The sequence below is a fragment of the Haemaphysalis longicornis genome, unplaced genomic scaffold (assembly GCF_048455015.1).
Source record: "Haemaphysalis longicornis isolate Haplotype H1 unplaced genomic scaffold, Haemaphysalis longicornis Haplotype H1 scaffold_2, whole genome shotgun sequence".
NCBI classification, from domain to species: Eukaryota; Metazoa; Arthropoda; class Arachnida; order Ixodida; family Ixodidae; genus Haemaphysalis; species Haemaphysalis longicornis.
The window spans coordinates 287,937,200-288,007,878 of record NW_027526295.1 but is presented as its reverse complement, the minus strand read 5'-3'; the positions used below and the strand labels follow the sequence as shown (position 1 = coordinate 288,007,878).

Genomic DNA, 70,679 nt, shown 5'->3' with positions numbered 1-70,679 from the left:
CCCACGTGGAAAAGCGCCCTGATTAAGCTCATTCCCAAACCTGGAAAGGCTCTAAAGTTGGAGAACTTGAGGCCTATTTCACTGACCTCTTGCCTCGGGAAGCTGATGAAGCACGTGGTTTTGACCCGTCTCAACCACCACATGGACACGCATCACCTTTTCCCGCACACCATGGTGGGTTTCCGGTCTTCCCTATCGACCCAAGACGTGATGTTACTTCAACAACAAATAATTCACAACCCGGGTGTGTCCCCACTTGATTCTCGAGTAATAATGGGGCTTGACTTGACTAAAGCCTTTGACTGTGTGGCCCACAGTGCCATCCTTCATAATCTCAGTGACTTAAACGTGGGAAACAAGGCGTACAACTACATAGCCGACTTTCTGACCCAAAGGACCGCCCGAATAACGGTACAGGACCTCAAATCTGACCCTATAAGTCTGGGTAGCCGCGGCACCCCACAGGAGTCGGTCTTATCATTATTTCTACTTAATGTGGCCATGATTAAGTTACCTCCCCTACTACAGCGAATTCCTGACGTGCATCACAGCCTCTACGCTGATGATATAACAATCTGGACCGCAGGAGGCAGGGACGAAGACATTCAAGAAAGACTACAAGACGCTGCCACGATTGTTGAAAACTACGTCTCCTCACGCGGACTCGCGTGTTCGCCTCAGAAGTCGGAGATCCTCTTCTTCAGACCCACCGCAGCCGGTCGAAGGCCGAGAAATGATCCGGATATACAGGTTCAGTTACAGGGAAGATGCATTCCTCGAACAGAGTGTATGCGTATTCTCGGTCTCCGCATACAGGAAACGGGAACCAATACGGTCACAATACGGGCCCTGCAAAACACGGCTACTCAAATTAGTAGGCTAATTGCAAGAATAGCCAACAGACACCATGGGCTCAAAGAGAGAAACCTCCTACGCCTCGTGCATGCTTTCATTATAAGCAGAATTACCTACGTCACCCCGTACCTCAAGCTCACTCGAACAGAGAAAGAAAAAGTTGAGCGTATTATACGCAAAGCCATCAAGTTAGCAGTGGGCATCCCAATCTCAGCCTCTAACGAACGACTGATGGAGATGGGCATACACAACACCCTAGACGAACTCGTCGAAGCCCAGCGCACAGCACAGTACAACAGACTAGCCGCAAGCGCCACCGGAAGAGCCATCTTAGATCTTCTCCGCATCTCCTATGCAGACCAACACGGAACAAAAATTTTGCTTGGGGACGAGTTACGCGCGCACTTCAGTGTGGCCCCTTTACCTAAAAATATGCATCCGGAGCATCATCAAGAGAGACGGCTGGCCCGAGCCACGGCACTTCACAAGCAGTACCACTCCAACTCAGAAGTCTGCTACGTTGACGCGGCGGACTACCCCAGACGAAGAGCGGCAGTGGCTGTTGTAGTAAACCAGCAGGGAAATACAGTCGCATCATGCTCCGTCACAGAGGCTAATCCCGAAATTGGGGAAGAAGTAGCCATCGCTCTGGCCGTTGCGGGCACGTCGGCCACGACCATTATCTCTGACTCCAAGACCGCACTGCGAAATTATTTACGAGGGAGAATATCCAAAGCTGCAGCCAAGATAATTCAAAGCAAACCAATCCTGCCCTCACGACATATCCGTTTGATATGGACACCAGCACACTCGTCTCTCCCGGGAAACGAGATGGCACACGAAGCGGCCCGAGGATTCAGCTACCAGGCCGACTTCGAAGATAACGTGCCGTCATCGATGGGGGGGAGGGACAGGCTGGCTACATATCAAGAAATTACTCAGCATTATAGATTAGGCCGACGTACACTTCCAGCCGCTCATCGTACACTTAGCAGAAGGCAATCGGTTGCATGGCGCAGGGTACAATCGAACACCTTCCCACACCCCGCCCTGTGCCACCGCAACTTTCCAGAAATATACACAGATAAGTGCAAGTGGTGCGGCGCCGCAGCCGCCACGCTCACACACATGGTTTGGGCGTGTCCCAGTAAACCGGAGACACCACGTGTACGCATTACGAGGCACGAGCAATGGGAGGCCGCGCTGCTTAGCTCCCAACCCGACGTCCAAACAGCAGTCGTCCAGCTGGCGGTAGACGCCGCCAGGGCCCATGGGTTCCTGACCGCCGTCTGAAGGGACGAGGACACTGCCACTCCGAAGCAGTGACTCCGTCTTAACAGAGACGACTATAATAAAGTTTTTTCATCATCATCCTCGGTCTCTTCCACCTCCTCCTCCGAGAATTGATCTCTGGTAAGAAAGGGTGGCGTGTTCAGCTGAACCTTGATGTCATCTAGTAGGTCCTGGATTTTGAAGCCCATGTCAGCCATTACGACGTCACCCTTCTCAAAAGAACGCTTCAAAAAACCACTTTGACGCACGCATTCCTTGTCGGAGATGAAGCCTGGAAAAAGGTTTGACACAAAAGTCACGGTGCCATCGGGTGAAATGCCGACCAAACCCTTAAATGTATTCGCAGACTTGTAGTGCGAATATGTTGCCGACTGAAGCGCGAGTGAGCTCGCTGCCTGGCATTTTATCTCAGTTGCATCCAGGATAACGCGTGTTGAGGAGTAGTTGGGCTTGAAAGCTGGAGACATCTCTTCAAGCACTTTTGCTTTAGAAAACCATAAATTCAGATGTGACAACTTGATAAACGCGAAGCTTGTTTAAGTTATGCATATGCTTGAAACGGTGGCAATCGACACGCAAAATCTGTCTGCCAGGTCTTTTTCGAACAGTCCGAGGCGCATCCTCACAAGAAACAAAAAGAATTCACTTTCCACTGTGAGACTCCTTGGTCTGCCTGCTTTTGGTGGGTCTGAACGAGGTGTGGACCAAGTTCTCACATTCTCCCGATGTAAGCCAGGGTTGAAGAACATAACAAGAAACTGGAACACCGTGTATGATGGTAGGCCAGTATAAAACGCATATCTTCATCGCTGTGCTTGAACCGTTCAATGAGAAACTGTGTTCCGGCTTTTTTCCGCAGCTTATCTGCCACCTCCTTCATCAGTTCTAACTCCCTCGTAATTTGCAAAACCTTCAACTTAGCAGCCTTTAGCTCCTCTTCTAGCTCTTCAGCTTTTCGAAGTTCCATTTTAACACGTAACGGTTCATTCTGCGTGGCTTTTAGATCACCCTGGGCTGCTTTCAGCAGCTGCTGATTCTGTGTCGCTGCAGTTTTGGCTTCATTGCAGAATGGGCAGCCTTGGCTGGAAACAGATGACTGTTGCAAGCTGTTTATTTCAGTGTCCTCGTTGCTTGGTTCGTCCGAGGAAGGGAGATCTACATCTTGTGCACACACCCCATCAAAGTTGCCATTCCCAGTAAAAGCTCCTTGACGTTGGGTTGTCAACTGCTGCACATTTGTTGCACAGCGTTGCTTAGGGTGTGGCCTTTGTACTTTAGGACGTTGTGACGGGAAGTTGAACACACTTGGCACAGCATGCTCTTTCAGGCGTCTTCTACCGGATGCGTAGTTTGAGAAGAAGTCACTATCAACAAAGTGCTTTGAGCAGACCTTCGTGTGTTTGGTTATTTGAAATTTCTTGCCTTGATCTCAGCGTATAGCCACAATCCATTTTTTTTTTCAGGCCAGGATCATTTGGGAATCCTAAGAATAAAACCTAAGAAAGGGGTAAAAAATTGCATTAGCCCAGAGAAGCAAAAAAAAAAAAACATCGCGTAGTTGCTTTCTATACTATTCATGTTTTTATCCCCTTAAGGAAAGGAACAATTTAGTACAATGTTTCTAGGTTGGCTGATAACCATAAAAACTAAGAACGGGCGTTGAGTAGTAACCACGTGCGATTTTGGCGAGCTCACTAAAATTGCACCGTGATACATGCGAAGCAGAACTTTGACTGAAAACGTAGAAGTAGCGCGCTCACGAAACTAACTCAAAAGTCATTGAGACCAACAGGAAATATGACGCGAAAGTCATCGGGCGAATTCAACACGCTTAAAACATGAAAATATCTACCTCCAATGACTTTACATCAGCCCACGCTAGAGAAGCTCTCAGGTAATCTTCACAAACTGCTCCTAACCGTAGTATTTAACGATAATAATAAAAAAAACTGAAGCAAGCGCAAGCAGTTCGCGCGAAGTGCCCACGGCGAGCCCGAACACTCAGCGACCGCGACCAGGGAAAGTACGCACTCGTCCAGCAGCGCAGCACGCTTGTTAATGGTTTAAACAGATCACCTCCCCTTCTTTTTCAGTACGCATGGCCAGCATGTTTTCCGTTCATACATCAGATCTGCTACGGCACGTTCTAGCGTCACGTATGTACTGAGTACGTACGTACCTTGTTTCCGAGCGCGTCTTTCGTGGCATGCTGGCTGCACAAAGGCACGCAACAGCATCCTGGCATCGCGGATGTGTTCAGACGATGACGACTAGCGTCTGCAGGGCGCAAGAGGCCGCAAAAATTACAAAAGATAGTAAACTCGAGCCACTGAGCGCTGAGGCCTACCGTGTGTGCATGCAGCGCTGGCAAGTAGATCAAGTAATGGCGGACGAGAGCAGTTGGTGCGTCGTAAGAAAACTTTTATGACAACAATAAAGGTAGTGCGTTGCTCTTTGAGGCGCGGGCTCGCTGCTTGAGAACTAGAACTTACATGAACAAATATTCGTTCCAGGATGAGACATGTGTTGTATGTGGCAGGGATAAAGAAACAATCGACCACATAGTAATAGGATGCCAAAAGATTCAGCCGGATAGAATTGGGGGGAAAGTCCCACTTCCTGAGGCACTGGGCTTCGCAATAGATGGAAGCATTAACTGGTCAGCAGTAGGTACTACTAAGCAGCGGCTAGAGTATTGGTGGAAAAAAAAGCAGGGAAGTCGATAAAATAACATCCCAGCCAGGGGTAGCGGCAGGGCAGAATTAAAAAGAAATCCGAGTTGAGGGACTAAATTTAAATTCAAACTACTAAGATAGGCTAGATGGCGCACGCCGTCACTCCGATTCAAAGGGGAGGCCTTTAATCATCATCATCATCATCATAATCATCATCATCGGTGTATTGGCCGGCTGTTCTCAAGCGCAAATTGTGAGCGCCCGTATTCGTTTGAAAAGGTATCACAGATTTCCACTGATTCGCGTATCAGGATGGCGAAACGGTTCTGATGGCCGAGTTGCGTGTTGTGGAAGCAGTAGCTCATTTTCGAGGCCTTTGCGTATTAAACGTATCAGTATTTGCCATTACTTGTTACGGCGGCGATCTATTGTGATACTCGCTTTCACGCGGACTTGGCGTCACTCATCCTTCTACGGCAGTTGCGATGCGTGCCTTGAGGCGTGTGATTAGCTGCTGTCCGGGTGTTTGAAACATCTGAAAACTTCACCGCTGCTGATTTATAGCAAACTTCTCCAAAATTCTTACGTTTTGTTATGTTGCGTGAATGTTGCATTGACTCATATACGCCGATGTGCCTACCTTTCGCAAGCAAACGAAGTAAGCTCGCCTTAGCATCACCTCACATAGTATTTGCCATGATGACTCGCCGATTGCATCCCTTCCATTAGTTCCCTGTGTCCCTCTGAAGTTTGTGTATCCGTTCGTGCAGATTCACAAGAATCGTACGTTATGCCTGACTCCTCGTTCGGCTAACCTAATCGCGGAGGTCGAATCGTTACTGTTGCGTGCATTTTGTGAAATATATATTTTATGTCTTCAGATCGCCAAAATTAAAATACTCGCTGTTCACGCTGCTCTGTTGTCATCGACCGTCATTTACCATTACGCTTGTGAATTTGCCTGCCCAAGTTTAAATAGGGACCTGGGCTCCCGCATTTCGCTTTTTTCATTCTGTCCGTTCACGGTCGCCAACCAGCTAGTTATGAAGGCGAAATTGCTACTGCTGCTTGATTTTCGTATTTAGCGTTGTGATAAGCCCAAACACTGTAGACCCCGTCATGCTTGCTGCGCTGATTCGCTGAAAAGGGCTTCGCAGTCTAATGTTCCTCATATTTTGTGCCCCGTATGTAGATCGTCGTCCGCGTGCGGATGGCGTGCAGAATAGCGGAGGGGTACTGTGACCCGTGTGTGGTGTGACGAATGGCGTATTCAGTACAGCTGACAGGTCGAACTGAGCCGCGAGAATTCCACGTTTAAATTTCCCGCCAGCACAATGCACATGTCATCGGTAGTGGCACGAAGACTACCTATGCATGCACGCCCCCTATTCTTTTACACCTTTCACACCAATCATTGCACGCATAACTCGGCAATCGGTGATGGCCGCGTGGTTAGGCGTAAAATACACGGGCGAAAATGCGCGCGGAAAGCCTCTAATACTGAAAAATTATCGGCTCACGTTGGCGTTCAAAGCCGGTAAGTTGCTCTGGTAACGCCTGATAAGGGCGCTACCGCCGTTATCAACTGATTGCGAAGCTTGTGAGAAAGAAATCGGTGGTGGCGAGGGGAGTAACAGTTGCGAAACAGGTGTCAGCAGTGGCAAGGACAGGTCTAGTTGGGTTCGTATTTTTGTGGGCTGCGCTTTAGGTTTCATGGTACACAAAATTAGCGAGATCACACGAACCAATGGGACAGCACAAGCGCAGCTATCAACTTATTTACTACCAGTACAATATTTGCATGGACATCACGAGGGACAGCAAGATGCCTCAATAAGAAGCTTCAAGAACACCGTCACACATGCCAGCAAACAGCCCCCTCAGGCAATCTGCCGCTGCACTGGATTATTGTGAGTGCAGCCCAATGTTTGAAAATCCCTGTTTTGAAAAAATAACAGATCAACCACACCCGAAACTTCGGAAGTCTATCACATATGAAGCGAGCAGAGCGCATACATGAATTCACGCTCAGTTATTCTGACCGCACCTGAAATACACCTAATGAAACGCAGCTTACAGAGAGTTGACACATGGAAAGAAAAGGCGCCCCGTACGCGGGATTGGTTTCCGGCACCGACGGCCCCTTTTCTGGTGAAGGCGAAAAGCAAGAACGCCTGTTTTTTTTAGATTAGGCGCACGGTGAAGATCCCCAAGTGGTAAAAAATAATTCGGAGCCCTCCGCTACGGGGCGCCTCATAACCTGCGTAGTTTCGCCGTGTTAAACAATATAATAAATCAAAAGCGTCCTGCAGAGAATACACTGCTACGTAAAAATAAAAACAAAGGAAAAGTGCCTTTTACCAGCTTATGATGCTTTGCCGCCGGTCACCTGTGAGTTATAGTGAAAAGTTTTCCTACACTTGCCCCTCCACCCCTTCTATTCGTATCTTGTAACCCTTCCGACTTGTTTGGTCTCCAAGGAAATAATGTACTTGTAATAAATCAATTTACAGTAGCGCTCACACTGTCCACTTCGTGTGCCTGATTTTTTTTTCCCCTGCAACCTAAAGCGCACTCTACAAAATGGAGGTCAAATTTATTTTTGTGTATTGAGACCGCAGTAATCGGTCTAGCAAACCAGCAGACGCCACTGCCTGGAGTCTGTCGTTAAAGCTGAAAGACTGTCGGCATAGATAAATATTTTTTTAGCTGTTGCGCTTAGCAGCTGCATTGCCCCTTTGGGAGGTTACGCGTCACTCCTTTTTCAGCGTGTGCTTTTAACAGTGTGGCTGTTGTTGCTGGCCGTAGTGTGTGCGGTGTGCGGCGTCATCAAAAAAAACCTCGTCATAGTTACGTTACTCCGGCTGTTTAGCGAGCGCACGAGCAAGCGTCTCACGTGAAGCGCCGGCGTCGTCCTGGCTTGCGCATGGCGCTCGCAAAAAAATACCAAGACAACAGTTCACGTATGTCAGCACCTCAAGGGGGGAGAACAGGGCAGCTCGCGCTTGAACAACGGTATCATGCATGAACAACGGTATAGATGGATATGACAATGACTACTACTACCGCAGTGAAAAGCGACTATGCAACACGTAAATAAACAATTTCAAACCTAATGCAATGCGTCGTGGTGCTTACAGCGAAAGAGAGTGACCACAGAGAAAGAAATGATCCAGCTTCGTTGTGGTGTAAGCCTTGAGCAACTCAGTGCAAACTTCGCCATTTTTTTATGTGAAGCTTTTTATTCCCCGCTGATGGCGTGGGAGCCTGAGTAAAAGCCCTGTAGAAAAGCCAAATTAACACAGTGGGTTTCAGAAAACGATGATGATGTTAAGCGAAGGCACATCAAGCGCCTCAAGAAAAACATTTCCATTGGTGAGGATTGAACCTGGGTTTCCCACGATATGAAGCCGAGGACTATTCAGTTGTGTCATCCTAACACTGTTGAATCAGTTTCTATTTTAAACTGTGCCTTTGACTCAGGTTGCACGGGAGAAAGCTTCGAGCTTTGTTTCTCGCAATACAGGCTTTTTTTTTGTTAGTTGTATCAAGTTGGTAGAAGACACAGGTTGAAGACACAGGTAGAAAACACAGGTTGAGGATACTAATAACAGATTGCGTATGAATAATTTGATTATATATGGACTATCAGATTCTTTTAATGAAAGCTGGGCACAATCAGAGGTTAAAGCACTTTGTTTCTTTGATAAGCAGCTCGGTGAACCTATTGCGCCTGACCGTATCGAACGGGCACATCGTCTTGGAATTTTCCGGGAAAATAAAAATCGACCGATAATCGTAAAATTTAGCAGTTACAAAGATAGAGAGCGTATGCTTTCTCGTGGATACAAACTGAAAAACACGAATTTCGCATTGCGCGAAGACCTTACCCCTGCTGCAAGGTTAGCACAATCCAAGCTTTTACAGTTCGCCCGCAGTTCTGGTTCGTCCTATAAACTAAGACACAATAAGCTTATTGTGAACGAAAAATCCTTCATCTATGATAATAATTTGGATCTCGTGGTTGAACCAAAAAGATAGCAGAAGTGGAAACGGGCGCCTGCTCGGAACGATTCACGCCGCGCACGCTCAGTGTCACAAACGTCCGACCTCGTCATTCTGAACGTAAATTGCCGAAGCATTAAAAATAAAATCGACGAATTTGCAATGCTTGTTGCAACAGCTAGTCCTCACATTATCATTGGCACAGAGTCATGGCTTCATAGTTCCATCCGTGATTCAGAAGTTTTCCCGCCTGGCTTTGAAGTATACCGCAGTGATAGGGACACGAAGGGAGGGGGCGTTTTTGTGCTCGTTGACTCCAGCCTACAATCCAGTCCACTGACAGTATCGTTCACACACGCGGAATCGATATGGTGTAATATTCATCTAAAAAATAATGGTCAGGTAATAACAATTGGTTCCTTTTATCGTCCTCCTACATGCACCAACCCGGATGTTTTTCGGTCCTTATCGGACTTCCTGTCTACTCTAAAAAACGATTACATAGTATACGAGGCGATTTCAATATGCCGCAAGTGCTATGGTTAAATCAGAAATCGGTCTTAACAGATTCGTCTGCACTTTCGTTAGGCTTTCACGAACTGGTTCTGGCCAATGACCTTTTCCAGTTTGTAAACGAACCCACTAGAAAAGGGAAAGAGCAAGCTTCTGTTTTAGATTTCAAACAGACAATCACTTATCAAAGATGTTAATATCATCCCAGGCATCAGCGACCATGACGGCGTTCATGCCTATCTGTCCCCGCTTAACTGCAAAAGAGTGCATACCAATCCGAGAAAGGTATTTTTCTATAACAGAGGTGATTACGCAGCTTTATCGGAAGAACTTCAGTCTTTCCTTCCAGAATTTAATGAAATGAGCAACTCACTTACTTGCAATTCATTATGGGACACACTGAAAATTAAATTGGAACACTTAGTAGAAAAATATGTCCCTAGTAAAGTTATCTCCCGCAAAAAACGGGCTGATAAGCCATGGATTCCTCGAGATACTTTGCTGCTAATAAAGAAAAAACGTCGTCTCCTGAACGCGTACAGGAAAAGTAAAAACCTAAGCATTTTAGATGCCATTAGGAAGCTTGGCAACGATATAAAGAGTCGTAACAAAGACTCCAAGGAGAAGTATTTTTGTTCTCTTGGAACGAAGCTTAAAGAAAACCCCAAGGAAATGTGGAAATTTGTTAAATCCCAGGGCAAGGAACCTACAGGGGTACCCAGCCTCCAAGTTAATGGTGAAATACTTACGGACGACTCTGAAAAAGCTACTTGCCTTAATCATTATTTCAAATCAGTCTTTGCACCCCCCTATTCAGGAAACCTCCCTCCTGTGCCTGAAACGATAGACCAGCCTATGGGCCCCATAACTATCACTTATAATGGTGTCCTCAATCTGCTTAAAAATGTTAAAGTTAGTTCAGCTGGTGGACCGGATGGCATACCGAATTATGTTTTGCATGCTTGTTCTGAAATCATTGCCCACTTTCTGGTTACCTTGCTCACCATAACGCTCGCTACCGGTGAACTGCCTTGTGACTGGAAAACCGCTAATGTGGTCCCCATTCACAAAAGCGGCTCCAAAAGCAACCCCGAAAATTATAGGCCCATTTCTCTTACAAGCGTGTGCGGAAAAATTTTTGAGCACATAATTTATAGTGCAGTAATTAAACATTTAGAAAGCAATAATTATTTTACAAATTATCAACATGGTTTCCGGGCTGGCTTTTCCTGTACGACTCAATTGGTTGAATTTAGTCATAACATTTTCTCCTCATTTGACCAAAACGAACAAATAGATTGTGTATTTTTAGATTTTAAGAAGGCCTTCGATTATGTTCCTCACGCCTTACTTTTACACAAACTATCTTTTCTTGGCTTAGACTGCAATGTAATGCAATGGATAAGGGTTTATTTGGAAAATCGCACGCAGCGCGTTGTTTTGCATGGGTGCCAATCTGATGCAGTGAGTGTCTCTTCCGGTGTTCCGCAGGGGTCTGTCCTGGGGCCTCTGCTTTTTCTTGTTTTTATCAACGACATTGTAGCTGATCTTAACTGCAAAGTGCGTCTGTATGCTGACGACTGTGTTATTTATCACCGTATAACTAGTTTGCATGATACATGCCATCTTCAAAACGATCTACATTCAATTCAGCGCTGGTGTAAAAAATGGAAAATGACGTTGAATGCAATGAAATGTCAGCACATTACTTTTTCGCGCAGTCGTAAACCCATTTTGTCGAAATATGTTCTTGACGATGTGCCCCTTAACACAGTTACAGATTTTAAGTACCTAGGCATTTACGTTTCATCCAACCTCTCCAGGAAAAGACAGGTTGAACATGTTTGTTCTTCTGCCTCCCGAACGCTTAACTTTCTTCGGCGCAATTTCAGGGCTGCCCCTCCTAAACTGAAAGAACTTCTTTATTTCACCCACGTAAGGTCCATCATGGAGTATGCGTGCGCCGCTTGGGACCCGCAACTTGCGTACTTATGCGAAATGTTAGAACGTGTACAGAACCGTGCCGCCCGTTTTGCCACGGGTGATTACAATTTCCGATCCAGTGTTACATTACTTAAAAACCAGCTTAACTGGGAACCCCTAAAAGAACGCAGGCAGCATGTCAAACTTAATTTGCTTTATCGTATCTATTTAAAAAAAAACTGGCATTGATCCTGACATCTTTCTGTTTACCCCACATTTCGTATCTAGACGGCGTGACCATAGTTGGAAAATTCGTGAAATACCTTGCCGTACAAATGTTTTCAAATATTCGTTCTTTCCTCACACCATTAGTTTGTGGAATAAGTTGCCCAGTGCTATAGTTGATTGTACCCCTGACGCGCTTTTTAGTAAGTATCTGTTAGACTTGTAGTTCTGTTTTTATTTTTGTATTTGTGACGATGTTCAGCGATGTGTTGTAGCCTGACTGCCACATGTATTGACCACATGTTCAATTTCCCCCTGCTATAATGCCATCTTGGCGCTGCAGGAAATCAAATAAATAAGTTAATGATTGGTTTGGGCATGCCTCATAGCCAATGTGAAACTTATAACTCTCAAAACACCCAATTTTTTTCTCCCTTTACGTAACATAGTGGTGTTAGTGTCAACAGGGCCTCATTGAAGGTCTCTGCAAAATGGAACGATTCATGTGGTTTACAATAAAGGTGAAGTTTAAACTCCGGTGCTGTAAAAAAACAGTCAGTTGGAATGTGAATTAGCGGGGGTTGTGAATGAGCGTGAGTGTAGGAAGCGAGTGGTGATTGCGAGTGAGTGTGAGTGGCCATTGCAAGTGGTGAGTGCGAGTGCGAGGGAGTGTAAGCGGCGAATGCGAGTGGTGAGCGTGAGCGCAAATGAGTGCGAGCGGTGACGATAAGTGGCGAGCGTGAGCGCGAGTTAGTGTGAGTGGTGGGGATGAGTGGAGAGCGTGAGTGCGAGTTGTGACGACGAGTGATGAGCGTGAGAGCGAGTGAGTGCGAGTGGTGAGGAATTTCGTGGTGATGTGCCCTTCAGTGCTCACGCATAAATAAATCCTGCAGCTTCGCTATGGTTCGAGCCTTGCGCGAGTTAGTGCAAGCTTCGCTAGTTGATCTGGTAGAAGTCTGCAATGCTGAGGATGACTTTGCAGCCAGCACTCGCAGCGAAGAAGACGGCGACCTCTTCGGCGCATATGAAGACGATTGCTAGCACCGCAACTGTGCAAATAAACACTGGCACTGAAACGTGACTAGTCATGGGTCCGGCAATGCTCCCCTGCAGCCACCTCGCCATTGTTGTTGTTGTTCCTTTGTTTGCGGCGCATACCCACTTGGGGGATTGGCCAGGGTCGGGAGCTTTTTGGGGCTAATGCGCCCGTGAGTGCAAGCTTCCCTGGACTTTTTTCTTCCTCATATGTAAAACAGTCCATGCACTCTAATATCATGTGGCCGAGAGTTCACGAGCAAAAAAGTGTCGGTTCCCTTGCTTTTTTTCTTTTTTCAATGCATAAGGGGCTGTCACAATCGCGCCATACATCAAAAAAAAAGAGAAAAATAGGAGTCCTTCATCCAGCATATACGCGCTTAATCGGGCCCGTCACAAGAGTTTCATCCAACGCGGTAACATGTTGAAGGGGTAATTTAGCGCACAGCGGTCTTATCACGCTCGAAATTCGCGTAACAGCGTTCCCAACCGTACATTCATCCGCCCTTGCTCGGTATTGAACGCCACTCGCGAGTACTGCCGCGGCACGGAGCGCGCCCCTTTCGGGAGGCGCAGCTGCAGTATCACCGCTGCGGCTAAAACCCGAAACGAAGCGGCGCAAGCTGCTGACAAACGCGGCGCTCAACACGGGTGCCACGGCGGACTTTGGGGAGCTATCGCATCAAGCGTGCCGCTCAAATTTGCCTCGGTCACTCGCAACGACAGCCGCCGACATCGCTAACGGCGGCGGCGGCGTACTGCGTGGATTTCGCGCGCCGCGCTTCGATTGACGGCGGAGGGAGAGACGGCAGGGTGGGCTTGACGGCACTGCAGCAAGCCGGGGGTTCTCCTGCTGCGGCCAAGATGGCGGAGGGCGACGCGTCGGTCGGAAATGCGGACCTGGGCGAGATCGACCTCACGTGGATGGACAAGCTGCGCAAGATGGTCTCCAGCGACGCCGAGTGGGAGGCCATCATCCTGAAGAAGATGGAAGAGAAGAGGAACAGAGGTGACCACTTTCTCGCCGGGTTCGCGTCTGCTGCGGCGGACGCATATTGCGGCCCGCTGCGGTGCGAGAGCCAGGGCCGCGTTATGCCAGCTGCTTTTCTCGGCCGCTCCTCTCTCGTCGGCCTTGCTGGGTGCAAGCTGCGGCCCGCTGCGGGCTCGGGTCCCTTTGCGCGCGGATCGGTGCAAGAGGAGGGGCCGCGAGGAAAATGCGAGTCACTGCGTTCCTTGCGGCAAATCAGCTGGAATCGTGCATGCGTCCAGAAAAACGACAGAAGGTGATCTCACGTCCGAGCACAACTGTGGAAAGGAGGCGCAAAATTTACAGGCGAGAACGCATATCAGAACCGAAATAGCAGCGCTATGAGTTGGCAATGCGTGCAGAGCGCGCGGTTTATGTACGTCCCTTTGTTTATTGATTTTTTCCCCCGAAGTTTCGAACCTTCCGTTTCGCGGACCATTCGAAGAAGCGCTCATATTTGCATATGTGCAACCCAGCACACAAACGGCGGTGAAATTTCGAGCAAAAGGTAAACGACGTATATTAGCTCATACATGCCACGATGGAAATCCATCGGAAAGCTGACTCGCGAATAGTTGAAACGCTTTCGTTTTCATTCCTTTTCCGACATTGATCAGCTGAACGGGCGCTCATTATCCATCGCGGTTTCTACATTGCGCTCAAGGGCCTATACTTTCGACGACCATGTGGCTGGCGTTCTCAACGGTTTTACATTAATGTGCATCTGGCACAGCGGGAAATGGGTCACGTGAAGCGGTAGACCGACATGGTTATGTTGTCTGTGTGCTCACATAGACAAGCAGACACAGTTACAAATAAAGCCAACAAGACGCCAGGATTCTTGCGCCGTAATTTCAGCAAGGTCCCGTCCTAACTAAAGTTGCTGCTGAATAAGTCACTCGTTCGACCCAAGCTCGAGTGTGCTGCTGTTATTTGGGAACCTTGTTACGCCACTCTGGAACAGAACCTTGAGCTCGTGCAAAATAACGCTACCCGCTTTGTCATTTCCAATTACGATCGTACAGCCAGTGCTACAACGAAGAAATCTTTTTTGTGCCTTACCGGGTTGTCAGTACACGCAGGAAATTATTTCGTTTGTCTTTTTCATAAAGATTATCACCCTTCTTTGAAAGAGCAACTAGTTACAAATTACATCGCCCACTTACAGATATTTACGTCTCGACCATCATAACAAGGTTTGAAATACATTTTGTCGGGCGACTGCGTTTTATCACTCATTCATACCTAACACGTCAGCACCTTCCTCCAGACATTGGATCCATTTCTGATCATTCTTTTCTTCGTCAGACCTTGCCTGCTTTTATGCAATACGATATTCCTGCGTAATTTTGTATGATGAGGTTACCACGATTGTTTACGTCTGTAGTAAGCTGTTTTTTGGTCTCTTAAATACTTATTGTGTGTTTCTACACAGTTTTGTGTATATCTTCGTCGAGTATGTTGTTTAAATTTTGATAATTTGCTTTGTTTTGTATCTCACAGCCAAAAATATTTTACTTTGCCTTGACGCAACCTACATTGCACTGTTTTGCCCACTCTACTGTACAGTGCCTTAAAGTTTGAGAGTTTGCGAAATAAATAAACTTTCGGTTAAACAAAACCAACAATCTTACGCATCATTGATTTCAATGAATATACGTCGAAACGTTGCGCTTTCCGCTATCGCGTGTGCACCAACTGGCAAGATCCTTCGAAGCAGTTTCCGGGCAGGTCGCTTTACTTTCGCGACTAGTTTCCGATAACTTCATTAATGCTCCCCGCATGATTCCAGTTCCGGCGAGCGCTTGCATTGTGCACAATGGAAGCCATGTCACTACTTAAACAGCAGCATGTCATTTATGTCCCATTCCTGTAATGGCACAGCGGGGGTGTCCACCTTTTTTGCAAAACGGCTAGCTTGTAAAATGCGGTACGGGAGACACCGTGAAGCAAGGACAATTTTGTGTTTCTCGAGGCAACGAAGGCAACGAGGCCTGCACTAGTGCCGTGGCTGGCACTAACTGAAGAAAAAATCGCGAAAGGAACTGAGTGCCCCGGCATTTCTTTTGCCTCCTCCAAGCGGAGGAAATTGGAGAAAGACGCGCAATCTCTGTCTGCAGTTACTATCGGGCCATCGCCGTGCATGGTGACAGCCGCGAAGGACGTTCCCTATGTAGGCGTTGCGGCCACCCTAACCACTTTCCGCATAAAGTCGGCCTGCACTGCACGCTTCGATAAACGGCTGGGTATTTTATGACACAGTGCCTGACGCACCGGGGCAACGGTTGCCAAGTCTGCATAAGGCAAACCCAAAGAAAGCTGCATCCTTTCCTTTGTGTTTACTTGCAACCTCATTGACCGGCTACGAAATTCGCCGCTAACGTCTTGTAATCTCGAACGAATAATTGTTATTTCCTGGCACTTGTTGGTCAGGCTGTCAGGCTTGTCCGTATGGGCGCCGGTGGCTTGATGGGTGGCAAAAGTGGCTGTCCGTACCCAAGCAGGGCCAAGTAGGTTGACCTGAGTAGGTTCAATTTGAGAACAGAGGCTGCAGCGACGAGAACTCCTTCTTGCCTACAAGATGTGAAGCCCCACACCACCACGATGTGCAAAACAACGCTGTGCACATGTTTGCCGCCAGAGCAACATCGCCATTTTCTATATCACGGTCGTTCAGGGCTTCATCTATATTGTGAAAGGAGGAATTCATCACCTTTACGCTTTTTGTCTCAGGGTCAGCGCCGTATAGACCTTTGGCACGGCACGATGCACGAGAAATCGCCGGTGATTTATCGATGCCCGTGTGCTGCAGGCAGCCGTGGGGTGCCTATTGGCTTCCATATGAGGCGCAATTCTCAGTTTTGTCCATATCATGACGGTTTGATTCAAAGTTGCCGTTTCGAGCGAGCCCCGATTGACTGAATGCAGGCGGCCAGATGCGACACAGTACAACCATTGGTCAGAGGCCGCGCAAGTGCGTCACGACTAAAACGGAGGCGAAATGGACCTTTTTGAACGTCTACGCGTATACATCTGCCCCGCATATTGCACTTGTTTATGTGTTACCAGCCGTAAATACAGCTTGCGCCAACGTCCATTGCCGGTTCGCGGCGAAGCTAAAGCCTCCCGCAATTGACTCCATCCCCGCCATTTTCGCCACATCGTACTGAGCAGCAAGTGCCCCAACGGAACGTTCCTTTTAAAAAGCGAATTAATTACACTGTCGGAAAAAATGTGAATTTGGAATTATACGCAATAAGGGTCCTTGCAGGAGAATGAAAGCGTCCTGGGCTCAAATGATGTCTATAAGGCTAACGCACGGTCAAGGGACTGTGTTACGGTAGTACAAACAACGCGTTCACTGGTATTGTAACACAAGGACGACTAAATCAATTTGCGCATGTCAATCGGACATAAAAGCTTGGTTCAAGCAACGTCGGGCAACTTGTGTACAACTGGGCGAGTGGAAATGAATTGACCTTCTTCGCTTCTGGAAGATTTCTTAGTAAATTTCCTCACGGCAATAAATCACGATGCGGTGTCGGAGATCTCTTTAAAATTCGCTCATTTAGAAACAAGTGGGACTTGTATTTTAATACGTAATTTAATAAAACCGCTGATCGTTGCGCCACAAGTTTGAAGTGAAAGAGCTAGACAAGTCGATATGCCTCATTCCATTCAACGCCTCCAAGTAACTCATAAAATATGGTCTCGAACATATATAAAAAGTTTGTGTTCCTGAAAGTTCGAATACTAGGCACGGTGCGAAAGAGGAAACATATGCGGAGAACATGAAACTATGACAAGGCGACCGCGCTGTCGGCGACGTCAGTGCTGACCATTTACAGTGCGGCGATTTGGGCGCGGCCTTGTTGGACGACGTGACGTCATTCGCCATGGCTGCCTTTCAGAACGCGCTTCTCGCCGAGGCCTCCATGCTTTCGGTGCCCGTGCGCATCGGCACGCGCCGGCGCGGCTTGATGGGCGAGTTTGACCATTTCTACAGTAAATCCCTCTACATCCAACGGTTTCATCGCCATGGGCAAAAACGCAAAGGCCTAAGGTGCCGAGCGCATGCGCCAGGCTAATCACGCGTACAGCATGGAGCTTTATGGATGATAAGGCGCTTGTGAACAATGGGACCCCCCACCAAGTGTTCCTGGTAAAGATTATGTTTTCGGATTATCTTTAAGGGCTAGGCAGGACTAGCGTCACTAAATAGAGCAGTTCTTGCCCAAGACGCCGAGCGCATGCGCCAGGCTAGGATCCAGCATTTGCTGCCAGAGTAGTGTCAGCAGATAAACTGTAACGGAGCTGCGTATGGCACAACAGCAAACCGTTCGGGATTCACCGACTACAATGCCCAGCTTTCCCACGTCATGTACTCTCACGCGCATGTGAAAAAACTAAGCGTTTCCCGGCCTCGGGCTTGGCCGACGCTCTGGGCCCTGCAGTGAAGCCTGAACGGTTTGCTGTTGCACCATACGCACATAGGCTGTCCCATGGGCTGAAAAACGTCGCGCAGCGCTATGGTGTCGGTGTGGTTTTTTTCTGCACCACAAAAGCTTGCCAAGATGTGAGCTCGAGTGCGCAGCCGCGCAGAGGGCAAACGCACAGAGGGTAGCTGTGGTGTGCTTTCTCCCGTGCAAGACGGGTATAGCTTATCGGCTTCCTCCGTCTGGTGGCAAGAGCTACGTGGGTCACAGTGGTCGATGTGTCACAACTCGCCTAGGTGAGCATAGAAGGTCGCCAAAAGCGACCACCTACTCCCGGCTAGCAGACCGCTGCCTTTGCTAAAAGAAACAACCGTTCTTTCCAGACACGCCAGGCAGACAGGCTGGGAAATTGTTGAAGCCTTTCACATCAGGAAATTGGGAGCTGGTTGTGTAATCCAAACGTCGATAGCGCTGTGTGACTTAGCTAGCACGTGCCGTTAATCTTGATGTTCCGATGTTTTTTATCCCAGTTATCAGCCCGGATGTGGCCCTTTGTTCATTCTTCATGAGTCTCACGTTAAGATTTCGAGTTCTGACTAAGTGGGGGAGGGGTAAGAGGGAGCGTGTTTGATTTGAATGTTTTGTTTCTCTCTCTCTCTCTCTCTCTCTCTCTCTCTCTCTCTCTCTCTCTCTCTCTCTCTCTCTCTCTCTCTCTCTCTCTCTCTCTCTCTCTTCTGTTGTAAACGTTTATTTTCCGCACGCATCCCGAGAATAAACTAGTTGTGAGTCAGCGCCCGTGCTTTCCGTTCCCATCGTGCAATTTTTGTTCGCGCTGTTGCCCAGAATGAAGTCAGCAGATAAAGTACTAGAGTGCTGCCACTGAGGCACGCAAGTCAGCAACGGCGGCCATTTTGTCGTTCACCAGTGTTGTGAGATTGCCGCATCTACGGCCTCGACGTTAACTTAGACCGGGCCGTTGGTTAACAACACTACCGAAGATGCAGCAAAACGGCATCTTTTGATGCTGAAATGCTGTTGCACGCGTTATCTTTGATTCACATTCGGAACGACGTCAGTTGGGCCGGACAAGCTAAGCGTACCATAGTTGACCGACTAAAAAGCATAAACAACAAAATGGCGGCGCCCACGAACCGTCGCAGTAAACAAATGTCACGTAATGGGAACTGACCAATGATCATGGCGGCGGCACGGAACAGTAAGAGAAAAAAGTACCGATACTCTGTACCCTTATCTAGTGGCACTGGCCGAGCGCATGACGGCGAAAAACATTTCATACCCTCCTCCATCACCATTTGTAGTGGTTCACAACAGCTTTGCTGGACATCCAGTATCGCAGGGCGGTATGGCAACCAAATTTTTTAGCCTTGTTAACCTAATTTAGACTTCGTGTCCTGCTAAGTAGTGTGTGCCAACGTACAGAGATTACTTATCATAAATAATCACACGTAAACATTGTTTGAGCGCTGTTTGGATTGGCGCCCTTCGCTTAGTTTATTTCGCCCAACAGCTGTCCGACGGCTTTAGTTTTAGATGCGGAGCATCTCTTGCCAGTGCCGGATTAGGAAACTTTGGGGCCTGGGGCTACTGCGTCCTTGGGGCCCTAATGATGATGATGATAATGATAATGATTCCGCTTTAATAGGCGAAAATTTTCCAAGCCTATGTTATGCTCTCTGATCAGTGATAAATTGTACATAATTTTACGCTTTCCTGAAGCTAATTTCTTGGCTTGATGTCTAGTATTATATAACGGATTTTATCAAGCGTACAAGTTAGTATGGTTTGATCGCCGGTCCATCACAGATTCACAATTAATCGAAGCACCGTGTCGGCCTGCACACGCCATGGTACAGAAGAGTATTTTCTTACAAGAAGCGTATTTTATTAAGCTTGCAAGGTTTTTAGTTTTATTGTAAAGTTCTCCACCTGCATATATTGGAGGGCTCAAAGTCCGCGCAGGCAGCTGTCCCTTACAGACATCTACCAAACAGTTAGCTGTCCCGGCTTACGGGCCAAATTCTTGTAGGTTACCCACGCAGACGAGAAAGCATGCGGCGGTTAGAACACGCGCCGCCTTTGAAGGAAGTTGGAAAGGGGGGGCTCAGACGTGTCGCGCAGCGCATCCTTCATATAGCAGCACGACTGGCACAAAGACGATAAGCAAAGCAGAAAATTGACGCCTTTTGGGCTGGGGAGCGGTACGTTTCGTGCGTGGGTTTGCGCATGGCCGTCGAACTTTCAGCGGCGATGAACTCCTGTTGCGGAGCTGTGATGGTCAGTCGGCAAGCCGTTACACATTAACGGGTCGCCTTTGCGTTGGAGAGCGACATGTGAGCACGAGAGATGGCATCAGACAACAGTTTAATAGGGATCTCTGCTCACCCCCGCGCTGCTGCTCCCGTCGGTTCGGTCGGGTCGTTGTTTGGTCGTAACTGGCAGAGGGAAAACACGCTGAAGCTTCTCGTCTACATTCGGGGACGCTACGAATGGAGTCGCGCGGACATGCAGCTTCCGCAACACTTGTTGCTCAGACAGCCTGCACAGGCTACAGCACAGAGGCACGGGCTGAAGCCGAACGACCACGCTAGTGGCCTGCACAACCTTTGAACATTTAAATAACCATATATACGCTGCCCATTCAGCGAGAAATATGGAGTCGATATCAATCACGCTTATGCGATTCAACTGATCCACTAGCTTTATTGAACAGGTCTGCATCGCAAGGAACTTCCTTGTCAAGCGCTATAGATTGGAATTTGTGGCAGAAACTGTGTATGAGCCCGTAGGGCAGTGCTTAAGTTGTCAATAATTACATAGAACGTCCCTCAGGTTTAAACAATTTACAATGTTCTTCAAACATTATTTCATTATTTGCATGCCTGACCCTTTCTTATACCGAAACGTGCGCGCGCCGAAACGCCCGCGTACTTAGATGTCCGTGTATCGAAAAGACTACCGAAACGACCTGTGTCGAAAAAGACCGAAGCGGAGATCGAGTCCTTTTTTATGTGGCTTCTTATGCCCGGTCAAGCTGTGTACCCACGACTTTGGGTCCAAGACGTCTTCTCATAAACTTCGGTAAAACAAGGAAGAGGAGTAGGAATAACTAAATTAAATTGAAATGGACTCGGAGGTTGTCAACCATAACGCAGAACTGGACGACAGCAACGCGGGGACCGCATTTTCCAGCATTAGAAGAGCGATGGAATATGCTGGAGAGAACGGAAAACACTGGAAAACGCCGAGCTGGACGACAACAACGCGGTGAGGTTGCTGGAAAGCATCGAATAACACGGGGACGTTGCCTCTGGGGACTGGGCTTCAGCCAGGGCGAACGGGATAGCACGAACGGTATGCTAGTACGGCCTCATGGCGCCGCTGCTGGGCTGGACACGGGAAGGCCGCGCGTCGGTTACGTGGTCGACTGGTTGTATTCCAGCGCCGCGATCGACGCATATGCTCCGAAACGTAGTGTTTGCGGCCCGTGCGGTGCCGCAAAATCCCACTTTTATAGCGTGCACTGCACGGAAAGAATGCTGCGTACGAGTGACGATTATCTCGTTTTATTGCATTGCAAGCGTCTGTCGTAATGAAAGTTTCTTGTATTGCTGTTATTAGCATTCCGGTCGCGTTTCAAAAACCTTGGCTACAAATTTGAAATTAAAATCACGGTAATGTTGGAACATCTAAGCGTAGACCGCTAACGAAACAAATGGATAAATGAAGAATTTCTCAAATTCCTGGGGTTGTTTGAGGGAATTGCAGTTGCATATATTGTACCGTGGACAATTTTTGATAAAAGAATCAGGCAGTAAGGGTAGCCCGTCGGCAAAACGGACGCATAAAGGACAAGCAAGATGTGCTTTTTTGAAATCATGGTGTGATCTCTGCAGTTCACATTTTGACATGTATATGTGGGTGTCTTTGAGAGCCCCATTGTATCAATCTGCGTGCCGTTGTTTTATTGTTTTTTTTTTCTATTGCGCAACCCTCTTATTTTAACGCGAACCATGTGTACAATCAAGCTTGATTAGTAAAAAAAAAACTTTGTAAAACCAGCTACTGAGTTGCTGCTACCTGTGTGAAAAGAAAACAAATGGCGCCAGTGAACTCATTGCGTTACCAAGACAGGTTGAATAACGTAGAAAGGAAGAAAACCGGCCGTGGCGGCCGCTTTTCTGATGGAGGCGAAAAGCAAAAACGCCCGTGTGTACGAGATTTCGGTGCACGTTAAAGATCCCCAGGTGGTCAGAATTAATCCCGAGCCCTCCACTACGGCGCTCCTCATCGCCTGCGTTGCGTCGGCGCGTTAAACCTCACAATCAATCAGAAAGGAAGAAAACGCGCGCCTTCGCTCTAGCCCGGCCGTTCCGAAAAAATTCTGGGGATGCGTCGTCCCTACCGAAGGCCTGTCGCGCGACAGCACTCCCGGTATTCTAGTTCACTATACTCCCGGGGCGGGGGAGCCCGCAATACGAAGAAATGAGAAGGGTAGGTAGGGGTCGCGGAGCAGGTTCTCGTTATCGGCCGGGGAACACTTTGTTCCCTCGTGCTGGCTTTCGCTCAAAATTTCGCGGTGGCTACGTGGCTGAGTGGCTCGTCCGCATTTCACATCTGCGCTGTGCCTACTTGAAGTTACGCGTAAGTTTTTTGCAAAAACGTGCATCTTATATCTCCTGGAAGTGCTAGCAGCAACATGTGAAGCTACGGAAGCTGTGGTAGAAGCAAGAACAGTGATCCGCATTCCAAGCGTCTCGAAGTGAGGACTGGCGCTTTGATGCGAGTGAATACGACGAATCTCGCAGGCAGCGTGATTTGGAATACGTGCAATGTGCTTAGACAATCGGCTGAAATGTAGTGACCCCTGCGTGACTTTGGCAGGTACCGTGCGTGCGTACTCTTCGAGATAGTGCTGCACCACAGAGACGTGCGCTTTTCGCCGCAGGATACCTTTTCAGGCCTTGCTTTACGAATGCATTAACAACGGATCAAGGTTCACCAAGGCAAGGAATCCAGCTAAGAAATGACTTTCCATTTTAATTCTCTCATGTTCTCTCACGGTTTGCGTTTTAAATAAAACAGGGTCAAGAAATATTTGTTTACTTGTGTTTTAATGGCCCTAAGGAATACAAGGAACCAATTTTCGAATGGTTATTGTCGATTCTTGTTTAATATTTTTTATGCCTGGGAGAATAAATTTGCTTTCATGAACCGATTGAGCGTTATTGATGGAACGCAATGATCAAACAATGCAGTCAGCGGGGCGAAATCAGCTGAAAAGTTCCCAAATGAGTCTGGCTAAATTTTGTAGCGCTACTTAGGTTTCTGTGAAGGAAGGACTTCTGTATTTCCTGTTAGCAGCTATGCGGGTTTGTAATTACAGGGCTATTAAAGAAAAAGGCCCAGCGCGAGCATCGGCCACGCTATCCTCTGGAGACGGCGTGGTCTCCGGCGTGTTCCAGCGTTACGTTCCAGCGCGCGCCGGATCCACGCGTTTCCGCGTCCGGCGTGTTCCAGCATCCAGGGTCCGGCGCGCTCCAGCGTTTCCACGTCCGGCGTATTTCAGCGTTAGATAGTCCCATAATCAGGTAAACGCTGGAAGCGGAGCACCAGCGCCACTGGGTTTTCCGATAGGAGCCCTGAGAGCAACAAAATTGATTGATCGATTAAAACCGAACCCGCGTCCTCGTGCTCAGCAGCGCAAAGGGCAACAAAATACAAGCCCAAGGGTTGTAACATCGTGTAATGTGACACAATTATGAATGTCGCCCCGAGGATTGTTTGAAAACTTTCCTTTCCAGCCTACACTAAAATGGTTGTCTGCGGACGCACTATATGATGAATATGACGGTCTGCAGAACAAAATAACCCTGCATGGACGTGCAAGCTTCGCTCCATTTTAACATTCAGCCAGATTGTCAATTCTTGTCTAATGATTGGCAATTCGCTGAATTATTTCTCTTCGCCTTCAAAGCCCCCCTCCCTCTCCCACCCGATTTACGGGCCGGCCCTCCGCTGTGTGGGTTTCTGCAACTCGGCCCTCCACCTCAAAACGTTGCCGACCCCTGTTCTAGTCAATTAAGTGCGAACTGGTAATAGATGAGGCGAGAGCGTAATTAAATAAACTGAGAGCAAACAAGGAAACAGAACGGCCGCCTATAGTTCGCCGACCGCTTTGCTCTACGGCCCACAATCGCAATACGTTCGCTGTATTTTGTCACTGAGCCAGGACACAACTAAAAGGCAACCTAGCGCTGCACCGCGTATTTGTAACGGCGGCGCAAACCAGGAGTGTTAATTGAAAGTACACTGCACAGATGCGCGAAAGCGCGGCGCACAGCAGCAGACGAGCGTGCGGGGTCATCTAGGTGGAGTTGGCCAGACCCGCTGACTTTTTACGCACTATCGTCGCCAATTGCGTTACTCCTTTTTGTAGCGTGAGCTACACTGGCCGAGGTTGAGCAGTTCCGCGTGGCTCCTGGAGAGCCGTGCTGCGCATGCGCTAGGAGCAGTGCCGTCACACGGCGCACAGCTGGCGCACCGGATCCGCCACCGCGCGCGCCTCGCCGGCCTGCGCATTCCAGAGGAGTGACGTCATAGCCGCGGCAGACGCACTGGCGCCGGCGCGTGCCCAGCTGTGCGCCTCCGTTGCGCAGTAGCCAAGACTGACGCGGCGTCGGAGCCGCTTGATGGCGCCTCTCATTTTGTGCGCGTGCGCAGAGGTACCATGTGGCGGGGCGTTTGCCAGCTCACTCTACGTTGGCATAGCCGAGCTAAGCCACTCCTAACCATTTTTTATTTCTTTTTGGTTGGCAGTTGTTGAAAAGTCCTTGCCACCAAGTATATCAGTCTAAACAAGAAGCTCTCACTTCAAATTCCACTTAATACGACCACGGTGAACCTGCGAGCGCGGGCGAAAACTGAGCGCATACGTTCTGAGCCTCAGTTGCAAGCGATAAATGCAAACGTTTTTTTTTTTTCCCGACCTTTTCACACTGTTTTGTGACATACCTGTTGTGATTTAAGCGCGACACGCCGGGCGTATAGATAGAACCTAATTCAATAATTGAATCATGCTTGGGGTCGGCACGCCGGGGACTCGTTAACGAGGCATTTCATATCTACAGGGAAGGAGCTAATTGTGTGAGCACCCCTTCAATCGCTCTTACAGATAAGGAGATAGGCTACCTACGAGGGCGCATGTGTGACACATAGGCTGGCGCGTGTGGGGATGTGTAGGGGTAGGTCGTGGTGTTATGTTATCTTTCTTTGTTTTTCGGACGCTAAGTAAAATTTCAGTTGTAGTCTAGCGAGTGTCCTGTGTACTTCTTCTTCGTCCGTGTCTATTTTTCGCTAGTAATATGCAGTCAGATAACCAACTAGCCCAACTTTATGCCTTAACTGTGACATTTATGCAAAGGCGAGTCTAACTGCTCGCTGTAAACGGTCTATAATATCGTTTCCAGCATTCCTCTTTGTTTAGTGTTTCAGCTGCATGCAGCTTTAATCTGGTTTGCTCGTCGTTCCGCGCCAGTTGTTTTAAGTGCAATGCACTTCTTAAGCGACCCTGAACCTGCGTCCACCGGCGATGTCCGCGCACGTGGAGATGGGCGCGCGCAGCCTGGCCGCTGACATGGCACATACCCACGTGGGGGATTGGCCAGGAATCTCCTCGTCTTCCTTGGCAACGGGGGAGATGGGCGCGCGCTGCCTGGCCGCTGACATGGCACATACCCACGCGGGGGATTGGCCAAGAATCGGGCGTGAGAAGGGCTAATGCACCTGCTTAAAAAAGTACTGACACGAAATTTTAAAGCTGAGATCCGCTCTAGCAATCAAGTACAACGACAACACAAATAGGTGTCTGTGAATAAATGCATCTTTCTTTCTTTGTAGTTGTGTGTGTGTGTGTGATCTCTCTTTCGCGAACATTACCGAACCGCGCAAATTCAACTCGTGCATTCGCACTTTCACATTCTTCCCCTCGGGGAAATGCGGGGAATGTTTTCTTCGGTTAAAGGTACTCTGCAGCACTTCCGATAAACGCTTTCCCTTTTTCCTTTGCGTCTGGAAGCACTGCCAGCACATACCGGTGCCGTTATTTGCTCGCCGCACGTCGCGGCAGATTTCCTTCCGTTTCTGCTTTGCTTTTGCGGCTTTCTTTCTAAAGTGGCTATCGAATGTGTCCATTGCTGCAACTGAGGAAAGCCGGGCCAATATCCGCTACATAGCTGTAATGTTGTAATTCGAACGGTCCGAGAACGCCATGGACCCGCCGCGGTGGCTCAATGGCTAAGGCGTTGTGCTGCTGAGCACGAGGTCGCGGGTTCGATTCCCGGCCGCGGCGGCCGCTTTACCGGTGGAGACAAAAAGAAAACGCCCGTGTGTACGAGATTTCGGCGCACGTTAAAGATTCCCAGGTGGTCAAAATTAACCCGGAGCCCTCCACTACGGCGCGTCTCATCGCCTGCGTTGCGTCCGCGCGTTAAACCCTACAATGGCATAGAACGTCATGACCGGGAAAGAGATAAAAATCTTTTGAGCAAGTGTCTTAAGTTATCTGATGGGGACAGCCTTAATTTCAGGCGGAGGTATTCCGCGACGCCCTAGTATAAGTGCTGGGCGTGTTTGCTGAGTACGATATGCAAGCATTTAAGATTTCTATAAAAAAAAAGTAAAGAAAAAGTGTTGCAGCCTGCAGGGAGTCCTTAACTACGTGCATGCGTGAGAGTGAGTGAGTGAGCGAGATAGTGACCGGGGCGCGGTGCAAGGAGTGCACGAAACAAATCCCGTCCGTCTGTAATTTGCCATAAGCATACTTCCCAGTTAATCAGCTGGATAACACTTGAAAGGACCAGAGTTTCATTTGGCGGACGAACATTGGGCTCTTTCCTCCCATGGAAATCTAGCTGACAGGAATTCCACATTTGCACTACGGCCTACTAAAGCATGAAATGTAAGTGAAAGACGGCGGAATTCTAGAGTCGTCTTAGCGGCTACATGTCATATAGTCTTTTTTTTTTCGGATAGTATACATAAAACAAGGGTCGCTGCCGTTTTATGCAGCATGCACACTCCTTCCGTAGATGGCCATGTATTGACAGAACATTACCGGGAATTCTGTACCGTTTACAACTCCACTGTGCACTACCTAATTATGACAAGTAAATGAAACTCGGAGGAATGTTACAGTCGTCTTAGCGGCTAAATGTAATATAGGTAGTTTGTTTTGGCATATTTCGATAAAATAGGTGGCCATGTATTTACACCCGCTGGGACTTGCGTTCCGTTTACGACCTCACTTTGGAGTAACTAATTACGACAAGGAAATGACACTCGGGGTCGTTTTGGATACAGCCATGCTAGCCGCTAATTTCAGCATGATTTTTTTTTTTCAGAATACTTCAGGATACTTCAGGATACTTACATTGAATAATAACTGTTTTGTTGTTTTGGTTCTGACGAAAACTGCGTGCGTCGATGGAAATCGCATCCACAAATTTGACGGTAAAGCCAACTTTTTAGTGATAGCTGCGTAGCTCTCCAAAAAAAAAAAATTCTGGGTGGAATGCGTTGAAGGGACACCTGGGCTATGAGGCGCGCCGTGCTCAGTGGAGGGCTCCGGATTAATTGTGACAACCTGGGGATCTTAAACGTGCGCTGAAATCTCGACACACGGCTGTTTCTGCTTCTTGTCGCCATCTGAAAAGCGGCCGCCGTGTTCTGGGCTCAGCAGCATAACTATGCCTTGGCCACTGACGCGGCCGCCACAGTGTACAACCTTCTTTTTATGTTATTATATTAAATACACCCGATCGAGCAGGTGCAAAGCTAACAAGGTTGTGATGTGCACCCTGTGTGAGCTCGTATGAATTCGCTCGCATTCCCTCCAACACTTAGGCGTGCAGTGCCCAACAGTCGTACCCTATCATGCACCACGTGCCCTATCACGCACCTATCAAGAACGAAGTTGTGCTTGGTTGGATTGAGGCCTATTTTTCCTCCAGGTGCAAAGCGTCGTTATTGATGGCGAGTATTCAAGCCTACGAGTAGTTCGTTCCGGTATACCGCAAGGGTCCATTCTTGGTCCTCTTTTCTTCTTAATTTATGTCAATGATATCTTGAACTGCATACTGGTAAAAATGAAATTGTTTGCCGATGACTGCGTGCTTTATCAGGAAATACAAAATTCTGCTGACCAAGCTCTTCTAAATTCGGCATTAGACAAGCTTCAATCATGGTGCGAAACCTGGCACATGAAGGCTAATGTGAACAAAACAGTATCTATGAGCATAACACGAAAGCGGGAACCAGTAATGTTTTCTTATTGTATCGATGGTCACGCTTTATCATCCGTAAATAACTACAAATACTTAGAAGTAATAATTTCCTCAGATTTATGATGGAACGATCATTTCACGTACATAAAAAACGAAGCCATGCGCACCTTTGGGTATCTCAGAAGGACATTGAAAACGTCTACAAAAGAGATCAAACTACTAGCCCAGGTGAAAATATATTTTTTTCTAGCTGGAATATTGAACCAGAAATTTCCTCTTGCTAAAAATATTCTAGCAAGAAATAGCAGAATTTCTATCTAGAAATTCAGTTTCTAGTTTATTTCTAGCAGGATTGAGATTTGCTTCCAGCTAGCAATTGTCAGTCCAGCTAGACTAAGAATTTGTCTAGTTAGAAGCTGTCGAATTCAGCTAGAATATAAGAATCGAGTTAGAAATGAATCCGGAAATTATTATTTTTTGCTAGAAATGCTTTTTACATTTTCACGGGGGAGCCTACAAAACCTATGTCCGACTAATATTAGAATAGGCCTCAGTGGTCTGGGATCTTCACGCACAGGTCAATATCGCTAAATTAGAAAGCATACAACGAAAAACCATCCAATTTGTCAACAACAGTTATAGTTGGCTCATATCACCGAGTGTGCTTTTAGAAAACGCGCAGATAGATACTTCACAGTCTAGACGGTATTATGACCGGCAATAACTTCTGTACATAATTTTCTATGACAAACAGGCATGAATAAAAATACGTACATGCAGCCAGTGGTTGCTCGCTCTAAACACTCACAGCACACACAAAAAAAAAAAGCCAGAGGACTTTTCTTGTAGAATGAATGCCTTTAAAAATTCTTTTTTTTTTTTCAAGGACAATTTGTGAGTGGAATAGGCTAAGAGCAGACATTGTGGAATGTGCGTTCTTTGAATATTTGCTATCAGCGTTAACAAATAACTCTTGATTTACAACCCCATTGTCCGTCCTTTTCCTGTACTTTGAAATGGTACGCGCATGGACCTTTTCTTTCCTCCATGGGTACGCGCATGGCCGCATGGAGTCGCTACGCCTACTTCTCGCCCTACGCCGGTTGCGAAATTGCTGTTTCAAAAGCGAATAATGTGGCCAGTGCTTCAAAGGTCGGCAGCATTACAGAAATAAATAAGTATGTTCGTGAATAACACTTTGTTTATACGCTTTCGAGGATTTCTGACCATGGGAGTAATGAATGACGTTAAATTCCTGCTGCAAACCTACATAAAAGGAAGGGACTAAGGCTTGTCAGTTTTACATAGTACAAATGACCTGTTTCTTCATAATATTTGTGTGGGTATGCTGTGAACAAACTCCACCAAAGAAACAAAAAGGGAAGATAAAACCGATCACCCAGTTCCGAAAAGACAAAGCGGGGGACCACGAGCTGCCACGAGCAGCTAACAAAGCTGCCCATCTCAGTTACACCGGAAATACCTTGGCATAGGCAATTGCGGAGTGGCTTGTATATTTTCCCATCATACTTTGATAGCGCTTTCGATAATTGTTCTACCACCAGCATTTGGATAGCACTATTGTTACTTTTTCACTCCTACAGGAAACTCGCTACTTGGAACAAGACAACTTTTAACCATTCCGCATGGCACGATTGAGCGGACGTGAGGCTTTGTTGTCGACAGTTCTCCTTTGTTGACAGTTCCCCTAAAGGTACCCTCCTCTCTTCCTGCTGTTTGTCCGCTCGCAGAGATGGGCATCGAGATGCAGGAGGAGCAGCCGTCCGTGCTGGCTTCGGTTGGCGGCCTGTTCAACAAGATGAAGTCATACATCCCGACCCGCAAGGGAGGTGCTGACTTCTCTTCCAGCCAGGGAGCCACAAATGCGGACAACGCGCCCGCCGTTGACGGGAGCAGGGACGTCATGGAGTCCCAGTAGAATACCCGGCTCTCAGACACCGCAGCATTCCACGTGATCGTCTCTGCGGCGCCACTGTATGAGCTGTGGCTAAGAGTCAACAGGCCTGTGATGCCAGCTTGCAATCCCTGCAAGCCCGTACACGTGATTTCCTAGCGCAAAGGATGAATAGGTACGGGAAAAGTGCTAGACTGGAAGCTGTCATTACCATGTAACAAGTGGAAAATTCAGACGGCAGGGCGCTTGTAAGCCAGTAGAATGTTTCTGGGCGTTCAATTTGTGTCTCAATACCAAGCGGGCTTGGTGTTTTGTTTATGTGCTTCACATGCGTAGATAGGAACGTGCGTTTAATTTCTGCAAGCATATGTTGCTCATCAGTTTTCTTCTTCTTTGGTTGACCGATGGTATACGTGCAGAAATATTAGAGGCGAGTGTAGGAGTCTTGAGTGTCTTTTCTGGCAGGCCTTGGCGAAATACTTTCCCACTCTCAGTATTCCGTTACCTTTGTGTACTAGTCAACTAGGTCCTACCAATCAGTCGTGTTGTAGCACCTAAGATGCAAGACAACTGTGCATGTATTTTCTGTCTAAACACCCCTTAAATGCAAAAGCTTTTGTTTCAAACTCCCCGTCAACCAAGCATGTTGAAGTGTGCGGCTACAGCCCCATGCATGAGTGGCACAGAGGCACGGGCACTACCGTGGATGCCCTTTGTTTCATACGGATGCAAAGCCAGAACAGCTGCCAGTTGTGGTCGGGGTGCAAAGCAGAAACGACAATCCGCTGGCGCTGACTGTTTGCCTGTGGTGTCAGCGTGCATGTGTAAGAAGCACTGTGATCCCCAGGCCAGATGGCAGCCTTGTGTGCACTCCACCAGTGCTGACACTAAACAGGAGAGCTGCCAGAAGCACATGTTTGGCTTGTGCTCGTAGCAACTAGACCGCGTCTTGTGGGATGCTTTACCTAAACTGCTATGATGCGCTTAGAGTACTGCAAAATGTGTTACCTGTAAAAAGACCTGCGGAAATAATTTTCAATTGACTAAGACTGTCAAGTAAGTGAAGTGCAGAACCCATTGCACATTAACTTCAGGGTTATCAGGCCCGCAGTGGCGTATCATCCTTGCTTTGCCGAGAGTATTTTTTAAGCACTATGTGTCAAGACTACGGTTGTGAAGTTACTTGGAAACATGCTGTGATGCTTTGGGTCGTTAGTTTCTCTTCTGCCAATTAGTATATGATTTTTAGTGGATGATACGGGCAGTAGCGTAGGCACTGTACAGTAAGGTAGATAATATTCATGCGCACACCACTTTAACTACGGCCATAAATAGACTTTCACAGACAACAAACTTGCACGCTGATGTACTTAATAATTATGACATAGCAGTATGCTGGACAGCATGTAGACATGAAAAGTGCCTAGAAGCCCGTGGACTTAAGCCACACACAACATTTGATTGCCGACTGTGTGCTCTCCTTTGTTCAACAAGTAGGGGAAATAATTCCACCCAAGCAAAACCACCGATGGTGCTCCGCAGTATTGTCTGCACGAGGCTGAGAGATTAAAAAATGATTCAGGCTAATAATAAAACACTGCCTGTACATTACATCGTCTGTGCAATGAACAAGTTATGCGATGATAACTGCTGACACAACCTAGTCATACACTTCGCATATCAGCACTACGACAACGTAGAGTGAATTTTGTGCTTTGTTGTGGTTAGGCTGTATGTGTACAAATGTTCGTTGAATGAAGCAGTCAGGTTGCCCACATGCTTTGGAGCCTGGGATCCCACATTTGTTATGCAAATACCCTGATGCAAGATGTGGCCAGTGCAGGCTGTCCCCAACAGGTCACAACAGGGCACGAAACCTTCTGGCTGTGATGCAGTATCGGACACAGTTGCCGTTACTGGTAAACACCGAGTCTGTGTGTCCTGTAACATATATATACACACATACACGCATGTATACCAGCTACACTTCTACTTCTTCACCTAGTACCTGTCCTTGGTAGCAATTGTATGTACTCTTGGCAGCAACACAAGCCTGTGCTAGCAAATCTCCAATGAAAAGCCTTTCTGGTCACTCCTCAGTAGGGAGTGTTGACACTGCAACCATAGCATTGTCTGTCCATATTCTCAACGAAGACTTCTTGTGTGCGTGTGTGTATGTAGTCACAAGTATTAAATGCAGCACAGCGAATAGTCAAGGTCTCAGACTAGGAACCGGGGATGAAATGGTGGTGCTGGCATCTTTACATATACTTACTGACATCCCAACGAAGTGCTTCACAATGCTCCAACTGCAGGCTATTTTCAATAGGTCTCTCAGATGGCTAGTCATTTCCTTGCCTTAATTGTTGACATCTATCAGCCTAGGTAACAGCACGCTTTGCAATTGCAACAAGGGACGCTCCTTGCAAAATAGCATCTTGTTCTTTTGCCTGTATACTGTATTGTACTGGGGGCTGTACTTGGTACTCTTGTTTCATTTCAATAAACAAAACTATGTGCCGTTACCAACAGGGACTCCCATAAATTTGTTGTAGCTTCGAGTGATAAGCACACGGACCTACACCTTTTGTTCTTTGGTGATGTTGTTGCAACAAAATCTGCACCAAAACTGAGTTGCGACAGCTATCCCACTGAAAAAGTGCGAAAATTAGAAAATAAGCCCACTTGAGCTGGAACCTGAAAAATCAAGCCAGGGCTTGTTGACAGCTTCAGGCTAACTCTACAGGCGCGGTGCAACAGCGGTGCACTTATGACAATGAAACTGAATACGCCTAGTCTGGAAGAAAGCAGTCCAAAGCTCAGACTGCCTGCGCTACAATCCAGGAACCCACTCACCCTCCGCATTGAAGGTAATAGCCGCATACCACAGTTATACATTTTCAGCCTTCCTTTAAATACAACTGTGGCTGAACCTGAATACAAAGTGGGCACTGGCATTTATGTGCTGTAGGTACCCACGAGGTGAAGCAGTGTTTTTGCACGTTACCAGCGCTTGAGTGTTACAGTGCTAGCATTACTGACCCCACCTTGCAGCACTTGATTGTGATGGTGGTAGTGGTAACCAGTGAGGGGGGTAATGCCGTACTATAAAGTGCGGCGATTCTTGCAGGCATGCATACGGAGAGTTTGCCCACTGTATACGCCATTTAGCAGCGTGCTTCCCGCATGCTCCAGCGAGGAGGAGGCTGTGAGGCATGCCCGCTAAACATTGTGCTTGCTCGCCTTTTGCTCACTCGCATCTCGGGGCTTTGCAACAACTTCCTTGGGACTTGCAGTGCTCAACGAGGCCTCAAAATAATTCATTGCAAGGAAAGCAAATGGTCTCTCGAAGAGACTTCCGATGCAAGGTGGAACACTTTGAGCAACTCACAGGCCCCGTGGGTCGATGCAATGGTTGCCCCCAGGGTATCGACAAGGTTCCAACAAGTCGCTGCCAAAGGTGGCGCTACAGTTGTCGTCGTGTATCAATTACTGCCACAGGCTGGTGAAGTTCATTGCAGCGTTTTTCTGTTTGTGTAGTCAGCTCATCAAAGAATCAGTATTAACAATCACCAGTAACTTTCCCCTGCTTCAGGCAACCTTTTTCAAGCTCAAGTAAAGAGGCAGCGTGAACTGTAGCAAGTTGAAATGTGGCGAAACAGTAAAAAGGAGAGCCAACTAGGTTGATCCTGATGTGTTGCTAGCATCACATCAGCTTTGAGAGGCAATCGCCAACTTCACAATATTCACAAACCTAGGAATTCAAAACGTAAAAGTTGTAGAATACTATGTTCTGCGTGACACCGAAACGTGATGACACGCGAGTAAAACAGGTGCACATCAAACACGCAGAACCCTAATCCTATGGAAGCAGTGGCATGTGCCAGTCTGCTTGCTAATGCCATCCTCTCTGTAAGACGACGAAACAAACGTGAAGAAAGAGATGCAAATATAATGTAGCAGTAAAGAGGACACTGAAGGCAACCAGCAAGTTTGGTTCAGACGAAAGTTCAGGTGCCCCGTAGTCCTCTCAGCATTAATTCAGCGGCAAAAGATGCCTTAATTGCAGAGAAATTACTGATTAAAAAATGCGCTGCTTCCTTTGCACCATTTCATGACATTTCGCATGACGCAAACGCGACCAGAAGCGAGTGAGACAGGGCTTTGGTCTAGTAGAAAAACTGAAACCTGTTCAGCGAACCATCACAGCTGCAGGAGCAACTGGTCACGATCTCAGCGCATACGACAAAACAACTTGCACGCCCTCCGCGTCCGCCGTAGCTGCAACCCCGTGTGCTCCAATCTTGGTGCCGCACGACATGCGCGATGGTGGTTAAAGGGACAAAGAACCGATGTTTGTCGAGCATGTTTTCTTTATCCCAAATAAAGGGCATCACTTAAAACACCTTAATCCGAAACAGTGCCCTACAACTTTCGAAATCAGAATTTTTAGGCATACGTGTCTCACCAAAAGGAATGCTTGGCCACCATGACAGTGAGCGGTGCGGCAGCGTAGTTTTAACTGCACGCAAGGTTAAGAGGGATTAAAGAACTTTCACCGGCAAAAACAACAATAATGTGCAACCTTTCATATTCCTTCATGTGTTTTCTGGATCACATCGACATTGTTTGGACACGTAACGTAGTGTCACCTTTACACACCATACGGCGCCACCTCCAAGGCTTCAGAAATTTTAGTACAAAATTAACATTACTTCCGCCTGTTTATTTAAAAATTCCTTGCGGTTACCCCAGTATATAAAACGCTGGCCTTCGTATGAGATAGACGACATGCACTCCACAAAAAAATTGGTTGTCTGTCCCTTTTAAAATTATCCACGCTAAGAGTACGGACAATTTGAAAATTATTCACGCTACGAGTGCGGATAAAGACAGCCCACCAAAACAACAAGGTAGCGCTGCCTTAAAATTTTCAAAAGGAAGTTAATACATATAAATTTTAAACTTAAACAAATACTTGTGTTAAAAGGTTTTCAATAAGTGAATAAACATTTCAGCAGTTTCAGTAGCTGCAAGGATTGCAAATCACGCAACCAGGACACGTAATGTAGTGTCACGTTTCCACGCTCTGAACCGCCACCTTTCAGATTTCAGAAAGTTTATTGCCAAATTAAAATTATTTCTGCCAGTTTGTTTATAAATTGCTTGTGGTTACCCCACTATACAAAATGCTGGCTTTCATATGAGCTAGAGAACATATACTCGACAAAAATCAGTCTAGAAAAAAAACACACACACACGCACACGCACAAAAAAAAAAAAAAAAAAACAGTCACCTGTTCCTTTAAACAATGTGAATGTGCCACGCGTGCTTTTACTTTATTTACAAAACATCTAGCGGGCAGCAGTTGGGCCTTTGCACCGAGGGTCGGCCTGCTGTCTATGCACTCAGCTTGACCACAGTGCACCATCTGTCAGTTCGACCCGTAGCAGCGCCCAATGCCTAGTGCAAAAACGGTGCCTACTAAATTACACCGTGTACACGGACTCCCTTAGCGTTGTATGTGTGCTTGCATCTGGAAAGCATCCTGAAAACTTTGTCATCAATCTTGTTTTTAAGGCTATTATGTCTGCATATGCATCAAACCCGGAAATAATTTTCTCCTGGATTCCAGGCCACTCTGGGATTGCCAGAAATGAGACTGCTGATCAGATGGCCGCTGCTGCGACACTCCTGACTACAATACACTTAACAACAGTACCCTACACTAACCTCAGTGGAAAAATCATGACACGAGGCACTAATTGTTCCCGTACACACCCAGAGCGAGAGTGACAAGCATGTTTCACTTTCCAAAGAAGGGGTGGCCGGCAGAAAGCAAACTCACATCTTAAATAAACGCTTGTGCATTTATTATCGGCAGACGTAGCTATGCACGAGTTCCTTTTTCTTTTTACTGTAGTTGCGAGCATGCTGCGGAACAACAGCGCCGTGTGTCGTGATTTTGCCACTTTGGTTACGAGTCCCTCGTGGCAATCCTTTTCCGTTACGCCTGTACCGAATGCATAACCAAACACCACCCAAGATGTAGCGGTTTTGAAATACTGAGCCCCACATGAGCACCTTTGGTGAGTCAACACAGAGCAAAAAGATACAACCAAAACCACAAAAGCAGGAATGTCCTCCAAAGTGGGGGAAAACCAGACGTGCAGTAAGCACACTTAAACGCAGGCACATCCAACAATCGGGTTGTATTTCGCCGGAACGTACAGTGGCGGTGCGAAGCCCTACTCATGGTCCCCACCCTCGTCATTTGCGTCTCCCATCGGGTCATCCTCCAGCTGCAGGTCATCCAGCATCTCCTGCAGCGTGATGCGGGGCGCCTCGCCATCCTCGTCGTCTGTGTCCACGGCGATCTTGTCGCGGTCCACGTAAATGTTGACATTCTGGCGGTAGGCGGCGTCTTCCTCCAAATCCTCGAGGAAGTCGGTGTAGTCTCTAGCCACACTGCTAGTCTCCGTCTCCATGTCCAGCTGGAGGCGACGCAGCTTCCAGCGGCGCCGTTGGCAACGAGACATGCGGTCACCGTACACCTTCTTCACCAGGACAACCTCCGGAACTTTGTCAGACTTCAGCTTCTCGAAGTGGGCGTCGTTGACGTTGGCGTTGGCAAGGTCGAAGCCCAAAGCAGAGTCCCCCGGCTTGAGCAGGTGTCCCAGGTGAGTGCGCGTGTGGATGTAGTTTTCGTGGGTTCCGAGCTCGCTCGCGCGAATCACCCAGGCATCAGCCAAGACATGTCTGAAGGAGAGTTTCCCTTGGCCGGCAAAGACTGTCCTTTCGACGTCTTTCACGAAGTTTATGTCCATGATAACATATTCCGTCAACTGCTTCGGCGAGCACAGAGCGCTGAACGGTTGACGCCAGAACTGCTGCGATGACAGCTCCGAGACCTGCAGCGTCGTCGGGTCCAGCAGGTGTATGGCGCTGGTCACCCTGAGGCATATGCAAATCTGATTCATGCTCCCCAAGGACCTCGCAACGGAAGGAGGAAGGCAAACAACATCGTCCTTGCATACCGGCGCGATCTCCACGGAGAAAGTATGCTTGTAGTTGAAGACGTTGCTGTGGATGTCGTGGGAGATGAGCTGCTGCGACATGACGTACCTGCAGGGCACCATGATGTGCAGGAAGTCGACCAGTTTGCGAGCTTCGTCCTTTTTGGAGAAGTAGAAGTCGATGCCATCGTGGCACGCCTTGATGTTGAGGCAGTCCTTGTGGGCCTGGTGCTTCAGTATCAGCTGCTCAAGGTAGAAAAAGGTCTTCTTGTGCTGCACCTTCTGCCTCACCTGTACCAGAGCCCTCCAGAAATCCTTCGCCTCCCGGCGGTGGCACTTGTCGCACATCTGGTGGTTGACCATGAACTCCACGACAAAGACCTGCTGCAGCACGGTGCCACCTAGAACCTCCTTCTGAACGGTGAGCTTGACTTTGATACGGCGTGAATGCGGCTCCGTCCACACGAAGTTTGCGTCGACCAGCCTCACACTGTTCAGGCCCCTGATTTTTTTCAGGCACAGGCCAAGAAGCTCTCGGGACTCCAGCGTAGCGTAAACCCAGTGAGCAGGAGGCTGCAAGTAGCGCTCACAGCCCCTACAGAAGTATATGGTGCCTTGCTTCGGGATTCCTTCAGTGATGTCAACGATGGTGCGGAGGCAACCAACACACATGTTTGACGGATTAGGCTCAATGGGCACACCACATTGGCAGCACAGGATTTTGCACTCCCCTGTGGAGCCGGCTGCCTCCGTTACGTACTCCATAATCAGTAGCTGCGGTCAGCAGCGGCAGCGTTTACCCGACACACGTGCAACTACTCACCACGCAGCACGACGGCCATTACAGGAGCTACAGGAAAACGTCCGGATGCCACCTGACGCCACCTTTCCTCTCCCCGCGTATTTCTTCCGTAGAGTTAATATCCTGACCAACGCCTCCTGACTCATTCACTATGTTGAAAGTGTGGAAGAAACGCTGATCGGGCACTTCAGTGAGCGTATCCTTACACAAATTTTTAAAAGATTCAAGTCGCGATAGAAACGTAGCTTTCTAATAGCTTACATTGCAGCCATTTCAAGACTAGCACGCTAACAAGCCAAAAATAAAATCGGTAAAATGTGGTCTGCTCGCAATCGCTCTTGAGGCCGCTTTAATAATCGCATTTGCGGCTAGCCTTATGTATTATTGCTGTCAACGACGTGCAAAGTGTTTTATAATCCCTGCATCTTCCGCTTGCGTACCTTCAGGTAGTAAATTTGAGCTCAGCTTATCTGCCTGATTGAATTGTACCTGAATGTGGGCATCCGCAGTGCCGTTTACTTCTGGTGGCATTGCCTCTGCCCTCGCAATTTTTCAGACAGTACTTGTACCGGTGGGTGATGCCTCAGACGCCCAGCAAGAACGCAGTTCTTAGTTTGTACCGAAGCTTGGTACGTTACGGGTATGGCTTAGAGCTGTCTGATAAGAAGTACTTCTTCAAGAGACTTCGGGAGGAATTCGAAACGCGGAAATCACTAACGGATCCAAAAGAGCTTCAGTTTTACTTCAACGTAAGTGCACCGTGGATTCACTCTGTTTCGTAATAAACGTAGTGTGTATTACACGCGCACGCACGCGCGCGCGCGCGCAACACGCACACACTTGCGACTGAACGAACCTGCTCGGGTCGTGCCCACGTTGAGTGCTGGTCCGTCACCTAGGCAGACGAAGCACCAACCCGAGTAAACACTACACTTATTTCTTTTTAAAGCGTAGCGCTTCCAGGCTGGGCACTTTGTGCGTGCAAGTGATCTATTTTGCGGCCGTCACACCGCTCCTTTTTGCAGAAAGGCCGAGCGTTCCTCGAGAGGAAGCGGCTGGTGTGAAGGGATGCTTGCTGCACTCGCGAGGACGGCAGGCCGGGCAACGCTGGCCGCCACCCTACGCGCGCGGTGCCCACTGCAAGCAGCTGCAGTCCCGGCACGATGTGCGCACACTGTTGACCGCTCGAAAGTGCCCGTCCTCAGAGAAGAAGATATCGAGGAAAAGTTCGTCCACGGCAGTGGGCCAGGCGGACAGGCAGTCAACAAGCTGTCCAACTGTGTGGTGATTCGTCACACGCCTACAGGTATGGCCAACTGACGAGAGACATCAACTCGCGCCCCCGTGCTTGCCAAGACGTTTGCACTTTATTTTCACCAGTATCAGGCACGGCTAATGCATTCCGACAGTCAGTGCACCGACGCTTACCTGACCTCCCGTGTGTATTTCGTAGCAGTAAACTCTGGTCAGCCTGTTCATTGGCATGTGGGAACACCAGGGCAGTTATATGCACTTGGAACCGCACCACACACAGCAACCGTGACTGTAATGGTTTATTTTAAGAGGGGCCACCGGTGATGGGCACTATCTTGGCGTGTTAGTGACAGTGATGTAAACCCCCGTTATAGAGAAGTGAAGGGGATGGCGAAAAAATTCGATACAAGCGGCTACATGCGTCTGCTCGCTAAAATGTGCTGCTGGGCTAGCTGGTACATATTATTCGCAGCACATGTTACCACAGGACAGACTACACAGGAGCATACATACATATTATTCGCAGCACATGTTACCACAGGACAGACTACACAGGAGCAACATGCTTTCAGAACACCTCAAGCCAACGGGCATGCAAGTGTCTTCAACCGAGACGCAACCCCTAATCATTGGGGGCTCTCGAGAGGGGGGGGGCATGTCCAGCTCACCCTGGGTGGGAATGCACTGTCACGGCTGGCAGATGGCTGGACAGGAGTTCTGGGCATTCCGGAATCTTCCAGGTGGTTCTCGTTTTCTCCACTGGCTCTACTTGTGCGGAGAACGACACCATGGTGGCAAAGAAGTCTGCTTTGCTGCAAAACCTGTCCAAATGGTTTGTCAAGTTGGCCTTTGCACAGAAGGCTGTGCACAGAAGGCTGTACAGAAAAGTTGCGCACACACAAAGCTTGCACGAAACGTGCTGGGAACCTTTAGGTGTGAAAGCAAATTGTACCCATATGGTATTTCCTATGAACAACCTTAATGTGATCATTTTGTCGGCACAAGTATAATTGGGTGTTAAGCAATGTTCATGCTGGGAATGCCTTACACACAAGTTGGCTGCCACCAAGTAGTTCGTCTGTACAATGGAATGCCAGAACTTTGAAAAAAATCCAAAGTCAATGAATCAATGAATGACATTTATTAAGATGGGGGAGGCCACATGGGCGTAGTTGGGAAAGGGGGAGAAGGGTGGAGAGGGGGAGGTGATCACTCAATCGTTAGAGATGACTCGTTGGATATAGATGATCAGTGATTTCTTTGGGGGGGGGGGGGGGGGGGGGAGTGTAGACCCCATCTCACACTACTCTTGCCAGGCCACTCTTAATGGAAAACACACCTAGAGCATGCAGGAAATTTGGGTCCTCGTACGGGGGGTCATCAGGGGACGAGTTGGGGGGCAGAGCACTGGGCAAAGAATTGCGAGAAGATGCGAGAAAGCTGCACAGTGCCAAGTGAGGTGCTTGAGGTCTGAAAAAACATTCTGCTGGCAATGGGGACAGTACAGAGAGGCTGAAGAGTCCAAATGCAACCACTTCCGCAGTGTGGAGGGTGTAAGGGCCACATTAGCGATTGTCTCATTAACAAAGATTTCTGCGGAACGGGGTAGGGTGGGGACACCATGCAGGTAGCCCTGCGGAGTCTTCTCAGTGAGCCGCTTTCTGCTAGAATATTTAGCATGATCCAGTTGGGGGCGCGGATGGAGACCTGGATCCGGTGCAAGATCGGGAGCAATCAAGGGAGGTGTAGACTGAAGGCTCTCCCGCGCTGCATTATGAGCAGCGTGATTGCCGACCCCCTGGGTCACATGCCCCGGAATCCAGGCTACGCGGACTTGCGTTCCGTTTCGGGCCAGTAGGTTAACCATTGCCTGGACGTGATGAACAGTAGGGTGATCAGAGTAAGCTCTATTGAATTCTCTGATGGTGGCGTGGGAATCAGTGAGGAGGCGGCCCTGGGTGGTGGTGGTGCACGAGCCATGTAGGTCATGTGATCCAGGGCTCCTAGGAGACCATGGAGCTCGGCTTGGAGAGGTGACGGGGCGATGGTAGCCATAGTAGTGGCGCCGCTAAGATCAGGGCGTTCTTCGCAGTGCCAAGCCAAACCGATAGAGTTGTCTTGTAGGCTGGCGTCTGTAAATATGTCCACCTCGTTGGTAGCCTCTGTGCCATGCATCGGCAGAGAGCGCGCAGACGTTGAACGACGCTAGCTCGAGGGATAGCCGACCGTTGCGAAGAAACCACAGCATTTCGAGCCCAAGGGGGTGGGGGAGGAGATGGCATGGGTCCGATTGGGTGCGTTTGAGAGTCCCATGCAGTAATAGCAGCAGACTGGATAGTGAGCGTGCGCCAGAGTTGATGGTGTTTCCGGGTCTCTTCAAGAATTTCTGGAAGGGGAGGCAGAGGAGCAGCTTTCTCTAAGGCGCAGATCCTAGTGTGCCGTGGGAGGCCTGTGATCGTCTGCAGGGATGCACAATAAAGAATTTGTAGTTACTTCATGTGAGCTGGACGGAGATCATATGCAGGAGCGCCAAACAGAATTCGACCAAGGGCAACTGCTCGAGTGAGCGCGAGGCAAGCAGCCAGACTAGCTCCACTATACTTATTAGACATCCTGGAGATCAAATGCAGCATTGGTTTCCAGTTACGTCTAAGTTGAGTGATCCAACGTCTGGCACTGTTGTGGCTGGCTGCTCAATGGGATTCCCAAGATGCGAACCTGGTCGCACTTGGTTTGGATTGGCGTTCCGGCCAGATAAATAACATGATGGAAGTGAGATGGCGGATTTGTAGCCCATGAACGAGTAGAAACTCTGTCTTGTCAGGAGCCAACTCTAACCCAAGTGAAGGGAGGCTTTGGGCTAGACTAGCAGCCGCTGCTTGTAGTTCAACAATCATAATTTCGACGTCCGGATAGTCAGCTGCCTCAGTCCACACCGTGAGGTCAATGCTTGGAGTTTTAGGTAGGCTTCCTACCATAAACATTTTTAAGTGGTACCTGGTAATGGAACCAAACTTTACTCAAACATTTTCAGTCCTCTTTGAGCACATACAGAACGAAGCTTGCACCCCACATTGAGGGACAATGCAGGATTCTCCCCTGAAATAAACTGTACCATGTAGTCTCCTGTTCAGCTAAATGCATGCATTTTTATCAGCTACAAAATGCTGGTGGAGGATAAAAGTGCTTCTGAGGGGTCGTTCGTCCCAGCTCACTAGCAGCATTTATAGCCCTGCCAAGTTGACAATTGCAAGGCCATCCCACCCGGCACTGCCCTTGCACTAACTGTGGCTCATTCATTGCTCGGAGCAGGGGGGGCGGAGACAGTCGGGAGACCAGCCTGCCTGCATTTGGCGGAGTGTGTTCCCTGTTCATGCTGCCCCAACAGGCCTGGTGGTGCGGTGCCACGAGAGCCGGCTGCTTCACGAGAACCGCAAGCTGGCCAGGGAGATGCTGCTGGCCAAGCTGGACGACCTCGTCAACGGAAGTGCGAGTGTGGCAAGCCAGAAGCTGCGCATCAAGAGGGACAAGCAGAGGAAGCTCGACCGCAAGAAGGAGAAGCTGCGTGAGCTCAAGAGGCGCTTCATCCAGAGCCAGGGGAGAGACAGTGCTGACGAACCACCTTAGCCCTTGTCCAGTCCGTTGGCCTAGTGCTGACCGGAACCATATGTGCCAGCAAAATAGCGTGTCTGTGTAGTAAAATATCTGATGATTGCCGTCCCTTCTGGTGTGTTGTTGTCTTGCGGGGGCTTTCTCCTTGCATGCACGGATTCAGCTTGTAATCATGCATTCATTGCCATGGGATCCATATTTTTTTTTTTTTGCCTGTGCGGGGTCTTATCAAACGCAAACACAAAGGTGTGTGCGGTCACGCTTGAAGTTAACCCTGTTGGCTGAGTGTCGCGTGCACAGGTGTATCCGTAGGAAGAGCGAATTCTCCAGTGATGACCCGTGACAGGGTTCGTCGTAAATGCCCAGCTTTTGCCGGCAAAAGGTAACGAGGATGAGATGTGATCACAGATTGCTAACAACGCAATCTTGCTAGCGGTCTACATAACTAAATGTGCAAACGGGAGAACAATACAAATCTAAACACTTTTTACACCGCTACAAAGTAACGACAGTGACTATGCACCTATTCACAAACTAGCAACACAAAGCAGAATGCAAGGGTTTGCAACGAACCCTTAGAGCCAGGTTACAAAACTCCTTGGCAGTTACCCAGCCGCAAAGATAACGGTTTAGTTGAAGCTTGTGGTGTTTTGCCGTTATCTGTACCAACGTTGATCTTGAAGAATCAGCAGGAGTACCATTCTCTTGCTGGGCCGACTAGCGGGCTCCTTAGAAGTGCAACTTGATTGATTGATTGTAGGGTTTAACGCGCCGACGCAACGCAGGCGATGAGGCGCGCCGTAGTGGAGGGCTCCCGATTAATTTTGACCACCTGGGGATCTTTAACGTGTGCCGAAATCTCGTACACACGGGCGTTTTTGCTTTTCGCCTCCACCAGAAAAGCGGCCGCCGCGGCCGGGAATCGAACCCGCGACCTCGTGCTCAACAGCGCAACGCCTTAGCCACTGAGCCATCGCGGCGGGTAGAAGTGCAACTGGCGTCCACCTTCAGAAAAGCCAGTGCCCAGTCAGCCTGTGTGGTTCCTTTCATGCCTTCCACCTCCTATATGGTCTCCATTCTGTACATGCTGCATTGTGCCCTGCTGGCTGTGTGCTGGTTAATTAACCACATGTGGGAATGGTCACGCCTTGCGTCTGTACTCTTCAGGAGTTCCCCTGGACTTCTTCTGGGAGGGGGAGTGGGAAGGTGCGTTGGTGGGGTTTTTGATGTTCAACAGGAGGGAAAGTTGGGCGAGTTGGTGTTTATTCATCGTGAAAAGGGACGTGGACGAAGAAACGGTAGCGCGTCATCCTGTGTATTTTGTTCCATGGTGAACGTCTTTTCCACACCTGTTTTCAAGATTTTTGTTGTTTCATTTGGCTGGAGCCCTAGTTGGGTCACGTTCATTGCCCTCATCACTCGATTTCCCAGTTTCTAAATGACACAACTTCTGCTGCAACACAAATAAAATTATGGCATTAGCCTTATTGCACTACTGGACTTGCGCACAGTTCCTGGTGCCATTATCAGCTGCATACCTCCAGCAGCTTTCTTTTTTACAAAAGCTGCCAAGAATATAAATATCAATAAATTGTACTTGTTTTACACACACGCACGCACGCACACACACACACACACACACACACACACACACACACACACACACAGAAAAACTTGAATCGCCAATCAGAACGAGAAGCTGTACGTCCTCTAATTTTCGCCATCATAACTGTAATAGTAAAGGTTATTAGTTCAAGACGTGGTCTCCCGCTTCAGAGGGGGGGAGATGGTCTCAGATAGAGAGCCCTATTATTGAAATTGCTTAACTATTGCATAGCTGTATGATAGGCACATAATCAAGCGGCACTCATGTTCACCTTCATGAAACGACATGCACTTTTGTTCATGAGAGTCTATGCTGTAACCTTCAAGATTTGTGTTGGTGTATCAAGCTTGGCAATAAATTTTGGCACAGTGCCAAGGAGAAGGTCAGTGGTGGAGCTGTCACTCTGGAATAATTTGTGCAATTGTGCTGCCATCAAGTGGGCTAAAGAACAAGAGAAATGAGACAAACAACAAACAATGAGTGCAAATGAAAGAACGTGCACTCGTTCAATGCACGAGTTCACTTTGTGGAATGACCCCCAAATGTTTTTATCTTTTGTTTTATTGACTACAGGTGTGCGAACGGTGAAATCTCAGCTTGGAGTGAACTCTTTGTAGGTTCTAAATAGAGTGAGTGTGAGCATCAAACGTGTACTGAGGCCGAAGAAAGATAAAGAAAGCTGGGTGGCTTGAGCCCAGAAAGCTGGCAGCTGGTGCCGCTGCTCGGGCTCTTGAATGCAGCATTATTGACCTCCAGGCCGCGAGCTGGTCAGTCTGCACTTGCACTGCTCCAGGGAAGGAAATGGGCAGGTGCACTGGGCGGTAGCATTCCCACACAGGTGTTGTGCGGTGCAGCAGAGAGTCTGACAAGAGGGGCCGCTGTAGGCCTATTGGGCGAGAGAGATGTGGTGGCATAGGCAGCCATCGTGAGCATTTCGAGACTGGCAAGGTAGGGGACAGTAGAGGTGGTTGAGAAGGAGTGCAGCCGAGTCATTTATTTTGACGGGAATACCCAGAACACGATGTCGCAAGGTGAGCTACCTCATTCCCTCGGGTGGGGGGGTGGCGTGTTCCGAAGTTCATGCAATTTCAATGTAGGGGAGGGCTTGAATTGTTTGAGGAGTATTTTGGCCACAGAAAATAGGTGACCTGCAAGGCAGTACCGTATAAGTCAAAATATGGATTGAGATTTTTCACTAAAACTTTTGCCGAAAAGTCACCCTTCGACCTATATGCCGGTGGTAGGCTTAATTTTTTTCCCATTTTTCGGCTGCGAGGTAAGGGGTCCGACATATATGGTAGGTTATGCTTTCTGGAAGCTGGCTGTTACAGCGATGTAGTCGCCCAGGGCCTCGATCGCAGTGGCATGAGCGAGGCTGGTAGACGTGTGGAGTGGTCCGTGGGAGTCAAGGACGGTGAGTGTGTGGGCTGGTTCATTGGGATAGGCTGCAGCGTCCATGCATCGGGAGTGCCTCTTCTGCAGGAGGCATACTCGCACTTCCCGTCTGTCCACATCGGGTGCATGTGGTGGTGGTGGTGGGGGGAGGGGGGGTGTTGGCAGATGCGGTGGCCTAGCTGTGCGAGGACTGCTCGATGCATAGGAAGAGAGAGGGAGACGGGCAAATTGACCCATTAGCTGTACGTCGAGCAGTTAGCCGGGCGTGTTGCGAAGGTCGAGCTTTACGAGGTTGGAAGTGGCGGTAAAAGGGAGGGAGGCCTGGTAAGATTTTGCAAGATTTCTTTGAGGACTTCGTCCAGTTTGGACTGCTCAACTCGGGCATTGGTAGATCCTTACTAATAAACTTTTGTATTTTGCGTCGCGTAATTAGCTTTATTTATTTTGGCAACCTTCCTTGGCCATCAGGTTACCAATGCTATGGAGAAAATGATGGAATATGGGCAACATAACCCTTTAGGACAACCACGGGAGCTGTTAAACAATAAAAATGGAAATGCAGCAACAATCTACAAAGCTTGCTTGCTCTTTGCGCACTTTATTGCACCTAAAAGAAGGTATTTGATCACGGGTTCCGGCAGAAGAAGACAAGAAACAGCCTTCGTTGTATACAATGCAAAAAATAAGTGGGGCACTGTGCAACAAAAATACTTTATCACCATGGTGCATCTTCAGGTTCAATGGTCACTGGGTCACAACCACACGATCACATCACACTTGTCCACTATGCTTCAAATACATTTTGTGTTGCTTTGCAAGCAACTTTATGTGCTACACAGTCTTGCTAACACTCAAATACAACTTATGTTCCTCTAAGCAGTTTTTAAAAAGATTCGCTCAAGACATATTGCGCTACAAAAACAAAGCAAGAATCTGTTGGGCTCCAGCAATAAAACATGCCCGATTCAATGCAGCTGTCAAGCTTCTGTCTTGTCCATTTGTTCAACATTCTGATACAAATGGACAACTCATGGTTGTGCCTCACGATGGTGTGGTTCACAGTAAGTGGAATGGAAGCTCTGTTTTTGAAGTCTCCCAGGTAACAGGGACACTAAGCAGCGTTGTCATAGGTCAGGTAAATGAAGGCTCATGTTACGCCCAATGCGTTAGTAGTGCACTACTTGTAGGCCACCACCTTTCACATGGCGCACTATGTTAAAAATATATCCCGCGAGCTGTGGCAACACTAAGCTTTACTCAAATTCCTCGGTTCTAACTTAAGGGCTAACACAACCAGGACGTACATGAGGCTGGTACATTACTTTGATTGTTTGGCAGTCAATGTTGCAAGTAAACAGCAGCCTACTAATTGCGAACAACCACGTGGTCGTCTACACAAAATGCATCAATATCGTGCTTTGAATCTACAAAACTTCAAGGGTACAATGCAGAAAGGCTGTTATCGCCACCGGAAAATCTAAGGCATTCAACAACCATTGTAATGAAATCACAATCCGCTAAAAATATTTTGCCATTATTTTGCAACTCCCCCACAGTTGCAGTTATTTCTTGAAAGGTACACCAAGAAAAAAAAAAACAAAAAACAAAAAAACGGCTGGATATGGCAAGGTTAGAATAAAACAGCATACTGTGAGCTTTGCATAAATGCTGATTGCACTTTGAAATAGACCCCTTTGACTGGACTGGCTCCGGCCGCAACCTGTAAGCGCTTAGAAAGACTACATTCCTGTTATTGCAGTGGCCATGGAGCAAAGCAAAATGCATTACAAATGTACAGTGTAAATAACATCGGGTATAAATGTGTATATGGTGTATAACATGTATACTGACTGAAAATTTGTCCTCACACATATTATGTAAACTTTGCCAAAAATGTGGCACCAGGAATGGTCTGCATTAAGTAATAATATATGTGCAGCTGCCTCTGCTCCTAGGACAAGCGCTTCTCTAGGATGCTGAGAACTTCAGCACAACCTTTTATTGCCTCTTCACGGTACTCTTCAATTTCTTTCAGTACCTGCAAAGCAAAACACAAGGCTGTTTGCATTTCTACCAAAGAAACAGTGCACACACATTTTGGCCTCATCAAAGGCACTTTCTGGTGCTTAAAACCCCCACTTTGAATGAGTCAGTCGAGCTTGTATAGCGCAGTGCCATTCGTGGCCCAACTTTGCACTACTCGAGAAAACAGCACAAGTTCCTTCCAATTTGGAATTCTGCACAATCCCTGGCCACAGGGCGCACAGTGTGGTGCAGGTCTTGGCACCACTTTTATTGGATGTGCGAAATATCAATATGAACACCTGGCTGAAGCAAACGTCGGCCAGCTACACTAGATTAAGAACCACCAAGCTGTGCTACGTACGTCGGGGTTCGACTCGTACACAGGTTTGAATATTCACGCATGGTAGATAGACTCCACGCTTTGGCAACCAAAATACAGCTTTCTTGCCGAATGAATGTGGGTACTGTGCCACCAAGACAACAGTCACTCACAACGGAGGCAGGACTCTGCCCGCTCGCCAAGCCACGAGGACTCGTACATTGTCTGTCACTGTGGCCATGGGAGAAGGTACCCCCGACAACCAATTGTGACCGCATCTCCAAGCTAAGTCTTTGCCAAGACCTAGCGAGAGGGGTGTCAGTGAGAGGCCAATGAGGGTTCGTCCTCCAGTGTCCTTTTTTGCAAGTCACGTGGTACCACAGGAATGGCACACCACGCACAGGACCCCACTGCTGGCTACAATGGTCACCCCCACGACTCAGTTATGCTCAGCAGCATGCAAACAAGGCACAGAGGCCGTACTCACAAGGTGTACGCAGCTTCTAAACATGACTGAACAAAAAAGATCATCTGGATACTTTACACACTCGTGCATTCATCTACCCCTGCTCGATGAAAGGAAGGTAGTACAAAAGACTCTAAATAAAAGACCAAGTGCGCACACAACATAACGGTCGAACAGAGCGTCCTGTCTGCACCATGAGCGACACTTGTGCGGCTTCCGTGTGCACTAGCACCTGTACCTCTCCAGCAATAAAGCCGCTCTTTGTGGCCAAACCACTGGAGCCCAGAAGCGCCAACTACGGGGGGGCAGTGGGGCTCGTGCCCCCCCCGGACGGCTTTACGGGGGGGCAGAGCCCCCTCCGGCCTCGACTGAGGATTTTTTTAAGGGCTTGGCTCGGCTCTGAGCCCGTCGACATCGGACTGTTGGCCGTCCTGTCTGCCAACTATTGTTTACAATAGGGGTTGGGATCTTGAAAGACAGTTCCGTTCTCCCTCCCTGTTCTGTGGTTCTCCCGATGGGCAGGGGAAACGCAGGGCCGTGTCGCTTTTCTTCACGGTGAGTTAGACGTGCTCAGTGTGCGGATTGTTGACAACAATGTAGCACTGTGATTGGCTATGGTGGCTAGAAGGGTGGCCCTTCTAGCCACCATAGCTTGGCTTCAGCAGCACGCCAGCAAAGCGACATTTTGTCGGGAGCATTGGTCGGCGCACTTACTCGTGAGTACACTCATTTATACTCATTTGTACTCAAACTCACGAGTGAGTACGATGATGAGTGAGTACACACCCAGATTAAAAATGTGAGTATGATCGCGATTGAGTACAGGGGTAAGTACACTGTGACTCGTGAGTACAGAACTCATGAGTACACTACTCGAGAGTATGAGTGCTCATGAGTACAATACTCATGAGCATGAGTACTCATGAGTATGAGTACTGGTGAGTATGGTACTCATGAGTACACAGTACTCATGATTACGATACTTATGAATACTGTATTTTTGAGTGCTTGCACTCGTGAGTAAATGCACTCGTGAGTACAGCAGTGCAAACAAGTTCTATCACAAACTCAAGTGCGGACGCACGTGTACGAGTTTCAGACATTAAGCGGTGGCGCTGTGCTGCTTAACTCTCAAAAATGGTAAAATCAGGCAATGAAAACTGCACTTCCCTCCCTTGCCTGTCCTTGTTTAGCGCTGTTAGCGTTTTTCGGCGGTCACTCGCTAAGGGGTCGCGGTGAAAACTGTGGCCGCGCTTCCCGGTGGGAAGCGCGGCCACAGTTGCTCTGTTTCTACGGCACCTGTTGATTGGAGCAGTTATTTTTGATTACAAATGCGCGGCCTGGGAGCGCGTAGCAGCTTCGTTCCGCTTGCTTCATTCAAATTGTTTTAGGGGAAGCGGTGGGGGCTGCTCACAAATCATGCACTACGCGCACCGAAGTCGCTCTTTTCCGATCTTAAGCAGTTTCCATAAATGCATGTCATGCTCTGGAGTCGTTTCGTGAGCGGAGACGCTCATTTAAACAGTCGCAGTTAGTTTACGTGATTCGCGTCAAATTGACTGCATTGTTTGTGTCAACCACATGGTTTTATTGGGCTCTCGTTTTGAAACTTTTTGCTCAGGTTTGGTAGGACTATGTCCTCGTGCTGTCCATTTACAAGTGAGCATATAGCCCCACCGTGCAGGTTGTGGGTTGTTAATCGGACATTATAATGCACAGTCGAACACGTGTGACGCCTTGTTTCGCCTCGCATATTTTGTCGAACAGCGCTGGCATCTTGCTGCTGGAAGAGCGTTTCGCTTTCGAATGGCAACCCGATGCGGTGTTTCTGGTTTATGCCACCGTGTAATGATGAAGCTGACGAAGATGGTGAATTTCGGTGGTTGTTCTTCCCCTACCTTTATCTGCTGTTCACTGGCGGGGCGACCACTCCTCGCTAGCAACTTGTGCCGAGTGTAAGCTCGCACTGTGGAAGGCCTCGTGAAAGGGCCGTTTTATATATGATGAACGCCAACGCCAGACGTTGGGATTTTACGTTTAGCTCGCGTCTTGGAACGTCTCGTAAAACATGTTGCTTGCCCATAACGACGCCAGCGCACATTTTTATCGATAGCTCTCAGCTTCATCAGCGCTTCTCGAACCAAGAGCTGCCGATTTTCACTGTGCAACCAACGCACCAACACGGGAATACAGTGAAGTCAGTGCAAGCTATCACGCCTCCGAAAAGCCTGTCTGCAAACTTTTTTTTCGAGGTCACAAAGCACGCCAGAGCAGTTGGACAGTGCTGTAACGGCTGCCAAGCACCGGTAGCAACTGGGTGCACTGCGGCCGTCGACTGCGAGCGATACCCGCTCCAAGCCTCCAAAACACATACACATACACTGTTGGGACTGGGCCATCCCAGCTCAGTCACTCCTGTTGCGGTCGACGTTGCCCTTCCCAGTCCGCTATCGACGCTGCGCAGACCATACCGACGAAGTAGCCGAGCTGATGGTTATTTCAACCAGCATTTATATACAATATATACAAAGGTAGCAAGAGCGTTACATGGCTAAGACAAGCGCGATAGCACTTCTCAACTCAGGGCCTTCGATGAGATGTCGCCGCACCACCGCTGCTTCCGGGCTGGTTTTATACCCAGAGGGTTACGTTGCAGCCGCGTGCAGTTCCAATGCCTCCAGTCGGAGCTATCACTGGCCGCATTATGAATCTGGCGAATGGAGGCGAAGCGATTGCGTCAGCTGACCCGCCACGACCGGGAAAGGGAAGGCGACTCTGTGGCGGCGTCTCGAGGCGCTACTTGCTGCATGTCTGCGGGGATTAGTTCGTCCCAGGCATGATTTGGTCCAGCCGTCACGATGGGAAAGAGAGAGCAGACTCGGCGGCGCCTTTCCCGCCCAGTCGCGGCACGTCTGACGCGGGCGGTTTGACCTAGGCGCGAATAAACCCCGCCATCGGCTCGTCGCCAGGTGCAGCGAATTTGTGTCGAACGCTCTGGCACAACACACACGCGGATACAAAAATGTGTGGTCAAAGTCAGACCCTTTTCGGGGGCTCTTAACGGAAATGAACTTAGCAGCGCGTAGCGCCCCTCTCGTGTTCCTTTCTCGTGTACCTTTCTTTTTACCCCCGAACTGCCCATTAAAAGCAAAACAAATCGACTCGTTTTTTGTGCTGATGTTTCAGTCATGCAATATTTTTGAATAAATGTGGCCAGTAAAACACGTATTCAAAGAAATTTCTACTGGATGCGTGAAACCGCTGAAGTTCACGGTTCATAGATTTGCAGGACGTCATATTTGGGGACACCTCGTAGTTAGCCGACACAATGTAAAAGGCCCTCACTGCTGCAGGTGCCCCTTATGATGATGATGATGATGATGATTAGTGGTAGCCTCTTTGTAGCGGGGTGATGACGTGTCATCTCATAGGACCCCCCCACCGCTTCCTCCCCCCTCCCTTCGCCACTTCGAGGCGCACTCCAGGTCTGCCCCCCCCCGGAAAAATAAGAAGTCTACGCCACTGCTGGAGCCTGTCTATTACGCACGAACCTAGTACGGTCTAGGTGGTTCCTGCCCCCCAAAAAAAGTAAGACAACATGGTGAAGCTGAGAAACGAGAAGTTTGGCAGACAGTTCTGAAAAAATGCGAGTTCCTCAACATGTTTTGAATACAGGGAGTACTTTTGACCACCTAGATCCCTCCAGTCACTAAAAGGAGTCATGTGCTAGGCGTGCTAGGAGCTGATAGGACTGGGGATCTTGTTGCAAGAAAAGGGACTCACAGGCAGTCTTGGTTACTCACTGACACCACTCTTTCACAAGCAAGCAGAATTTTAACGCCAGGCAACATGCTTGACATCACTGAGATACGCACTGGGTGGGGCAGTGGATGAATCCACTGATTCTGCGTGTCGTTGACCAAGGACAACTGACAATTCTTTTTCAACCACAAGGCTATTCAAATTCGAAATGCTTGAACAGAAAAACAAACTTAGAAAACACCTACAAGATAATGTGTTTCAAGGTCTTATTTTATGTTTTCGTTTCTTTTTTTATCTCCCCCCCTCCATTTATTTTACAGCCCCACTATACCTCCAAATATAAATCCTCCATGCACCCGTTTGTGCACTGTGCACACTTGCTCCATACACTTGCTGTGTGTAACTTGCATGTGTTAACCTCGTTTTGCACATCTATGGAGCTATGCAAGAAAGCCCACCCCCCTTGCTCACTAAATAAGCATCTGCCACGAACCATGCAAAATGCTCATGTCTTGTGACAAAGCCAACATTTCTTTTATTGTGATCTTTGAATGCAAAACATTACAACAAACTAAAGAAACAAATGAAAACTAATAATAAACACTGTTTGCAAAGTTCCACATATCCTCACACCCATGATTATTTGAGATTCAACCTGCTTTACTTTAATTGAAGATGCAGCCCTTACAAGTAAAAATTGAACCCTCTTCTCAACTGCAGCGCAGCAGAAAGCCTTAGCCATCCAGCTGAAGCAATAAAGTCTCCGAATTAATGCGTGCACGTTGTTTTTCAGCTTTCTGAAACATCTGATGCATGTGGGCTTTTTGCGTTTGAGTCCACTAGAAAATTTCACTACCAGTGATCAAACACAGCACCTTATAACACCTTCATTACTAAGCTGATGCAACAGACTTCCTGCCTCTGCACAAACTGGATGTGTCACAAGCTCAAAATGACCATACCTCATCTCTGTACGTTTCATCCTGAAGGCCTTGGCAGTTCAGGATAACATTCCAGTAGGCGCCAAACACACCGGTCTCGAGGCAGCGAGCTCCGACCTAAAATTTTGCGTTCAGGCAAGAAGTATCATGGCCACATTAAGTTCTAGCTGGCAAACAAAAATGAAGGAAAGGGAAAGTAACAGGGCAAGGCTGAACAAAATCAACAAGTGCACACTCTCTCAGAAAACTTGTGTGAAGAAAAACTTGCCCCAATCTGGGGTCAAAACCAGACCAGAGTGAGAACACTGCATAGCTTGCCCTCTGTTTCAGTTGGACATAATTTTTCTCCTTTCTCAAGTTCCCTTGCTCCACGAAAAGTGTAACACTTATAGTCACTGAAGAGAGTTCATAGGATTGCAGCTTACAACATGTTGATTTAGCTCGAAGCCACTTGCACAGAAAAAGAAAAACTGCACCCAGTGATGCATAGGAAACAGTACCTGGGGTAGCAGGAGCAACAATAATACGGACATGCCAAGCTCTAGTAGTACATTTCAACCAACTGAAATGAGGTGTAATTTTAAGTGTCATACAAGCAGCATAAAAACCATGCCATAGCCAAGTCAATCACAAGCACCATGCATGAATGAAACAACAGTAATCAGTAGAGACCACATTTTAGGCAAATGCTTATTCTGCTCCTTGCACTCCTATTGCACCATTTGGATATATGACCATGAATTAGAGGTTACGAAGGGCTTTTACGCTGTTTTTGTTGTGCCTATAAATGCCCATTTCGGTGTTTGTGCCTAAATGCCTAAAAATATCTATAAACACCTATTACCCGTTCCTATTTTCAATATCAGTGCCAATATGAACCCTATTTAGCCTCAATTTTAACTTTTGGGCGCAGGTCAAGATCGTTATTCACGTTACTGGGTGGCAGTGACTGTTCAGAGCTCTCCTCTAGTTCAACCAACTCCTGGAAAGCAACCACTAGCACCAATAGAATGGGATGCTCATTTTCACTGACAAGAGGCACAATTTCGAATGAAAAAAAACCTGGAGAAGGTGGTGGTTTGCTATTGTTTCCACAATTCTCACAGTGATTCTTAGACTGCATTCCACATTCTCTCCAAACAGATTTCTTCAAAACATTAGCAGTTGCGTCTTGATTTCGAGAAGTGTACTCAGGTCCACCTCCATTTTCAACGCAACGGTCGGGCACATCGAACATGCGACGCTCTAGCAAGCGACAGTGGCCATTAAACATGAATGTGAGCACTGGGCTTGTTGAAAAACCCATGGATCGGCCTTAGTTTCACAGTTTTATGGGATAATTGAATGGCTATGTTCAAGTGTTGGTGCCTTTGTGCCATCATAAACAATAACAATATTGGTTTTCCTGTCGTAGATACAGGCTGCACACGTCTTCATTTGTAATTATTGTCATTTATGTAAAAATTTATGGCGCCTATATTTCCAATGTTCAAAGCCTAAAGCGTAATTTTGACTGCCTGTTTTTGGCGCCTCAAACGTGCTTTTTTATGCCTAAAAATCCAGCCTCTAGTCATCAGGTTACTTCCCTAGTAAAGCCCAAATGTACCACTAGAATTTGTACTTGGCTACTGTGTACACCTAACAAAGGTGCGCTTGCACTAGGTAACCATTCAAACCCAGCTCGGTGAGCTTGAGCGCAACACAGCTCAGCCAGAGGACCAATGTGTCCTGCGTGGCACATGCATGTGCGCTATATGCACTCGCAAAGGCAGCCATTCATTTAGTGAACCATCGACTTATTGAGACAATTAGTTTTGGCACTGGCCGACGAGGGCTGGTAGATGCGACAGAGTGTGTGCCCACCTGCAAGTCTGCCCTTGCACCGATGTTGATGATGGAGGCGAGCTCCTTGGTGGTGTCCCACAGCTTGCTCACGGAGCGCGCCACGCCCAGGGGCACAGCGATCGCCTTCTTCAGGCCCGCCTGCATGGCGGCCTCACGGCTGCAAGAGGGCGCCACATCTGCTGAGTCTTCGCGACATGTGCCCTCCTTGGCAGCCCTGTGCCCTCCCCGTGCACCCCCTCCATGGCGCCACCACTGGTACTCACACTTCTTCCTCCTCGGGGGTGTTTTTCGGCAACTTGTGGGCAGCCTGCAGAAGAGGAACACAGAGCATCGAGACATCTGCAATGGCAGCGCATGTCTTGATCAGCCACCACAGTGCCCCGTTCACTAACTGCGTGCACCGCTGTAGAAGCTCCAATGAGAGCAGACGACTGCTGCGCCCCCGATAACCCGTTTTCTCAAGTGCACGAAGTTTGCAAAAGGGAGCCCCGGCTATGCCCTGCCAAAAATGCACGGCAACCGGAGTGATCACCATGTAGTCGTTGAAGGCCCCCGTGTCGGCATCCACCATGGGCAGCAGCTCGTCCATGGTGTGGTGCATGATGGGAATCAGCTGGCGCATTTGGTCGTCGTAGCGCTCCCACTGCCGCTTGCCGTACGTCATCTTGCCCACCATAGCACCCAGGGCGGCACCCTGCGGCACATATTTCTCATGTCATCAAAACAACAACAACAACAAAGCCAATAAGTGATCTCCCTTGCTGAAAAGAGTTTTTTGCTTTGGCAGATTACAGGCAACGAAAATGTGGAAGCTACCAAGAGTTCCCACTTGTGAGGACATATATGTGTTATCCCGATGGATTGAATAAGCTAAAGTGTTCAAACATGGCCAACTAAAGCTCGAATAGAAAAAAAAAGCAATGAAGCAGACCACAGATTTGCAGTTAGAGGAAGGCAAGTGCAGGTCGAAGCCACATCAACGCACTTTGTATAGTGGCGGTACATGCACACAAACGTCTGCTGCAAATTAGCAATCGTATGCTGTACACTAGTGGGCTTCAAACGGGGGTTCGTGTAGCCCTTCACAAGCACCCTTCCCTCTTTTTTTTTTTTGCCCACCAAGACGGGAAGACACACCCTACGAAAACTGGGTTACGAAGTCCCGAAAGAAAATAACGCTAAACAACGCATTCCTCTACATGTTAGAGAGAAAATCACTGTCGCCCCAATACCAAGAAATATGCATCCGATCCACAACAAAGCACGACGCAAGGCAAGAGTTCAAGCTCTTCGAACTGCATACGGGAAACGGTCTGACGTTAGGTACGCGGACGCATCACTATACCCCAGTAGATCAGCCCACGCCATCAGCATAGTCAATAACCAGGGACTGGAGCTAGCTTCAGCTTCTATACCTACCAAGGACATCGACACCGCCGAAGAAGCAGCCATTGCCCTTGCAGCTACCACTGGCAAAGAACATGTCATCCTCCTATCAGACTCCCAGACGGCGTGTCGAAACTTTCAAATTGGACGCATTTCATCAACAGCAGCAAAAATTATATCGGCCCACCCTGATTTACCCGAAATTTTCATCATATGGACACCGGCTCATTCATCAGTGGAAGGGAATGAGGCGGCTCATGCCGCAGCCCGAGCCCACACTCACCGGGCGTCTCCTTCTGGGATGTCAGCCAGTCCTTCCATTAGCCCAACGAGAGAAATAATCCCCAGAAGGTACAGTGACATCCTGGCCCACTACCGCTTGGGACGAAGAACCTTTCCGCCTCCACATCTCAACATGTCTCGCGAAGACACGGTCATCTACAGACAGCTACAGACTAACACATTTCCACATGGTACATTACTACACTCAATGCATCCGACACTGCACACATACACTTGTAAATTCTGCGTGGAGCCATGCACTCTCTACCACATGGTATGGGAGTGCCGCCACACACCATCCCTTGCCCCAAACCCAAATCCCTCACTTGAGCAGTGGGAGGGTCGGTTGACCAGCTCCAACCCGGATCACCAACAACATCTGGTAGACCGGGCGAGACAGGCCGCCAAGACCCAGGGCTTCCTGGACTAAGGAGGTCCCCCACCTGGCGGTCAACCCAACAACATTGACTGCTCAATTAAATGTTTATTCCTCCTCCCCCCATTTTTCGGCGAACCTTGCAAGCAACACAAAAATGTGGCTTTGCCGCACGGCAAGCACACTCCTTAAGTCCGGCTTCTTGCACAACACTGCAGCTGTGCAAAAAGCCAGACCAACAAAAGGCAAGCGTAGCATAGGTGCATGAATGATTTTGGTTGCAAGAGCATGGTGTTTGACGATACCACACGTATCCACATACTTCATCGTGGCATCATCCCCAATCATTTACACAAGATATTCCTGCACACTCACATGTCAGAACCAATGAATCCCTGATCTTTTTGATTTGTGCCATAACAAAAAAAAAAATTGTAAGAGGGAAGAGTGCATTTCTAGCTACAATCACAACTATAGCAGACCATGCAACAGAAGATTAATAGAGTAAAAGAATGTAAGTCTACAACTGGTTTGACTAGTCTGCAGACTAAAGGCAGAATAAAAAATGAATGATGCCATACCTAAGAATGCATTCATAGAGCTTGATACCTGGAACAATAGCTTAAACATACACCCTGTGCAAACTGTGCCCAAAGGAAAGCAAGATTGTGGCATCCACCCTCGAGTAGATGAACTCTCAAGGTGCGCATCAAAGCACTTCGCAAGCTGGTGTGATGCGGTTTGTGCCTGGCATTTCCTCTTTTACCCGCCGCGGTGACTGCGCTGCTGAGCACGAGGATGTGGATTCGATTCCCGGCCGCGACGGCCGCTTTTCTGATGGAGGCGAAAAGCAAAAATGCCTGTGTGTACGAGATTTCGGCGCACGTTAAAGATCCCCAGGTGGTCAAAATTAATCTGGAGCCCTCCACTACGGCGCGCTTCATCGCCTGCGTTGCATCGGCACGTTAAACCCTACAATCAATCAATCAATCAATCATTTCCTCTTTTTCTGAGCTCCAAGAAAAAAAAAAACTAAGCATCCACTCGACCGAACAATGCAGCCAGAAATAAGATTCCGATGAATCACCACCCTCTACACAGCCTATAGGTTGTACTCACTGGTGTGGCACGCATGCGTGCAACCATGTGTGTGCACCACCACGTCGGTACCTGTGCGTCCCTGCTGCTAAGGCGACGTGCCGGTCGGCATCCTTAGTCTCCCAGCTAACAAGGCGCTACTGCTACGCTACTGCTGTATCTCAACCAGTGTGTGTGAATGCTCAACGTTTCCTCGGAAGCATTATTTGGCTTTCATACTGAACGGCTCCGCCATGGGCGAAGTGCGGGTGCATCTGTGTCGATATCCGTCTTTGCAGGCAGCTGCGATGCAGTGCAGGCATTTCGTGCATCGTGCCACTTCCTTCAGCAACTGCAACTTCATTCTCCGGTGCTGATGCGGAGTTCTCAAGGGCAAGCAGAGCATCACCGCACAATGTCACTGTGATTATTCATGTCTGTTGATACCACGGCCAGGAATCGAGTAATAACGGCACAGGCGACGGATGCCGGGCCTGTTTTTTTTACCCGAGAGATGCGGAAGCATGCGCAAACATGGCGGTTTTCAGCGTTCTAAAAAGAAGCAATCGCCCACTAAGCATTTATGTGAATACCACCCACAGGAACCACCCGCAGGCTGCCCAGTTCACATTGTCTAGAAACACAGCCGAAAGCGGTTCTGCCAGGAGCGCACCAGAGAGGCCACGGCTGCGGCGACGGAGCCCCCTCCTGGGGTGGGCGTGCGGGCCCCAACCACGTGAATGAACTGTGCCAGGGTCTTCTGTGCCAGGGGGCCCAACCGGTCGTCGGGCAGCATGTACTCGATGATGCGCTCCGCGGGGTCAAAGGCAGCCAGTGAGTTGAGCCCCAGGCGGTTGATGGCCTAAGGGCAGGCAAAGAACGCCCTGTACACACACCGACCAAGGGTTTTGCAGCGAGGAAATGTTAAAGTCAACAGGTATAATGAACCTTCCCCTTCCTACGTACAGATGCGCACCATGAAACTTGTCCTAGCACTGTGTACTCAACTTTCATGGCAAAGATGCAGGACACTTGTAAACAGACTTGCTACTTTTTTCTTTGAGATCATAATAAAGTACTATTGATGAGTATCATGCTCGCATCCTGCATGACTGACTGAGGCCTGAAAAGGATTTTACACAGCACTCAGAGGCACTATGAAATTTCCAGAGTAATCTAACTTCGCACTGCTTCTGGGCAACTTGACGTGATGCCAATGAGCTGAGACCCCAGTCCTTTGGCATTGTAACAGTAAGTGCATGCACACCTTGAAAATACACAGCATGCAAAAAGTGCACATTTGGTGGAAGCCCCAGGGCAGTTCGTACCAGGTGAACCTTCTGGTCCTCTTCAAGAACAAAGAGGTTCTCTTTCTGCATGTAAAATTCCGCAGCCGCCAGTATGGCCTGGAGCGGGACGACACCCACAATCTGCGACCCTGTCACTGCCAGCTTCAGAGACTTGGCGATTCTCGAGACCTGGAAAAGTGCAGGAAAACTGCCCAGGGTAGTTAGTCCAACCAATGTGCGCCCCTGCAAGGCACACTCGGAGTTCAGGGTCGGATATTCAGGAGGACCCTTGTGCCACAACAAGTCTTACTTCCTCGTAGACAACGTGAACTGGCGTGATGTCATGGTCCAGGACGTTCACAGACACTTGCGCTATGTTGCTCTCTTCAAGCCACCAGCCCACAGCCTGGATGCTCTTCAGTAGACCCGGCTGCAACAAGGAGCCAGAAGGGAACAGTTGGCAGTGAGCTGATGCAACACTTACCTAGTTGTGCAACCTGATATGCTGCCCGCCCAGCCATCAACATGCGATCTACAGATACATCGATTCAGACACATTGGCTGTATTCTTGTACACCACCAATGTATTTGCAAAATTTTTTTTTCATGACAAAATAAGTCTTGAACCTGTCAAGATGGGGCTATACTGCAAGGCTGCTTCTCTGCCTGCCTCAGCTCATAAAGTTTGCCTGGAACGTTAAACTTACTCCCCTTCACAAACGGCCCCATGGAGCAAAAAATTCCTCGTGAAGTTTGATTTGCCATTTCCAGAGATGGCGTGCAATTCTGCAATGCAAGGCCAGTGCACACAGTGCTTGGAGTTTAACACAAGAGCACTCCAAGGTTTATTGCGCCATTTTTCGTGGGCATCGGCCGACTGCAGCTGCAGTAGTTATCAGCCATGCTAAAAAAGCATGCGCGAAAAGATGCCATCACTGCCAATCAGGAACGACAAAGGCAGCACCGAGCAGCCACCGGAAGCTGGAATGGTGCGCAGCAACAACTGGGGTGTGGAAAAGAGTTGCGCTAATTCACTCACCAAGAACGACACTACAGCATGCGAGAAAGAAGGGATAATCAATCTGAGCGAAGTTTTGTTCTCTTCCGGTTAGTGCCTGTGCCGATGCGCCACTGTTTTTGTATATGCTGCAAGGGCAAGAAGAAACCTTAGAATGAGTAATCTGCTAATCTGGAAAAAGGGGATTCCCCAGTCGAAGCTTCACCGCTCGAGGCCTCTTGACAACGGCCACCTGGGCCTTTCAACCTGAGCGCGGAGCCCAGCGCAGTGCTAGCCCCTCACCTGTCCCTTCCCCCGGCCTTCCTCTCGTATGTCGAGTGCAATCCGGTGGGCCTGCTCCTTGGTCGCCAGCACGTTGATGTTGTATGCAATGAGGAACTTGCGGGCCCCCGACATGGTGGCTCCCCACTGGGGCACAAACTCGGCTGGCCCATAGTCGGGCCTCCACTCGGCCTGGCCGATCTGCAAGCAGCCACACAGGGCGGCAACCGCTCTCACGGGCCCACTCCTCCAAGAGGGCGGTGCTGCGCGGTGGGCAGCTGTTCGCACACGACCTGATCCGACACAAAGAATACTGCTTTCCGCAGCTTGTAGCACACACAGCAGGGGACAGCTGCGTGTCATTGAAACAAGACTACAGTGTACAGCCAAAAATACAAGCAAACAGATTCCTTATGTAAGTAAAACAAACTTACAATAGCGACTGCACAGTTCTGTAAAAGCACCTCAGCAAGCATCACTTTCTTTTGAAACTGGCCCATTTTAAAAGGCAGTCCGCAGCCAAAGCTTAACTCCATGAAATAGGGCAGATTTTCTGCAAACAGATGGCTATTTCTCAGTGCTTCTCTGCCCCCAGGGTAATTACAAAATGGGATGTAACAAACTAATGGGTGTAAAGAGGTAATTGCAATTTGCAATATTAGCACTGAACAGTCTTAATGAAGCCATGGTTAGATAGAAGCAACTTGGACTCCCTTCAATCTCACTGTAATAATGTTCTACTGTACTAGATCTACTTCTTGAGCACACTGAAGAGCAAAATGTATAATTGCACAGAGGCAAGCCAGCACAGTACCTTTTCACAAAGGCCTTCATATTCACCAGAACGAATCTGGGGCACACTTCGCCTATAGTCATGCTGTGCAGCGAAGCCATACAGATAGACTGGAAAGGAAAAAAAGAGAATTTTTTTAGAAAATATGACTGAGCTCCAGTCATATTCTGACGCTGCTGATATCCAGTCACTCATATTCACTGTTTACATATTCACGTATTCATATTCACTATTCATATAGTCACCACTCATATCCAGTCACTCCTGAACCTGCTCATAAAATGCCCCCCCCCCCCCCCCCCTTCAAAAAAAAAAAAAAAAAGGGACTGTGCTTACCGGGAACATTGAGCTCCGCAGACAGTTTCTCTCCAAACTTCCTTGCACAGTAGACGCACTCTTCCATTTCGACGCCTTGCACCGGAATGAAGGGACACACATCCAGAGCTCCAAGCCTGGCATGCTCCCCTGGGAGTGTGAGTGTGACCAATGCAGTCAAGCTGTGCAGCTAGGTGTGGGCGCAGGTGTGTCTGACAATGCACGCAATGAGCAGTGCTCGCACCGGCTGCCACGACTGTTATTCTTGCAAGCTGCTTCACATGTACCACCGTGATACACGGAAACACAAACAATGGAGTGTGTGGCTTTCAGTACATGCCCTGTATCCTGGCAACAGGCTGTGTATGCACAGTAGGAACAAGTTACGAGAGTTTGTGAACAACCTTGGTATGGAGAGACCATTGTCTTTCCGTCGTTTGTTGGGCACTCAGCACGAAATAAGAAATAAAGGAACATAACTGCGTGCGCCGTTTTACTCAGTACAGTTATATTCCTTCGGAAGACAAACCAAAATGCTCAAACACTGAACGATGGTCTTTCCAAATCAAGGTTGGAAACGAACTTTCATAACTTGTTTGTACTGCGCATACGCTGCGAAGTGTTTACTATCGGACATTAGGTAGCTCGCTTTTACAAGCAATGGCATAAAATGACGTGCACATATACAGGCCAAGGAATCAGACAAAAAGCTCAACACAATATGTGTTTATCTGCACGTACTGTTTCAAGTGAATAGCATGCATGCTAGATATGGGAAATGCGGCCCTTGTTATTACAATGCATCGTCAAAACGTAATTTTCCATACTGTCCAGCCTGTTAGCGTTAATTGACGGCCGCTGAAGCAAAACTGGCCCGAGGCTCGGCCGAGAGCACCTTTGTGCTTGGTCATGTCGATGCGTTTGTAGGCAACCCTGGCGGCATTGAGGGCACCCTGGATGACTGCGTCGGGTGAGCCCACAAAGGTGTACACTGTTCGGTTGGTCGATGAGCCGGGGTCGACTCCCAGCAGAGACACACCTGGCGTTGACTTTATGGCCCTCGTTATCTCATCAATGACCTGCAACCAGGATGGGGAAGGGAGGTCGCTCACATAGTGCGATGGGCAGAGTCCTTGTTGAAAGTTCACATAGCAGCGTGCTTGGCTGTTGACGTTGAATAATTCAAATCGAATGTGCCTCAACAAACAGATGGCACCTGTTTACTGAATATCAGGCTCGTCCTGTTCTGAGTTAGGCTGCAAGCCTGTCACTTCCTGCGTGATGATAGACGGCACCCCACATGTACACTGACCTGAAAGATATTATCCTTAATTACGAAAGCAGCATGTACAATTGTGATGTCGATGATTGGATGGTGTACCTCCTGTTCAGGTAGCATACTACGAAACATGAAACAAAGGAGACCGTTTTCAAAACAGAAAAAAATCACAGAACGTAAAAATATTTGTGTTTCTGGGGCTTGAACCCAGGCCTTTGGGGTCACAGGAACTATATGGAGGCAGAACAGGGAGCTTGCTCCTTGTTTAAAGCGGACCAATGAGCAGTGCTAGGTCGGGCTTGTGCCTCTCAGAACGGCGTGTTGCCACCTGATCGCTTCAAGGGAGGGCAAAGGCGTCTCGTTTTGGCGAGGGTAGTTGGCGGTGTAAATTTTCCCATCATTGCAGCCGTCAAGCTGGGTTCAAAATAGTTCGTATCTGATTTCTAAATTGCCAGACGCACGTGCCGCGAAGATCTGGATATTAAACGGACCGTAAAATGCAATTTTCTCGCAAAGTTTGAGCGCAAACGAAAGAGTAGCCTGCGGAAATGAAAAGTTTGAAAAAATCTCATAGAACACACGTACATGTCCATGATTAATCGCATCTCGCTTGCTCTCTTTATGCGAGGGCAATTGATGATTTCAGCTATGGTGCGTGTCATTTCAGTTACTCTTAGCATTACTTTTCCCACGCGCACTGAAAGGTATACGTGCGATTCACTGCTTGGCTGTTTGCCATATTAGCTCATGCCGCCCGTCAGCTTCTCCACAATACTACTCATTCATTTCGCAATTTGAGGAGCAATCAATATACCCAGCAGAACGTATGTCCTAAATCCGCTAGGCGCTGCGAAATAGCCCGGCATGTAGCGGTTGGGATTCAAAAGGCGCGGTTTGCACAGCGGCAGATCTCGCGATCGAGCATGAAAGCACGCCCCCTGCGCGTAAACGCTTGCCGGATGCGTTCTCGCCCGCGCTTGTTAATGGTTGGGTGTGACTGAAATTGTGAACGTGCGACGAACTCGAGCCACGCGGGGTGCATCTCACAAGTGCTGGCGTAAGTCGAGTGGAGCGTGCAGCTAGGGCGAAGCGGCACTTACCCCTTGGTCTTGGCCCTCGGAGAAGTTGGGCACACATTCGACAATTTTCGTGCGCATGTTGGAGCCGTTCGAGTCTCGGTGGCCACTGCGAGCCGGCCTGCTTATCGTCTGCTAGTAAACCTCGACAAAGTGGCGATGGCGCGTCACGGGAACGACGCGCCGCACCGCCGCCGCCTGCCTCTCCCGACGCGCGAGGCGACCGCAGTGCCACCACCAACACTACATCGGACGCGGCCGACAAACGTTACTCGGGCCGACAAACGTTACTGCAGATTCTAATCATTTCTGTACGAGACGGTACATTAGCCACAGCTGGGTCGTAATAAATATATTAGCTCGACTTTTACCTTCTCTAGGCGATCAGGGGGGGGGCAGCACACTTGCATTAACAGAACCCACTTACAAAGCGCGCGAAATTGTCATACCGCAGTTATTCGTACACAGCTCCACCCCCCCCCTAAACCTGGAGTTTTATATCCCGTAAGGCCGACGACATGTTGGCAAAACTTGGCGGGAAAGCCTGTAAAAGTGTGCAGAAGGCACACGAGGAGCAGTTATCTTGTTTTCTCCGATGCAGCGGAGGTCCGCTTATCAGCCTTTAAATGCTCTCTACGGGCGGTTGCTGGCTACACAGGTCGCTAACAGCGAGGGCACAGCCGCTGCATGGCTGTCGCTTTCGGCCAACCACAATGGCGCAACCTCATTTCCGCCCAATTGTACTGCAGCCTTTCCCTTTTTTAATGCCACTAAAGCACGAACTATCACTAATTTGCTTGATTTGTCCGTTTATGTGTTACTAAAGCACAAACAATTTGTCACTCGAAGTTGTTGGGTGTCTCGTGAGAGTAGTGTGTGGATACTACATCAAAATTACTAGGCAAGAGGATGACACATTCCAAAAAGAAAAGTTTAATGCAGTGTCATTCGGCAAACATTCTCAGTCTACCACGAAGTCTATAATCGGAACAGGCTGAGAAAAAAGTAACATCACTAGACAACACACTACTATGTAACAGTTTGCACGCACTAATTAGTTACATGTCAATATACCGACACAACACTGACATATCTGACCAACACTTAACACACACAATGAACAAGTGTACATAACAGAACGAGTGCATAATTTATACAAAATGTGCCTGCCACATATCCGCCCTCCCACGATGACTATGACTCTTTTTCAATGCGGAAGCAAGCATGTACAAGGATGATGGTGGAGCACTCAAGACTGCACAACAGACCACATCACTGCAAAATTTTTTTTTTATTACAATCATGAGAGTGACACCCAGCTCCGAAATTTGCAAGATGTGTTATGATCAGTTAATGCGCTCCTTTCCGCACTTGTGCACGACAGAAATCTAGGCTTGCTACTCAGTACCACGCCTGGGAGAAGTGAAGAATTTGTGGGTCACAAAACAGCAGAAAAAGCAGCACTGCTAACCGGTGCTATTGCCCAGCGGTGCTGTGGAGCTGTTTCGCCCTCTCTGATAAAGCTTTATTGCGGAGAAGATAGGCCTTGCTGGACCATGACCTTCCTAGTGCCACTTAGAAAGAGAACTGGCTGGCACAGTGCCCTTCGGGGTCCTTAGCACAAGTTTATCACACCTCCCATGTCACTGCAAGCAGTAATTACACCTGTTACAACTACTTATTCTGTTCCAAAAACTCTGTGAAAGTCTTCCTCACAAGGAATGCAGTGCACTAGCCATCATAACTTGGAAAACCCAAATTTATTTTGTTCAGTTTCAAACATGCTACACCTATAAACAGTAAAGGTATTCAAATAGTAAAAGGTTCTAATCGAATATGAATACAGAAGAAAAACTGACTCCAAATGCAAAATCGGGTTTTTTTCTTTTTTTTTTTTCATGACAGTGTTTTTTTTTAAGTGAAACAATGCCATTCAAAAGATTTGGCGCTCCCAGCCCACAGTTGGAGCAGCCTGAAACGCACCTTTGTGTTTTCATGTTTTTCATTTATGACACTGGCATTATTCATTCTTTGATGCTTGGCTTTGGGGCAACAGCATGCTCAGTGGCCAGCAGACTGAGCGGTGCCATCCCGGACATTTGCGACGCTCAAATATTTGCACAAAACGAAATAGTCAAAGGTACTGAATATAAGATTCTCAAATCAAGTATGTACCAAATTTGCCAATTCTGCGTTTAAAATTTTGAACATTCACACACCCTTAGTAAACACACACAAACACACATGCACACAAAAATCCAGCACAGTCGGCTGCACAGCAGGGGCTTCGAAAGGGTTTTGAAGGTGGGGTGGCTCGAGACAATCTATGACCCCAATGATGATTTTGCAGTACCAGAAACCAAACCACCTTTTTTTTTTTTCTCGGCGCATGATGTAAGAATTTGGTTACAGAAGAGCAATCGTACCCTCTGCTTGGCACTCAAACTGAACTGCACTGCACTGCACTGCACCTGCAAGCACCCTCGTGCGTGAAGCAGTCGTCATTGGAGTAAAAGTATGGGAAGGAAATAATTTAATCCTTACAGGAACAGCAAGACTCTAGTGATAGTAATGTGCCAGCAACAAGTTCCAAGAAAAACACGTGAATTGACAATTAAGCAATGATTCGCCTCGGTAGAGGGGTTGCACAGTTGGCAAAATGGCTCGGTCATATTGAGCCGGCCTCATGCTTCAGACCACTCCAGCCAGTTTTTTCCTTTCTTCAGTTTTACAGCCATGGTTTATCTCATGGTTTCTCAAAGTGGGTTCCCCGCAACCTAGGGGTTCCGCAGGCCCCTCCTCAGGGTTCCGCGAGCCACTGATGAATTTTACCTGGTTCCGCAGTCGCAAAGTCTTATATGGTGAACTTGAGGTACGATCGATCTAAGGAACCTCCATTACTCACGCCCGAGTGTCAGTAAGCACATCTCGGCGCATAACAGAAATGCGCGAGCTGCGCAATAAATCTCGCCAGCAGCTTGTAGCCAGCCAGACTCCGAAAACGAGCCACGTGGTTAAACTATTGCACTTGAATCTCGGTCTTATATTACCCCCATGCGCATTTCTCCTGTTTGGAGATAGGTGCCGCTAGCGTACGCGTTCGCGTAAAGTCGACGGGGAAAAAAAACGATACCCTTGCTTGCTTTTGAATTTATTGCACGTTAATGTAGCATGAACGGAATGAAAACTGGTGGGAGTGGGGGGGGGGGGAGTTCCTTGGCACTTAACGGAACTTGGCAGGGTTCCCTGGGACCAACATGCTTGAGAACCCCTGGTTTATCTAATCGTGCCAAGACCAGGCGGGGCTGAGCCCTCCCTCTTCGACAACATGGCCCCCTTTCACAGCCCCTGCTGCACAGCCTTTGATGTCGCCTAAAACTACGATGCTCTTAGAGTGAATAGCATTTACGTCCCTCGCATCATTGCACTCCATGCTAGTTATATTGCAATTCCCTGTGCCATCCACTTCAAACACATGTCTGTTTACACACACAGCCCCTCACTAACAGGTCGTTAACAATTGCAACAGAAGACGGGAGGAGCAGCATCATCACAAGCCGCCACCCAGTGGTGTGACAAAGTTTGCATCAGCTAAGGACAGTCATTTCACGGCTGTCAGTCCACTAGGCTTGCACACATTTAGTGCTACTGCGCATTCAAAAAGGGCTGGAAAGTGCCATGCTTCATCGCCCAACCCAACAAAGGGGTGCTTCCTGCAACGTTGGGAGTATGGCCCCTGTCAGACAAGCTCGCCAATGAGCTTGGTCGCCAGGATTTTGTGGATGGACCCAGCAAGCATACAAAGAGGACCATCTGCTGCAACAGTTAACGCATGGAGATACTTCAAAGCAACCAATAGCACAGGGCCCAGCATGCACAGCATGCAGCAGCATCCATTTGTACCGAGTAGAATGTGTTCCCAATGTGTTACACCAAGAAAAATAAGTTACACAGCTCCCCCTCCACACACTCGAACCCGCTGACCCACAGACCCTTGGCCCCCAGGACCTTTCTAGGGGGGAACAATGAACAGAAATGGGACGGTCTACAGACGTAGCCTTCACATTATTGTGTGAACAGAGCAAATAAATTGCTGCCAGCCATTCAAGCAAGTGATACACGTCTGATCACACTACCAGACTACTTTGCAAATCCACAGGCCGTGTTCCAAGTAAGCATAGACAAATTCTTCTTTCATCAGAGAAGAATGTTTGAACATGCTACTTCCCCCACCCCACCTTCCTCACTGATCAAATGTGTCAGCTGCAAAACTGCAGTCCAATTGTGGGCACATTTAGCCTAAATAAAAATCGTTCACCCCTCCAACAAACGACGACGACGATGGTTGAACGCGAAGCTTTCTCGTGGCCGATTCTTTGGTTGTCGTCAGAGCTTTCCAAACCGCTTGCTTCATAACACGAGGGACCCAGGTTCGATTCCAGCCACGGGAGGCGTTTTCCTCTTTCACTTTGGCATTTTCAGTCATCAGTGAGAACACTAAAGCTTGTCTTTAAAAGTTGGAACGTACAGCCAAGTATGTGAGATCAAAATTTGTGAGTACTGAGATAGCATCAAGGGACAGTGCAAACCAATGTGGCATCAATGCAGCACTTCGCAAGGCAGCCGCCAACGATGCATGCCGTTTGCTCTCCCTCTTCAGCTTTTAAAGATGCCGTATAATAAGCACAACTTTTAAATTAAAGATGCCGTATAATAAGCACAACTTTTAGATTGGATTAGCAGTGCTTCATGCCCTCCCCCTCCTCTCGTGCCATTTCCGTGTAAAGACATTTCAAGCTACCTGAAAATGAGATTGTAATTTGTTTCTCGCCACGTGCTGAAAATTTCATTGCAGTTTTGCTGTTCTAAGGAACCAATCAACATGGCAGCCACATTTCTGCATAGCACCTTCAAAAGCAATTTAAACGGGCCATGAAGAGAAAATACAACTTACTTATACTCAAAAGATTTGGTGTTTCATGTGCCCCAGCACTTGTCTGGCAGCAAGAAATGCTGTTAGTCACCGAGAAATGGAACATTTTAAGCCAAAACTTTACTTGTCCCAGAGGTTGCTGCAATTCTCAGGACTGGACTCCACAATATTCAGCGGACCAGTGAGATATATCTAACATGGGAACCTGCACATTCCGGCTTGACCGGGAATGAATGCGCGCACGACGCCGCTTGAGGGTTTTCAAACCGAGCTGGTGACACTCACAGCGCTTATTTACTTGGCTGTTCGGGCAGGGATCGGCTCGTGTCCTACAGAGACATCACTACAGGCTGCAACAGGCCCGCTTCCCCTGACCTCATCCTACCCTGAGTAAATGGCGATTTGTGGCTTGGCGACTGCTGCAGACAAACTCAAACCCCAACCCAGTTGCGTACAGGCACTGTTACCCTGGGAAACATTCTGGCAAGTGCCACCGGTGCGAGGGCAGGGCACCCCTAGCATACATGCTGTGGGCCTAATGGGGGAATCCTTCGAATGAACGCATTTTATTTTCATGGCCCCTTCAGGCGTGCATGAACAAGCGCAACTATAACCTTTACAACCTGTTTTTTCCTTTTTAACCAGGCTGTGTGCGTATGCGTTGATGGATGTAAAACTGCACACTTTACGAAGTTTTTTCCTGTTCCCCACAGGGGCCATGAAGAGGAAACGCAAGCTTGGCTCATTGAAAACATTGCTTTGTCCCTACAACAATGCCACTCTTATTGCAAACTTGCAGCAGTGGCGACTCCCCAGCCACTTCCCGGCAATTCGCCGACGACATCGCAGAATCTTGTCTGTGCTCGGCAGCCGCCCGCCAAAGCCACCGCCAAGAAACATGGCAGGGCGATTTGCAGTATGGCGCCTAGTTCCATTTGGTCGTATCACTTCAATGCTAAGCCGCAGTGAACGCACTAGCAACAATAATAAATCCCCCCTGCCCACAAGGCATCACTGCTGCGTGAAATTTGAAGGTTCTTTAATATTTCTTGTGTTTCTCGGTTTTAAAAAGAGTCGCAGCTGGAATGGAGCCGAGTGAGTTGCCCAAGGCCGGTTCCTTCAAATTAAGCAACGTTGTATTTTGTCTTCATGGCCCCTCTAAAGGCGAAGCTCGCAACTTTTATGCCCTCACCTGTGCTTCGCACGGGGAAATGCACCTCCAAGTCTCAATTTCATTGCACATCGAAAAAGTAAATGCACATTTTCTGGCCCACAAAACAATTCTGACTGGCAGCCATTGCGGAGACACCTGTTTTGAGAAGGAAACAATAAAAAAAAAATACACGA

At 48.3% G+C, this 70,679-nt stretch overlaps 5 protein-coding genes across 5 annotated transcripts in view; 2 read left to right on the top strand and 3 right to left on the bottom strand.

The window, feature by feature from the left end:
* The first annotated feature begins 13,120 nt into the window (after positions 1-13,120).
* Positions 13,121-32,728, top strand: LOC144170832 (uncharacterized). Its single transcript, XM_077700850.1, has 2 exons — positions 13,121-13,533; positions 30,040-32,728. Exons 1-2 carry the CDS (start codon positions 13,389-13,391, stop codon positions 30,225-30,227), a joined length of 333 nt encoding a protein of 110 aa, XP_077556976.1. The 5' UTR covers positions 13,121-13,388; the 3' UTR covers positions 30,228-32,728.
* A 3,673-nt stretch (positions 32,729-36,401) lies between these two features.
* Nmd3 (60S ribosomal export protein NMD3) lies at positions 36,402-38,124 on the bottom strand. The gene has a single exon (XM_077700848.1). It carries the CDS (start codon positions 37,983-37,985, stop codon positions 36,453-36,455), a length of 1,533 nt encoding a protein of 510 aa, XP_077556974.1. The 5' UTR covers positions 37,986-38,124; the 3' UTR covers positions 36,402-36,452.
* A 182-nt stretch (positions 38,125-38,306) lies between these two features.
* LOC144170831 (uncharacterized) lies at positions 38,307-42,997 on the top strand. Its single transcript, XM_077700849.1, has 4 exons — positions 38,307-38,468; positions 38,579-38,771; positions 39,052-39,328; positions 42,665-42,997. Exons 2-4 carry the CDS (start codon positions 38,601-38,603, stop codon positions 42,901-42,903), a joined length of 687 nt encoding a protein of 228 aa, XP_077556975.1. The 5' UTR covers positions 38,307-38,468; positions 38,579-38,600; the 3' UTR covers positions 42,904-42,997.
* Positions 42,998-46,466: 3,469 nt separating this feature from the next.
* On the bottom strand, positions 46,467-64,661 carry LOC144170829 (formimidoyltransferase-cyclodeaminase-like). Its single transcript, XM_077700847.1, has 13 exons — positions 64,424-64,661; positions 62,940-63,123; positions 62,066-62,194; positions 61,751-61,839; positions 60,958-61,137; positions 59,968-60,087; positions 59,697-59,846; positions 59,042-59,230; positions 55,780-55,941; positions 55,511-55,554; positions 55,266-55,404; positions 53,424-53,519; positions 46,467-47,927 (listed from the first exon to the last, which is right to left on the bottom strand). Exons 1-13 carry the CDS (start codon positions 64,478-64,480, stop codon positions 47,841-47,843), a joined length of 1,626 nt encoding a protein of 541 aa, XP_077556973.1. The 5' UTR covers positions 64,481-64,661; the 3' UTR covers positions 46,467-47,840.
* A 648-nt stretch (positions 64,662-65,309) lies between these two features.
* LOC144168665 (uncharacterized) overlaps positions 65,310-70,679 on the bottom strand; it is a 42,303-nt gene continuing 36,933 nt past the window's right edge. Inside the window, exon 6 of the mRNA XM_077697608.1 lies at positions 65,310-70,679. This exon is cut by the window's right edge and continues 2,341 nt beyond it. The gene's annotated coding sequence lies outside the window, so the exon portion shown is untranslated.

What these genes read in the sequence shown, in the direction of transcription:
- LOC144170832 (XM_077700850.1), top strand. Translation starts at nt 13,389, where the DNA reads ATGGCGGAGGGCGACGCGTCGGTCGGAAATGCGGACCTGGGCGAGATC. An exon ending in GGAAGAGAAGAGGAACAGAG is followed by an intron (nt 13,534 to 30,039) that starts GTGACCACTTTC and finishes GTCCGCTCGCAG; the next exon opens with AGATGGGCATCGAGATGCAG.
- Nmd3 (XM_077700848.1), bottom strand. Translation starts at nt 37,985, where the DNA reads ATGGAGTACGTAACGGAGGCAGCCGGCTCCACAGGGGAGTGCAAAATC.
- LOC144170831 (XM_077700849.1), top strand. Translation starts at nt 38,601, where the DNA reads ATGCCTCAGACGCCCAGCAAGAACGCAGTTCTTAGTTTGTACCGAAGC. An exon ending in AGCTTCAGTTTTACTTCAAC is followed by an intron (nt 38,772 to 39,051) that starts GTAAGTGCACCG and finishes TTTTGCAGAAAG; the next exon opens with GCCGAGCGTTCCTCGAGAGG. An exon ending in GATTCGTCACACGCCTACAG is followed by an intron (nt 39,329 to 42,664) that starts GTATGGCCAACT and finishes CTGCCCCAACAG; the next exon opens with GCCTGGTGGTGCGGTGCCAC.
- LOC144170829 (XM_077700847.1), bottom strand. Translation starts at nt 64,480, where the DNA reads ATGCGCACGAAAATTGTCGAATGTGTGCCCAACTTCTCCGAGGGCCAA. An exon ending in ATGAAGGCCTTTGTGAAAAG is followed by an intron (nt 61,138 to 61,750) that starts GTACTGTGCTGG and finishes GGCTGCTTGCAG; the next exon opens with ATCGGCCAGGCCGAGTGGAG. An exon ending in AAGGCCGGGGGAAGGGACAG is followed by an intron (nt 60,088 to 60,957) that starts GTGAGGGGCTAG and finishes TCCTTGTTGCAG; the next exon opens with CCGGGTCTACTGAAGAGCAT.